This window comes from Blennius ocellaris, assembly GCF_963422515.1.
Source record: "Blennius ocellaris genome assembly, chromosome: 9".
NCBI classification, from domain to species: Eukaryota; Metazoa; Chordata; class Actinopteri; order Blenniiformes; family Blenniidae; genus Blennius; species Blennius ocellaris.
This window is the reverse complement of record NC_137658.1, coordinates 26,622,334-26,694,422: the sequence shown is the minus strand read 5'-3', so window position 1 is coordinate 26,694,422 and position 72,089 is coordinate 26,622,334. Positions and strand designations below refer to the sequence as shown.

At 41.9% G+C, this 72,089-nt stretch overlaps 3 protein-coding genes across 6 annotated transcripts in view; all 3 read left to right on the top strand.

Moving 5' to 3' along the window:
• Positions 1-7,928, top strand: part of b4galt7 (xylosylprotein beta 1,4-galactosyltransferase, polypeptide 7 (galactosyltransferase I)) — a 10,042-nt gene extending 2,114 nt beyond the window's left edge. The window contains exons 2-6 of the mRNA XM_080502160.1: positions 537-866; positions 2,767-2,992; positions 4,447-4,530; positions 6,105-6,209; positions 6,838-7,928. Coding sequence (XP_080358286.1) covers positions 537-866; positions 2,767-2,992; positions 4,447-4,530; positions 6,105-6,209; positions 6,838-6,993 — 901 coding nt within the window. The 3' untranslated portion in view covers positions 6,994-7,928. The remainder of the gene's footprint in view (positions 1-536; positions 867-2,766; positions 2,993-4,446; positions 4,531-6,104; positions 6,210-6,837) is intronic.
• Positions 7,929-16,309: 8,381 nt separating this feature from the next.
• Positions 16,310-22,072, top strand: sil1 (SIL1 nucleotide exchange factor). 4 transcript variants are annotated; one of them, XM_080502631.1, is made up of 12 exons: positions 16,310-16,397; positions 17,244-17,323; positions 18,210-18,348; positions 18,495-18,600; positions 18,692-18,788; positions 18,990-19,076; positions 19,151-19,246; positions 19,466-19,587; positions 19,795-19,891; positions 20,893-21,057; positions 21,126-21,290; positions 21,366-22,072. In XM_080502631.1, the coding sequence occupies exons 2-12, from the start codon at positions 17,249-17,251 to the stop codon at positions 21,561-21,563; spliced, it is 1,347 nt and encodes a 448-aa protein (XP_080358757.1). In that variant the 5' UTR covers positions 16,310-16,397; positions 17,244-17,248; the 3' UTR covers positions 21,564-22,072. The 4 variants fall into 4 exon arrangements, with proteins under 4 accessions (XP_080358757.1, XP_080358758.1, XP_080358759.1 ...); XM_080502632.1 differs by lacking the exon at positions 16,310-16,397 and adding an exon at positions 16,447-16,543; XM_080502633.1 differs by lacking the exon at positions 16,310-16,397 and adding an exon at positions 16,453-16,757 and having other exon boundaries at positions 21,141-21,290.
• A 13,324-nt stretch (positions 22,073-35,396) lies between these two features.
• Positions 35,397-70,655, top strand: LOC308134163 (solute carrier family 4 member 11-like; the record flags this gene model as incomplete). Its single annotated transcript, XM_080501794.1, has 20 exons — positions 35,397-35,802; positions 38,842-38,961; positions 56,076-56,168; positions 56,558-56,601; positions 56,942-57,161; positions 57,246-57,327; positions 57,599-57,722; positions 58,618-58,827; positions 59,888-59,972; positions 60,065-60,190; positions 60,398-60,511; positions 62,414-62,546; positions 62,816-62,889; positions 63,175-63,454; positions 65,058-65,164; positions 65,452-65,617; positions 66,357-66,530; positions 67,866-68,061; positions 68,633-68,802; positions 70,261-70,655. The coding sequence occupies 20 exons, from the start codon at positions 35,397-35,399 to the stop codon at positions 70,325-70,327; spliced, it is 2,991 nt and encodes a 996-aa protein (XP_080357920.1). The 3' UTR covers positions 70,328-70,655.
• Between the last annotated feature and the right edge of the window lie 1,434 nt (positions 70,656-72,089).

Below are 72,089 nucleotides of genomic sequence, written 5' to 3'. Positions count from 1 at the left end.
AAGAAGCTGCCCAACTCGCACGTCAGTGCTGAAGTTTCAGCAGTGCGGCTCCTACAGAGTTCGGCCAGGACGGTTGGATCAATTTCTTTGGCCAGAAGGAGCTGGCCGAAGGAAATGACATCATTTTGTTCAGCAGGACCCAGCATTGCCGGACTTTCTTCTTGTTCTTATGTAGTATGAATCGGCCTTAAGCGTATGTTGCATGGACCTGACCTGTGAGTTCTATCATCCAGAAACAGGGTGGGGAGATGCTTGATTCTCAGTCCTTGCTGTCGGGATTCATAATAAACTAAATGAAGACTTGGACTGTGGCGTTCCAGTTCATCACAACGAAACAAAACCGTCGGACCAGAGAAATCTGTTCTGTTCTTGTTCTGAACACATAGAACGTCTTTACACTGAGCTCTGAACTTCATATCTACAGGCGACGTCACGTCAAGTCGCAGAAATGGTTCGGTAGCGTCGTCATGTCTCTGGAGTTTTCCGTTTGGCTTTCCGGTCTCATGCGGCGCTGCTCTGGTGTGCTGCTCCTGCAGGTTCCTGTCGGGTCGCTGTACCGTCTACAAGCTGTTCGGGCTCTGCATGGCGCTGGTGCTGGTCTCTCTGCTGTGGCTGCAGCTCAGCTGTTCAGGTGAAATGTCCTCGTCCGCGATGGATGTCCTGCAGCAGCTGCCGCCGCCGCCGTGCCCCGATCAGGCGTCCGCGTCAGACGACCCCACCTGGGGTCCTCACAAACTGGCCCTGATCGTCCCCTTCAGGGAGCGCTTCGAGGAGCTGCTGGTGTTCGTGCCCTACATGCACGCCTTCCTCAACAAGAAGAAGATCCGGCACAGGATCTTCATCATCAACCAGGTGGATCACTTCAGGTGAGGACGGCCAGGATGCCGTAGATCCCTTTTACAGAGAATGTATACAATGTAGGACTAAAGAAGGGGAAAATAAATACAAGAAATATAAAAATAAGTTAACTAATATTATGAGATATAAGAAAGATTACTCTACCAATATAATTGATAATAATAAAACTCATATCAGAGGTATGTGGAATGTACTAAATACTATTATTCAACAAGCTCCCACCAAGGATAACTCCCAAAATATTGAATTGAAAATAATCTCGCTATCAATAACTTGGATCGGGTGGTAAATAGGTTTAATGAGTCTTTTGTTAATATTGGTCCAAACCTGTATGATAACATTTCTCCTCCATCAATAGTTCAACATGATGAAAGAAACAGAAATTCAATGTTCCTCCGTGCGACTGAAGAAAAATAAATAATAGAAACTGTTAATTGTAAAAACAAAACTACTGCAGACTGTGATGAAATTGAAATGTTGGCACTAAACCTCTGATGTCGGGACGTCCTAAAATGTAAGGGCAAGTGTCCCCTGAAGACAGGTGTCCTCTCTCCAGAGGGACGGGCTGATATTGAATGACCCAAACACCAAATACATTATGGTTATTAAAAAGCAAACAACTGAATCTATACAAGATGTATACAGTATGAATATATATAAGATGTATACAGAATACTTATTAAATATGATTTAAAGTAGTTCAGGGACCACATTCAGTCCAGTTTCATCCTGAGTGACCAGACTGGTAAAATACTGCTATAATAACCTTTAAATTTACACTTCAAGTTTTACCCTAACACTGAAAGAGAGAGAGAGAGAGAGAGAGAGAGAGTGTGTCTGGGCGTCAGAGTCCAGCCCAGGTGGAGCAGAGGCTGCAGGTGGACAGACTGGTCCTTGCAGGTGAACTTCCCCACATTTGCAGCAGCTGCTCCCAATTGTTCTCTAATAATTTAAGTTGCAAGCATCGTGGAACAGGTCCTCGCGCGCCCATGCAGGGCGCCACGTGTCGCATGTTTGGTGCACGTCTCCCCACTTCCTGTTGCAACGTGTTGCTATGCACCATCCATGTAACAGTCCCGTCAGTGCTCGCACCCCAATAAGACTGATTCCTGTAAGACGAGTGGGAATGTGAGAGGAGACGGGAGTTTTGTTGAACTCCACAACTTGTGTGGCAACAGCAGGGGCAGAAACAACAACAGTGCAGGCAGTGAGGGCAGGACGGTGGTTCTCTGCCTGCTCTGCAGCGCCGCCAGGTGTTTGGTGCTGATCAGTCACCATGGAAACCACCGGCTGGTTGTCCTCCCGTCTCCTTCAGATGAACTCCGTCTGTTCTGCCAGGATTCTGACTGAAATGCATCATGGGGGTATACAGTGTGTGAACTTAAAAAATGACTTCTGATCTTTGTTCTTGGCAGAAACTGGGCCAGTGAGTCTCAGTTTACAAAAAGGATTAATTGTTTGTTTTTTCTTTTGACAGACCTGAACACCATGCAAGCGTTAAAAGCAACGGACTTTAAAATGTATAATTTCCCGAATACGATGTTGATAATCGGAATAAAATGCACATTAAGCTGTTTAAAAATAACAAAAGGAGATAAATCATGTCTTAAAAATTGGAAATACCATACATCGAATACATATCGACATGGTGTCGCAGTGGTTGGGCTCAAGTCGATCCTTTCTGTGTGCTCTTGCATGTTTAGGGTCCCACAACATGAGGTGGAGTTGGCCCGAGGTGTGAACGTGAGCGTGTGTGGCTGTTTGTGTGTGTATGAGTTTGCCCAGTGCCAGATTGGCGACCTGTCCAGGTGGATGCAGCCCCGTGACCCTGAACTGGACAAGCAGGATAGAACGATGTATTTAACTCTCCTCCAGACCTGTTGCGCAACAGTTTGTTTTGTTGGTCAGGTTCAACCGGGCGTCTCTGATCAACGTGGGCTTCCTGGAGAGCGGGGACGACACCGACTACCTGGCCATGCACGACGTGGACCTGCTGCCGCAGAACCAGGCCCTGGACTACGGCTTCCCCGCCGACGGGCCGTTCCACGTGGCGTCGCCGGAGCTGCACCCGCTCTACCACTACAAGTCGTACGTGGGCGGGATCCTGCTGCTCACCAAGAAGCACTACCACATGGTACGACGGGCTTCTGGGGCAACTGAGAGAGTGTGAGGTCCAGAAACCAGGCCGCTGAAGTCTGACAACGTCAAGCGCTGGTGACACCAACTATTCAGACGTTGGTTTTTAATTCATTTGGACGCCTAATGCAGTGTTTTTCAACCACTGCGTGTTCCGCGAGATCAGGTGTGCCGTGGGAAATAATCCAATTTCACATTTTTTCTAAAAAAAACATTTGCTCTCACAGCCGCTGTCAGCTGTGAGAGCAGTGTGCAGAGTAATTGTGTATAAATACTCTTCACCACTAGAGGGCAGCACATAAATTTGCGGGTGAAATGAAACTTAACAGAGTCAGTGTGGTTAATCTCCACCTCCTGCTACCATCTTGTATCAAAGTACTGTGTCAGTGACAGTGATGGAGAAGTTTTAGAAAAGGAAGAATGTGAACCAGGATCTCAGCTCTTCATCCATCAGGTCCAGGTTTCACACTGAGGGAGGCACTATTAAAAAAAGAAATAGGGAAATACTTTTTTCTGTATTTATTTGATTCCTGTTGATAAAACTTTGATGAGAATGACTTTATATTGTTAATAGAGGCTACAGAGTTTATAATTTTAACATTTTCAGGTGGTGGTGTGCCTCCAGAGTTTTCCAAAGAAAAAAGTGTGCCTTGGCTCAAAAAGGTTGAAAAACACTGATCTAGTGGACATGGAGCCGAGTGCTTATATGGCGTTTCTTTATTGGTCTTCATGCTGTCATTTCCCAACTATAAGCCACTACGATTTTGAGCCCTGCAGCTTCAACAATGACACAGATCATTTGTGTTTTTACGGGTTAACGAGCTTCATGCCACAGATACATTTAGCCAGTTCAGGTGTCACTTGACTGTGTCTGACCAATCCTCTTCCTCGGTGGAAAATCTGCCTCCTCAGAATCACAATCACCAAATAACCCACACTGTAGAAAATAAAGATTGAAGAAGCATTGTGACTGTGTTTTTGGAACGCTCCGTCAGTCCAGAGGCGTGACGATCAAGAAGACGCACGTCTGAGTCTTTATATACTGTTTTTATTTTTTCTTGTGACTTTAGGTTTCAGCTGCTTTGTTTTTGCATCAGTTTATAGTTGAGTTTCTTGGTAATTTGGTGTCTCTTTATTTTTATCGTTTTATTTTGGTGGTCTTCTGCTTTTTAAATAGTTTGATACTTCCATGTTTTGCCTTCTTGTGTTTGAGTATTTTTTCTCTCATAATTTAGCTTCAGTTTTGAAGCTGTACTTTTATCTCAGGTCAGTGTTTATTTCTTTTCTCCAGGCCATCGTTTTGTTGGGAGTGTAATACTCTCACTGACCACCAGAGGGGTTGTTTGATTTGTTTTTGAATTTTGACTCCATTGAGAAACACTTAGTTTTCTTGCCCTCGTTGCCGTCTCTGGTCTGCAGCCGCCTGACGCCAGCGTTTCCTCTGTGTTTCAGTGTAACGGCATGTCCAACAGGTTCTGGGGTTGGGGCCGAGAGGACGACGAGTTCTACCGACGACTGAGAAAAGCCAAGTTACAGGTTAAAAAAAAGAGCAAAACTTCCACAATTTCTTCATTTTATCCCAGTTTGCGTTCAAAACTTTTAGCTTTGTTTTTAATGGTTCTATAGAAATATTTATGATCGACTATTTTGTATCATTTCACTTTTACTATTGTCAAAAATAGGTGTGTTGTTTTGTGGCGTTATTAGTGTAAGCAGTAGTAAGAATAAGTGTTTAACATTTCCAATGATCACAAAAATAAAAAACATGTCTGCAGGAGTTGAGTTTGTTTTGCCAGACTTGAGTCGTATGTATTCAGGTGATTCAATGAATTCCTACTGTTATTGTTTTTTCAAAATATCCTGAAATTCTCAAGTGAATGGTAAAAATAAATAAAAAAAAATTCTACAAAATGGGAAATGGAAAAGTCAATCCTGAAATCTGAATATAGCTTTTGGACTAGTTCAGTGATTTTAGTGGATTTATTATTGAGAATAATAATACATTTTTATTACCGTATTTTCTGCCCTATAAGGCGCACCTACATTGATTGACATAATTTACAACTTCATTCATATATAAGGCGCACCGCCGTATAAGGCGCATGGAGTAGACCAGTGGTCAGCAACCTTTAAGCTCAAAGCCATTAGGTTACATTTTCCACTGATTCTAACACCCAGAGAGGTGCACACACTTTATTTTGATAGTCCTACCTGCAGCCTATGCCAGGAGGACACTACACACAAAACCTTATTCACTACTGGTTGACAACTTACAACTACCGGTAATAATAATAATAATAATAAACTAAACTACATGAACTAAGCAACAAAAACACAACACAACACAATTATTACCGACACCACAAACCAAATATAACCCCCAATAATTGCATTTAAAACACCACAAACAGCTGCAATGAATTATGGGAGTTTCTATCGGCTGCACTGAGGAGCTCAGGTTGAATTTGTCGCTGCAAGGCATGATGTCCCATCATGCCTTGCAGCGACAAATTCATGTTTTGTGTTGTTGGAGGTTATTGTGGCTCGTTGTTGGGCTTGGTGTTGTGTTGATTGTGTTTATGTGTTTTTGTTCCCCAGTTTAGGGAGTCATTATTTCATCTAGTTTATTTTGGTTTGTTAGAATGTTGGTGTGCAACCATGAGTGATGAAGGTGTTGTGTGGAGTGTCGTCCGCTCTGAAGATCCGGTTGAGAAGTTAGAGTTGTCAAAATAAAAGCTTCTGGTTGTTCAGCGTTCAAATAGCAGTCTCGAGTAGAACAATCGTCCATATATAAGGCGCACCGGGCTATAAGGCGCACTGGCAGCTTTTGAGAAAATTTGAGGTATTTAGGTGCGCCTTATAGGGCGGAAAATACGGTATTTGCTCATATCTTGCTAAACTGGAAGAGAAATGTGTGTGTGTGTGTGTGTGTGTGTGTGTGTGTGTGTGTGTGTGTGTGTGTGTGTGTGTGTGTGTGTGTGTGTGTGTGTGTGTGTGTGTGTGTGTGTGTGTGTGTGTGTGTGTGTGTGTGTGTGTGTGTGAGAGAGAATCTTTGAACTTATGACTTCTATGAAGTTTTGTTTTGTTTGTTTTACCTTTTGCATTTGCAGCTGTTCAGGCCGAGCGGCATCACGACGGGATATAAAACCTTCCGGCACATCCACGACCCCGCCTGGAGGAAGAGGGACCAGAAGAGGGTGGCCTCTCAGAAACAGGTACACACACACACACACACACACATACACACACCTCTAGCCACTGAACTCGGGTAACTCAACACGTTTCGTTGGGTTTTCATGATTTTGAGAATGTCGTTGAAGCATTCGATCAGTTTCACTTTAAAAGTGATGCACGACAGCATTTTTCAAGTGAAAAAGTTGCATTGCATTTTGGGTGTCGGTTTACACAACAACCGTGCTCAAAGGCACTGAAACCAGAACTCTTTTGAAAACTCCCGACTCGTCTCCTGGGAAATGAGGGGAAAACATACCTTTTTGGAAAACGTCCTGATGCTGTCTCCATGGAAATGAAAACACAACTTTGCTGAAACGCTGCTGCTGCTCATCAGAACCAGTCAGTGGTTCTTCTGTTGTTTTCAGCGCATCGGGCTCGGCGCACTCATTTTATGACGAAAACAACCAACGGGGGCGAGTCTTGGCCCGGCAAATGAACGTCGTTCATGTCACCACAAAACGTTTCTGAAGTCAAAACGTGTCGTGGTGCACCCTGTAGTCCAGCACGTACGCTGACACTACTGCGGACCGCGGCTGCAGACTTGAGCCGGACCGTTACCGGTTAGAAAACCCAGACTTCCCAGTTTCTAACCCCCCCTCCCCCACACAGGAGCAGTTTAAGGTGGACCCCGAGGGGGGTCTGTCCAACCTCCGGTACAAGATGGAGTCCCGGCAGGAGATGACCATCAGCGGCGCCCCCTGCACCGTCGTCCACATCAAGCTGGAGTGCGACACGAGCAAGACGCCCTGGTGCATTCTGGGATAGACGGCCTACTTGTTTGTTGTTTTGTTTTTTATTTTTAAACCAGAATGACTGACCGAGGAACCCGGAGGTTAAATCACTCCTCGACCACGATTCAAACAAACTGTGAAAGGTGACATGCAGCTGAGACGGACGACGACCTTTCTTGCTTTCTGTAGTACCTGCTGGTCTGTGATCATTTTTATTCCATTTATTTTGTTTTGAAAGTTGTATAAAGCATAGGACGAAGAGCGAGTGGCTGACGCATGTTTAGAGTTTCTTTGAGATTTGAACCAAAAGGAGAAACGTGTCCTGCTGTGACGTCACTGACTGGAGGGTCCAGCTTTATTCTGAAGGAGGACGGCTCATAAAGAGAGTATTTATTTAGGTAAAATGTGTCTTTAATGTATTATGTGATCTTGGTTACAGTCATTTGTTAAAGCTGCTGTGCTGGAGCTGAGGCTGCCTGCACGCTAAAGACCACAGGTGACCAGTCATTTCACAAACTCCCAGATTTGAAGTTTCTGCACCAAACCCTGCAAACCTTTACATAATGACAGTCTGAAAGTTTAAAGTGTTTCTGTCCCAAGAGCAGATTTTACTTTATAAACTGAATAATATCCCAGAAAAACATAAACGTCTTTCAAGTCATTTAGATCCAGCATGAAAACCTCCCAGCACGTCTACTAAACTTACATTTAAAGGAAAGCGGTTTAACCTGACGTAAAGACAAAAGAAAAAAATAACCTTCACAGGTGTGAAGGAAGGAAACGTTCCAGTGTGGCACCTTCTAAAAAAAAAGGTCAATTCTGGACCTGAAAAACTCCAGAAACCTTGGATCCTGTCCGATTCCAGGTTTAACATCAGCATTGGTTTCAGAGGGCCGGCCTGTAGGGGGCGCAGGTACTTTTTATTGTACAATATTCAGTATTTATATGATAAACATGATTCTGAAAACACCATGTTGTCTTCTGTTTTTTGCTGCATGATATCAGTGTGTTTTTGTATTTCTGTGTGAGTGAGAGAGACGCACATTACACACACTCAGGCCCGCCCCTCCCTACACGCAGAACACGCGCTGTGCGTAGGGCCCCGCGATCCATGGGGGGCCCCATTTTGCGCAAGTGAATTGAATTTCCCTCAGGATCAATAATGTATCATCATTCTCTGCAAATGCGTAAAGGATGCGCTGCATTTTGCCGAGAGGCGCGTAGAACACCGCCACCGAGTCAGCCTGAGGCAGGAGAGAGAGAGAGAGAGAGACGCAATGATTGAAAGCGCGAAGCGTCACCATCTGACCAATCAGCGGTCAGATGGGCCGGCAGGCAGTTGCCAGGTAGAGAGAGAGAGAGACAGAGAGAGATGGCTTCTAAGCGTCAATACGATTCTGGAGCTAGCAAAAGAAAGAAAAAGTCCAAACAGTCAGAGGCTCGTGCTTCACTTGAAGGTGGGATGTTGTTGAAATAAAAAAGAAAAAACTTTGTGGCATAAACTGTTTTTTCCAGACGTGTGCATCTGTAAAGTTATTGTTCCACTGTTGATAGAGGCTGTTCATTTGATTCGTTAGTAATTGTAATTTATTATTATTATCCCCCGCCGTGGCCGATAGGCTCGAAGGGGGATCTTGAAACAGTCTCCGTACGTCCGTCCGTTCGAACGTTTCTACCTATATCTCGGCAACCCCTGGGCCCACAGTGACCAAACTTCACATGTGGATACATCTCAGAGGGGGAAGGGATACTATGGTGACCTTGACCTAATTTGCATATTAAGTAGGTCACAGGGTCACGAAGTGCTTAAAAACACATTTTGGGCTCTGGAGGCCTAGGTTTTTGAGCTAGGGCTCTGAAATTTTATACACACCTACTAGTACTCTGGGGACACCCTCCAGCATACCAAGTGACCTGACCTTGACCTTGACCTTGAAGATCGGTAGGGTCTGAAGTTTGGTCGCCATGGTTACACAGTACATGTATTATCATATGAATGTTTCTCCTTCTTTCTCAGCAACCCCTGGGCCCACAGTCACCAAACTTCACACATGGAGACTCCCTGTGGGGGAAAGGGGTACCTTGACCTAATTAGCATATTAAGTAGTTCACAGGGCCACTAAGTGCATAAAAACACATTTTGGGCTCTGGAGACCAGTTTCTGAGCTAGGGCTCTGAAATTTTATACACACATACTAGGTCCATGTATATACCAAATTATTCCTTGGATTGTCCCCTTTAAAATGAGCCCCAAATTGTCAAAATCGGAATACCCTAAGGTATCAAACCATCAAATAATATAACTTGAGGAAGGTGATAAGTAGTTCATTTCCAAGGGCATTATGACATCACGCACCGACGTGATGTCACGCACCGACGTGACATCACGCAATGACGTGACGTCACTTTCGGTTTTCTCCATGGAAACTCTCAAAAAATAATCCTAAAATTCTTAATGAATAACATTTTGAAAAGAAAATCACTGCAGTTTTTATCTTTATCTAGTACTACGACTATATTATAGCGCAACAAGGAGCAGGAAGTGACATCACAGTGAGGAACAGGAAGTGACATCATCACAGTGAGGAGCAGGAAGTAACATCATCACAGTCAGCAGTAGGAAGTGACATCACAGTGAGGAGCAGGAAGTGACATCAGCACAGTGAGGAGCAGGAAGTGACATCATCACAGTGAGGAGCAGAAGGTGATATACCAAAGAAGATTGAGGAGCAGTTGACATACCAGAGAAGAGTGAGGAGCAGGAAGTGACATCACAGTGAAGAGCAGAAGGTGACTGAGGAGCAGTTGACATACCAGAGACGAGTGAGGAGCAGGAAGTGACATCATCACAGTGAGGAGCAGAAGGTGACTGAGGAGCAGTTGACATACCAGAGAAGAGTGAGGAGCAGGAAGTGACATCACAGTGAGGAGCTGAGAAGTATACAAACATAAAGTAACAGGAACATAAAGTAACACAAACTTAATATGTCCTCTCAGTCAGGTTGTACAGTAGTGGGAAGTTTTCATCAGGGAGACATAAGAATGTTCTCTGCACAGTCACAAGGACGCCAGTGTTCATGCAATTGCTATGTAGCTGCATGTAAGAACATTGTTTTGTCTAGTTCTGTCTGGACAGGTATGACTCTGGATCAGATTTGACTGGATGGTGACATTTTATATAGACGATTAACACATGGGGTAGCTGATCCAGGAAATCTCATGGTATCTGAACTTCCTATGATTGTGGATGTGGAAGATGAGATTTTTCAATTTAGATTGCTAAATCCACTAACAGGAATGATTAGAGGAGATTCAACAAGGAAGCCATATTACTCTTTAAAGGATGCACTTATTCAAGGGTTTAAAGCAAAGAACCAAAAGCCCTCCGGCGGGGGATTAGCCGAGCAACGGCCTTCTTGTTATTATTATTATTATGTTATTGGAAGGGGGGCCCCAAAATAAAATCCTGCTTAGGGCCCCCACTTGGCCACTAGGCCCTGCTGCAGATGTTAAAATAAGACTCACTTCAAAACTTTATTGTAAATGCAGTTAAACGGCGCTGGCCATGACAGTTATTAGTTCTGTCGGGTTTGGAATATCTTATGTAGAATATCCTAGAATATCCTATGATCCCGAGTTAACTGTCACCAGTTAACACGGGAACCAGTTAATCCGAAACACCAGTCCACCGGGTCGCTTTATGACAGAGCGATTTTGCAAATATGACCTAAGAATAATTATATATAATGAATTAAAATAATGACACATTATTAATCAATATAAATAATATAATTATCAATATATACATATATATCAACAAACTTTAAAAAATTTGAATTTTTTTATTCAATTAATTTTTTTAATTGTTTCCATTTTTAAACGAACATTAAAATGGCAGAAATATAAGTAATTAAAAGTAGAATTTTTCCCCAAATAAGCTTGACTTTGCAGTTACAGAAAACCAATGTTTTTGACACATTCACTGTGGAGACATTCTGCTGATGGAGCTTCCGGAAGCTGTTACCATGTTAATAAGGGGCAGTTACACTTTAATTGACGTAACGCTGCTAGCTGTTAGCCGCGCTAGCATTTAGTGACGCAGAAGCCGTTGGAGCGAGAGGTCCAGTTCAGGAGCGGAGACTCACTTGGAAACTTTGGAGCAAAAAAAACCGTCCAAACTGAGAATCCAGCCTTGAACAACCGAAAATTTATGAAAAAATAAATAAGAATGCAAATGGCCTCATGTCACAAACATGTTTTTTGAGTAATACCTGGAATATGAATATATTACAACTTTTCATTTTAAAGATGTTGAAGAATTACAACAATGTAGCCAGAGCATTTTGGGTTAAACCAACTAACTCAGATGTCATAGGATGTTCCATTTCAAGACACTTTCTCAGTTCTGTTTTCTGCTTGTCAAGATTATGATCATTTTCAATTCCATGAGCTAGAAGTTGCTGTTGTACTTCAGCTTTTGTCGATTTTGATGAATCAACAGTCACAACCTGAAAGACAATTCATTGTGTCAGCCAGCTTCCCGGCTTCCTATGCCAGTCAGTTAAAATCGACTTGACCCGAGCCGACTCGACTCGACTCTACTTCACTTGACCCAAGCCGACTCGACTCGACTCGACTCTACTCTACTTCACTTTACTCGACTCGACTCGACTCGACTCTACTTTACTTTACTCGACTCGACTCGACTCGACTTCACTTCACTTCACTTCACTTCACTTCACTCGAGTCTACTCTACTTTACTTTACTCGACTCAATTCTACTTTACTTTACTGTACTCTACTCTACTTTACTTGACTCGACTCTACTTGACTCAACTCAACTCTACTCTACTCTACTCTACTCTACTCTACTCTACTCTACTCTACTTTACTTGACTCGACTCGACTCTACTTGACTCAACTCAACTCTACTCTACTCTACTCTACTCTACTCTTCTCTACTCTACTCTACTCTTCTCTACTCTACTCTACTCTACTTTACTTGACTCGACTCGACTCTACTTGACTCAACTCAACTCAACTCAACTCAACTCTACTCTACTCTACTCTACTCTACTCTACTTTACTTTACTTTACTTTACTTTACTTTACTTTACTTTACTTTACTTTACTTTACTTTACTTTACTTGACTCGACTCGACCAGACTTGACTATTGCTGGTTTTCTTTCCCTTGCGGTACCTGAAACCCATGTGGTTCGATCACTTTTGTTGGATTTCACAGGCTAGATGGTTCAGAGTGAAATTGAAACGAGATAAGTCTCCTCACTTGCTTTGCTCGCTCGGAGAATAACTCTGCTTTAGTTTCTCTCAATAGTTCAGCCATCATTGCTGTTTTGTCATTTCAACTGTCATTTTCAACAATGGAGGGGAATTGCTTTGTCTTTTAAATCAGTTTTGTCATTTGAAGTCAAAACATTTGCTCATAGCTGCAGGGTGCAGACTGTGACACTAGAGGGAGACAAACACTCCCTTCAACCCTGAAGCCCTTTTCAGGAAATGTCTCTTTCTCTCTTTCGAACAACCGAAAATTTATGAAAAAATAAATAAGAATGCAAATGGCCTCATGTCACAAACATGTTTTTTGAGTAATACCTGGAATATGAAAATATTACAACTTTTCATTTTAAAGATGTTGAAGAATAACAACCCGTGGGGTGAAAAATGACCCCACGGGTGCATGTAAGGGTTAAGGTGTCCTCAACTATGCTACTTGTCTCTTCCTGAACTTGTCTCTCCCACTGAGCTTAGTCTGGGGAGGGGAACGCTCCTCAATGCGTGTCCATCTGGCCTGATATTCAGGAAAACACTGACATACATGTATATCATTTGGAAGATAGTAATATTCTCTGAGATGCTCGACTACCATGGTTCTTGTCAATTTGAAGTGTCTTAAATTGTCTCGTTGGCCGTGCTCCTGCCCAGATGAACCCGGATCTCATCTTGTCCCGTGTTGTAAACTAGGAATCCGGGAACTTACCCGGTAGTGATTTTCAATCTCAATTTCTTTTCTAATTCTTTTTTTAAATATTCTCTCTGCATCTTTTAGTTTCTCTTATCAGGCCTATCAGTTTAATATCTTTATCCTTTTGATGGTGCTTCTCTAGATTTGTCAATGTTTTCTCCAATTCATCTAATTTTGCCCTCCTTGTCTTCTTCAAATAAGCTGTTCTCGAGATGAGTTTCCCTCATAACTGCGTTTACTGTGTCCCACACAATATTTGGCTCCAGTTGGCCATCTTTATTATTCATAATGCAGTCACTGATTTCTTTTTTAATATCTTCCACCACCGTATCATTATCAAAAATGCCAATATTTAGTCTCCACAATGTATTCCTTAGTCTGATATTTAGTGTTTAATATGTTTGATTAACTTTTGGACAGAAATATAGAAACAACAATTACAATTTTTCAGAGTTATATATGAAAAGACAGACAAAAAGCTCCAACCCACACAAACAACAAACTCCTTGCCCCTACTGTCACTTATACCAAAAAAACCCCACCAACATTCCCGTAAAACACAATTATTATAGACGTTCAGTGAGTCATACAGCCAGAATACTGAGTAAAGAATCACTCCTGCACCTTTGTCGATGGATTGTTAAAAAAAAGTCAGAAAAAGCCCCCACACCTGATAGAACTTCTTTTCAGAACCCCTCAACACAAATCTAATTTCCTCCAGTTTTAAATGATGCAATACGTCTCTCACCCATGCGGGGCAGCATCTTTCCACTTCAGGAGGATCAAGCGGCGTGCCAACAGAGTGGCATCTAGCATTGAAGGTGGGAAAATATGTTTGATGCTATTGGGCTGGAGAGACTGAGATTAATATGTTTTCTAAATTGTAAATAGATTTTAACAGAATTATGAACCACAGGATTATTAAATGTTATGTTTGCAGGTAATGGGATTGATGCACCAATTACAGCTGGTAAGGACAGGGAGCTACAGGAGAGCTTGTCCATCTGCACCCACTTTGGCTCATTATTACCAGAACAAGAGTGTGTCCAAAAGGACAAACCACAAAGATTAGCAGCCCAGTAGTAATGTCGAAAATTTGGAAGCGCTAGGCCGCCATCCTGCTTTGACTTCTGCAGGTGTTCTTTACGCAGACGGGGTTTCTTAGTCTGATATTTAGATGTATTTATAAGTAAACCATGCTGTGGTTGGAATCATCTGATGTTCCCATTGAACATTCCTTCACTCTGTGTATCTGTGATGCTCAACAGGAAGTAATCTGATCTGGAATTCACCTGGTTAGTAGTTGAGTAGTGGGTGAAGTCTTCTTCTGGTGTGTGTAATTCCCTCCAAACGTCAAACAACCCCACCTCTTTAATGAGTATGTGGAGGTTGTATAAGTATATAGGTCTATATTAGCAAATGTGATCATTACATTATCAATCCTTCCTTTAACTATTACAACTCTGCCTTCTTTGTCCCCAATGCCTAGATCAATTAAACATTTAGAGTGTTTTAAATGAAGGTGGCCACCCCTCTTTTTCTACTATTTTTACAGGAGCTGAAAAATGAATTTGCATAACCAAACCTTTTTAACTTGTCATGTTCTTCTCTTGACGTGTGTCTCCTGCAGGAAGACAACCTGTTTTATCTTTTTTTAACTTTTTGCCAGAACTCTACTCCTTTTGGTTGGGCTACTCAGGCCATTCACACTTAATGAAGCAAGTTTCAACACATGAGATCCTCCCAGACAGACGTTGGAAAGCAAAAAAGGTCAAAACCCCCGATAAACAGTCTGATAACCAGATGTTCTGTAGAAAACCTAGGAGCCTCCAGGGGGCAGCACTGAGGTCTTCTGTTTGAACACAGATAGATCAGAAGAGAGCTGAGAGGTTCAACCAGAGGTGGACGAATACTCTGGGTCTGGGTTTTTTATGTTCCTCTCAGTTACTGGCTTTGTTTGTTGTTTGTGTACCTTTTTTGGACTACAGTTACATTTCGAATTGTCAGTGGTACACTTGCATGCGTCATGAAGTCATTTCATTAACGCTGATAGTTACTGAGCTGACCCTGAATGCATCATGAAGTCATTTTATTTCATGTTTGATTTCAATAATTCAAAACAATTAATAAACGTTACCTCGGACCCTCTGTCACGCTGACAAGATCTCAAAGATCTGTCTGCTCTCTCGTCCTCACCTGGAGTTTATCTCCTCATTACACTGACCCCAGCTTCATCGAGTGCCTGAACATAAGAACTACACACATGGCCAGTGAAAAGGTAAACAAAGAAAACATAGATAAACCAACAAGCCCTACAACTCAAAACCCTGTTAGTCGATTGTTTTTTCTTCGAATTCTGCTCCCCCTCATCCCACTTCTTTACATAAAGCCATGCACAGCAGCTGGGAGGAGCTCAGTAGAACTCCAGCCTCACACTGCAGCAGCATGTTGTGTCTCCACTCTGGAGAATCTGTGTTGCTCAGACCTGTGGCCCACCCAAGGGCCAATCCACACTTTCCTCAGTGCTAAAATACGAAGATGACTATTTTTTAATAGTAGTAACTATCTGGATTATTCACTGGGTATCAGACTGATGTGGTTTCTTTTTTCTTCTTTGAGGAATAAGCTCTGGGGAATCTTCACATTAAATGTAAATGTTCCTCAAATGTTTGGCATAAATTACAAAACCTATATTTAGTGCAGAGGACCTCATGTGAAGGCGATAACCTTTAAAAACATGCAAATAAAATATTTCATTTTACAATGTTTGACGTTTGAAGGACTACGATTCAAACTGCCTCTATGAGGACAGCAGAGCTGTGTGGAAACAATCAGAACAGAACAAGTCCTGTGTCCCAGTCCAACCGCCGGCGTTGATCTCCTCCGTCTGGATGTTATACATGAGCTGTTGTCTTTTCATCGTGTGCTCTCTCTTTCCGTCCACCCAATACTACAATAGTAAAGAAAAGGTGTCACACTCATATTTCCCTGGGCAAATGTGTTTTAAACCAGAAAAAATAATAAATACTCTGTGGAATCACGTCTGAGTGATACTTCATCTGTTTCAGTTTAGTATCCGAGGTGTAAGAAATGTTTGATAGTCACCTGCAACATCACCTGTTAGAAATCTTAGATTTATTCTACAATAACTGGTTACTTACATTTCTGTCTGCCTCAAAATCATCATTCACTCACAATGCCACATGGAAGCTGCCTTTAGAAATCCTGAGAGCTGATATCAGATCCAAGAATATACTTGATCATTTATATTTAAATCTTAGACCATATTCCCTATACTTCAGTGGTATTACCACTCAGTGATGTCGTTTTAGCCCCGCCCCTCAGTGACGTGTCAACTCCGCGACGTACCGTCAGTGTGAGAACGCGAGCAGCTGCAGCTATGGGTCACGGTTTGACACATGTTCGTTAAACAAGGATACACGCTCATAAAAAGGTAAAACACTGTAAACTTCGTTGTGAATGAAGATTAGCCATGCGGTTCTATCGGATTGTTGACATCTGCTGTTGCTGGCAGTAGCAACGGACGATACAGGAAGTCGGTTACCAGTTAACACGGTCACCACTTCATCTGGAACACCGGTGAATCCGTTCCGACCGTAAACTGACTTTGGCAGCTTGCAGCAGGTTCCAGTGGGACCCGAGGAACCCGCTGCAGGACGCCAACTCGGGTCCGGGTTTGTCGGTTGAAGGCTAACAACTCAGTCCAAATGATCGCGAATTACTTTCGTACTGTGGCTCTACTTTGTGTTTGCTCGCAGCCGATTCTTTATTAAACACCACAGGACTCCACGCAGTAAGTGTGTATCTCCATAGTCTCAGCTTTATCCCAACATGAGCAGAACTCCTTAAAACGGCGGAGTTGTGAATGTAATGTGGCCTGCTGACGCGTCCGCTCTCTTTCATCCAGCACGGGGGGGCGCGGGTTCGAGTTCAGCTTGGACCTTGGTTTAAAAAAAATTAATCATTATATATTTTAATTTCACATTGTATCCGCTGGTATCTTATGGAATACACAAATACTCATCAGTATTAATTAAGGTTATGCAAATATTTCCATTTGACCATTTTCAAATTCTCTCCAGCACACCTTTTTAATTTGTATGTTCATTTCAGTCAGATTGGTACATTACGTGGTCATATAACCACATCACAACACTCCTTTACTTTTTTCAGCCCTTTACAGTTTGAAATAAAAAAGTGATGTTATGCAGTTTTAAATGAGGTATGAGAGTAGGGAAGTTGTGGTTTGAGGCTTGATGATGATCTCTGCTGTTTTCAGACACCATGAGGTCGAGCTTCACACTGTTCACCCTCCTGCTGCTGCATTGCTGGCACATAGACCGCATCCATGGCCAAAAGGTGAGCTGCACATTTATTTATTTGTATTTTAAAAATCTGTTGCCATCTCAAGTGTGAGAATAAGAGGTGAGGAGTTTTTCTGAGCTGGTTGTTTATCAGCAGGTCCCACAATTAAACAGCTGGAGAGTTTCTCTTTGGACTGCAGCCCAGTTGTGAAGCAGTAAAGCGTGTGTAAAGGCCTCGTTTACACGGCAACGAATACAACGTTCTTCTAAAACGTTCTTCACGTTTGGGGGGTCTGTTTACACAACACCGATGTGCAGATCCACTGTATCTATAAAGTTTTTATGCCGGCTCCCAAGGTGGAAAGTTTCTTTCACAGTTCCCTCCTGCAGAGACTGCCGGAAGCTATGGAGCATCTCTTCAAAATAGTTCCTTCTGCTCATCCACTTGTAAAAAAACATGGCGGACCCGTAGTGGTATTGCTCGCGGGCAATATTCTAGTTTCTCTCCTCTGATAGCATCTGATTCATCATCAGTCCATATGGATATCGGGTACTCTCCATTTTGTTCTCCACACAAAAGCCAGTGTGGTTTCATTGCATAAACAAGCAACAGCCCCCCCCCCCCCCCCCCCCCGTGGCCTGGCATACTAACTAAATCGTTGTTGGTGTGTCCGGTCCTGCAGTGAAACCCCCCCCCCCCTTTTTTTTTTTTTACAGATTCAGTGTTGTCACGTGAAACGTCGTGTATTAAATTACATTTAACTGTTTCTGCTCTCTGTCAAAGACTGAAATATAAAGAGTACCAGCGCTGCACAAACAATCCTCAGCTTCTCGTAGTGAAACAGTCTCAACTTGCAATCCAAGGAAAAATATTAAACACATGGTGAGAATAAGAGAGAAAAAATGTGTTCTTGGAGGAACTGATCTCATCTTATGTCCAGTCTGAAGGTGCCTTGACAGTGGTGGAGAAGTCAAAAGGAGAAGGAGCGGATGAGGAGGAGGAGGCCACTGTCGGTGATGAAGATGAAGGAGACTTGGAGGTGGTGCAGCCCACTGAGCTGTGGCAGACCCTCAAACCAGGTAGCACACCCCCTCCTGGTTTACTGACTGACAGTATAGACAGGCACAAAACGCTCTGCACTCTGCGCACACACACACACACACACACACACACACACACACACACACACATAAATTCACCTGGGGGGTGTGTTCTGTGTGTGCAGGCCAGGCGGTGCCTGCAGGCTCTCACGTGAGGCTGAACCTGCAGACAGGTGAGAGGGAGGTCAGACTGGGAGAGGAGCAGCTCAAGTACTGGAGACAGGAGCATAGGTACGAGTCCTCCACCCTCACACTGCACCGCCTGTTACTGAGCAGGTGGAGGAGGGAGCAGCTCTGACAGTGTGTGTGTGTGTGTGTGCAGGGAGGAGGAGGGGGAGACGCTGTCCTCCTTCAGTCCAGAGGAGCTGAAACGAGCCATGAAGAAGATAAAGGAGGACTCCAACACTGCACACTATCAGGTAGCAGAATGTTGGAGGAGCCTCCTTTCTTCAGGGTTGCCAGATCTGACTGACAGTTTCCAGCTCAGATAGGAGAGGAAACAACCTGTCTCAATGGAAGCCAGCTCAAATGATTCTTTCGTAATGATTCTTCTGACAGTTGATGACCTGAGTGAAAGCTCACCACAGTCTATTGAAGCAGCCCCCCTGCTGTGTCTGCAGGCCTCTGTGGAGTCCAGGTTTCGCCCCCTGGAGGAGCTGAAGGAGGACATGGCTCAGCTGGACCTGCTGGTGGAGACGGATGTCCAGGTATGCCAACTTCCTGTCCTGGTCCAGTCCTGACGGAGAGATGAAGGTCAGCATGAGGTTCTCTGTGTGCACAGATCATGAAGCGCCTGCTGGAGCAGCTCAACAAGAACAACACCAGCACAGAGCAGAGGGTCAGCGTCCTGCAGGAGCTGGAGTACCTGGTTCACCAGGTACACACACACACACACACACACACACACACACACACACACACACACACACACACACACACACACACACACACACACACACACACACACACACACACACACACACACACACACACACACACACACACACACACACACACACACACACACACACACACACACACACACACAGTGTGCAGTACCTACTTCACCAGTTTCTGACACAGTTTTGTGTGGCAGGTGGATAATGCTCAGACGCTGTGCTCCATGGGGGGTCTGCAGCTCATCCTGGGGGGTCTGAACAGCTCCGACTTCAGGGTGCAGGAGAGCTCGGCCTTCGTGTTAGGATCAGCTCTGTCCAGGTGAGAAGATCTTCCAAACCAGGCCTGCAGGATGTCAGATCAACATATAAGCTGTCTGTCTGTCTGTCTGTCTGTCTGTCTGTCTGTCTGTCTGTCTGTCTGTCTGTCTGTCTGTCTGTCTGTCTGTCTGTCTGTCTGTCTGTCTGTCTGTCTGTCTGTCTGTCTGTCTGTCTGTCTGTCTGTCTGTCTGTCTGTCCGTCCACACAGTAACCCGGTGGTTCAGGTGAAAGCTGTGGAGCACGGTGCTCTGCAGACTCTGCTCACTGCTCTGGCCACGGCTCAGCCACTTCACGTGAGGAAGAAGGTACACACACACACACACACACACACACACACACACACACACACACACACACACTCACTCTCACTCTCACTCTCACTCTCACTCTCACTCTCACTCTCACTCTCACTCTCACTCTCACTCTCACTCTCACTCTCACTCTCACTCTCACTCTCACACTCACACTCACACTCACACTCACACTCACACTCACACTCACACTCACACTCACACTCACACTCACACTCACACTCACACTCACACTCACACTCACACTCACACTCACACTCACACTCACACTCACACTCACACTCACACTCACACTCACACTCACACTCACACTCACACACACACACACACACACACACACACACACACACACACACTCACTCTCCAGAGTCCTGTACCACAATGCTGGATTTTCTCATCAAGATAACTTCCGAGAAACATCACTCTGACAACTGACGGTGAATGTCTAACCTGCTCCCGAGAAGGTTACGTTCTCGATAAGGCTCCACCTCCTGACCAATCAGATCTCTTGGAAAACAACCTGCTTAATCTTATATGATGGTGATTGGTGCACGGGTTCAGTGTTGAGCTGCAAAGTGTTTTGAGTGATATTTTATAGCCTTTATTTAACCAGGGAAGTAAAAAACCCATTGAGATCAAGATCTCGTGTACGAGGCTGACCTGGCCAAGAGGACGGCAGCACACATCACATCATTAGATTTAAAAAATGTAAAACTGATCTGGCAGAATAAAATAGTTAAAGTGAGAGTGCAGGTTTCCGAAGACAAAATTTCAAAGATAAAATGCAGATTTTAAGCAAATTACAATAAAGTGCAATAAAAAATGTACAACGTACTCATTAACAGTAAAAACTTTAAAAACACAAACACTGGTTTATCGACACTCGCTCTTTGAAAATTAATAAAGAGCTGTGTGTGTGTGTGTGTGTGTGTGTGTGTGTGTGTGTGTGTGTGTGTGTGTGTGTGTGTGTGTGTGTGTGTGTGTGTGTGTGTTAGGTGCTGTTTGCCATGGCCTCTCTGCTGCGTCACTTCCCCTTTGCGCAGCATCACTTCCTGTCGCGTGGCGGGCTGCAGGTGTTGTCGGCGCTGTTCCGGGAGGACGGAGGGGGAATTGTGCGCACGCGGATCGTCACCATGTTGTACGACATGATCAGTGAGAAGGTGAAACCCGCAGAGTGTCTCCTGAAGTGGGTTTGAAGGCCTCAGTTAACCCGACCCCTCCCCTCCAGGAGCTGATCGCCCAGAAAGGCCTGGAAGCCTTCCTGGACTCCGCCCACGAGGAGCGTGTGCGTCAGTACTCCAGAGTGTCCCTGCAGGGGGCGCTGCTGGAGGAGGGCTGGTGTGTGCTGGTCCCTCAGCTGCTGGACTCCACCGAGCACGACTTCAGAGAGAAGGTGAGCCGGCCTCCAGCCACACGGTGACGGCGTGTGGAGCAGCGAAGTGACGCTTCCTCCTGTGGTTGGCTTCAGGCTCTGCGGGCGCTGCTGGCCATGGCGCCGGCCTGTCTGCAGGAGTACCGCTCTCACAGCTCCCTGCTGGGCTCGCTGCGCTCCCTCCAGGACCAGTACCAGGACCTCATCCAGTCCGAGATGATCCTCGGGGAGGAGAACAGCTACTTCCGGGAGATCGTGGAGCTCATCGACGCTCTGCATGTCAAAATGAAATGACCAGAGTTCCTCCACTCTGCTGCTTCAGAACCAGAGAAGTTCAAGTTTACATGAAGGAGCAGCTTGGAGGAGACGAGCACATGAACTCATGATGGAGCCTTAAAACATCGACGACACTCGGAGAGATTCAGCTCTGTGTGGATAAAGTCAGTTATTTAACAAGGATTACGTTCTGTTGGTTGAATCTGATTTGATTTACTCATCTGTGTTACAATCAATTACATTTTATTGATACAGCATCAAATATAACATTTGATATCATTTCATGACACCTACAGAGAGAAAAAAAATATGAATTCCACATGAGCAATAGAGGAGAATGTGAAAAGGGAAGAACTCTCTTTTAACAGGAAGAACCTGCAGAACTGGACTGAGGAGGGGAGACTTCCTGCAGAACCAGACCCAGAGGAAGACACATGGCAGATATTTGTTGGTGATATTTTTGTTATTGTTGAAGTGTGTATCGATGCTTTCCTTGTGAAAAGAGGTGCAGCAGTAGTAAATGTCTTCAGTCACCCAATAACCCTACACTCATTATTATAAGGACTTTATAAGAGTCACTTCTACAAAGTCATAAGTTGCAGAGAAAAGCCGGTATTCTGTGAAAAATTATATTCAGCTTTTAATCCGGTTGAAAATGAAGGCTCATGCTGTAATTGTTTAGGAGATCACAGTGTAGCTATGTAATAAATGTCTGTTATACAGATGCTCTAAAGACCGTGAGAACAGAGGGAACACAGTACAGTCAGTGACAAGCGACAGAGCGATGGAGCAGAGAACATGCACACAAGAAAAGCAAGTCCAATTGCAAGTGACATCCACAACAGAGCAAAGCATGTGTTCTCATAAATGTGAAGTGGATGATGGTACCTTGATAGTGAAAAAAGAGAACTTTGTTGTTTCTCATCTATCATGCCATAAATGAAGCAGCAAGCATGAAGAGGAAAAGTGATAGAATTAAGTTACATTTCTGGACGTGAAAGAAATTAAAGCAGATCAGATCACATTGGTGACGGTAGCAGAAGCAGCAGAAAACATAAATGAAGTGTCTTGATGCATTAATCATGGTTATACACATACTTCAGTGGCTAATGGACAAGAGCTTAAAAGATATATATATATATATGTAAATAATCCATGCTGGACCTTATCCTGTGACACATTTAAACAAATAGCAGTGCTGTACATGGAAGAGAAATTTGGTGTTGGGATTTCAATGTCCATAATGGCTTGTAGGGCAGTCTACATACAGACAGTAAAGGGAATATAGTTGAGGAACTGGTGGATGGGTGATATCTGGTGTGCATGACTGATGGTAAAGCACCCAGGTTAAATGTGAACAGAGATACAGTGTTGAGAATAGACCTTACACTGGTGTCACAACAAATGGTCAACAGCTGAAAATGGTGTGTTAAGGATGAGGCAATGCTAGGAAGTGATCATTTGCATAATAAATGATAATGTGTATAAGCAGGAAGGATATGCAGTCATAAGATGATGCTTTAGTAAAGCTAACTGCGATCAGATGGGAGGGGAGTGTGAGGAGACGGCTCACATGGTAATGCTTGATGGAAACAGGAATGTGCTGGACAAGCTACTGAACAGATTTTAAATGCAGCAAATAATGGTACCCCCAACCCCCCCAAAAACAAACAACTAAGGGAGATATAAGAGCAGTTATAGTAACAAACAAAGAAAAGGCAGATGTGCTGGGTGAGACACTTGCAACTTTGCTTAGTGGTGAATATCTGGGAATGATGAGTAGAAAAAGGAGCGACGACTTAGAGAAGTGGGAGACGTGAGGAAAAAAGAAAGAGACCTTCACAACAACACCGGACAAGGACTTAAGGAATAGAACTTAAAGCTCTGCTAAAAGGCACTGCGGTTCACATCCCCAGGGGACCATCAGCTCCGTAGCACCATGTTCGGGCAGCTTGCTGAAGAATCGTTGATGAAAATACTGGAATTCTTCAATAAAATACGGAGAAATGGGGAGCTTCCAAGTAGGAAAGACCAAACTAACCCAAGTAACTGCAGGCCAACAGCGGTCACGTCACACGTGTCAATGGATGGAGAAGACACTGGTATGCAGACTTACTTATGAACTGGAGAAAACAGAACTCATAAGCGAGATTCAGTGTGGATTTAGAAACAGCTGATTTACTGTGGACACACTCGTGAGGTTGACTGATGATATTGATATGGCAATAAAAATGAAAGAGGCAATGACAATTGTTTTCCTCAACATAGAAAAAGAACACGATTCAATGTGGAGGGAAGATCTACTGATAAAGTTAAACCGGGTGTATATCAATGGCAGAAGGTACAATTGGATATTTAAGTGTGAAAGTTGGGGCAGAATTGTCAAAAGATCTTAGAGTGTAAAATGGCACACCACAAGGTAGTGTGATCAGCCCAGTATGATTTAACATAATGATAAATGATGTGTGCAAAAGCTGAAGGAGGCATTAAATCAGCCTTGTATGCAGGTGATGGGACCGTCTGGATTAAGGGGAGAAATGTGTCATATGTGATGGTAAAACAGAGAGAGCAGTTGAAAAAGAAGAAAGATGGTCCTATGAATGGAGGTTTGAGGTTTCAGCAAGTAAGTCCTGTTACATATATGGTCACTGATCACCAATAAGAGAAAGGTGGAGGTGGAGAAGCTAATGATGTATGGCCAGCCATGAGAAAGGGTAGAGGAATTTAAATGTCTGGGCTTATGGCTTGATAGTAAATATATATGGAAAAAGCAGGTTGAGCAAATGGAAGCAAGATGTAGGAACTTCATAAACTTGTTGAAAGCGGTGGCCAGATGTGATTGGGGGGCAGACAAACAGGCTTTCCTTGACATATAGGGCACTTACGTATGAGGTCGACACTTGATCATATGTGTATAATCTATGGAGCAGCAGCTCAAAGTAATCTGGGAAAAATGGAAAGATTACAATGCAGGGCTCTACGGGTATGCACAGGACCATGAAGTTGACCCCCATTGATGCCCTGCTAGTAGAATCAGGAGCGATTCCTCTGGAGTTAAGGAGAGAGAAACTGGTATTGGCTCTTGGGCTGAACGTGAAAGGTAGAGAGGAAAACAATCCAGAGCTGCTGGGGATATGCCAGGTACAAGACCAGAGGGTTTGGATGGACAGGAAATGAATTGACCAAAAGGTACGAGACTGTCCCTTAAAATTCACACGACCCAGTCCTTCCCCCTTGGATCATGCCTGAAGCAAAAGTAGATTTGAATGTTTGTAATATGAAGAATCAATGGAGCCTGAGTGACGTTTATAAGAACACTTTATTACAATTATCTCAAAATATTCATAGGCGGGTCCAAGAACACAAAGGGGTGTGTGTGAGCAGGGGTGTACATACCAATGTTAGGAGTATACAGGTCCAAACGCCGATCGTATCACTTGTCAGCCTTCACAGCAGAAATGGTTGCAGCAACTAGTGATGACCAATTGGAGCTTCAATAAAGCTTCATGAACCACTGTCTTTATTTTCTGAAGCCACTAGATGGCGCTGTTGTTCAACAAATGTTTAAAACACACTTCACTTCCAGTCTTTTAGACTCGATTTGCAAACCAAGAGGAGTAGAGTCATAACATATAAAATATAGAAAGTGGTTCATGAAGCTTCACTGTCGTGAGACAGGTTAGTTTTACCCTACTGATGATGTGTTGTTGCAATAGTAATCCTGCTATTTAATTCATTGAAGCTTCATTTGGTCATCACGAGCAGCAACCATCAGTCTCCAGTGGGTGGAGGAGGCCAGACTAGATAGGGTGGTGGTGTGCACAGACTCACTTGCTATGTTAGAAAGCCTCCGATCCACACACAGCATTAGGGAAGACGTGCTCATTGAGACGCAGCACAGTCTGCACAGGGGGGGCATTAAGGTGCAGTTCTGCTGGGTGCCAGCTCACACAGGGCTGAAGGGCAATGAGGTGGCAGATCACCAAGCAAAAAGGGCTCTGTAGAAGAATATAACAGATACAATACCATATGGAAAAGAAGAGGGTAAAGCAATGATAAGGGAATTGAGTATGAAAATATGGCAGGAAAGATTATGTGAAAATGATGAGAAAGAAAGAAAATACAACGTAGACGAATCAGTAAGAACAAAAATCAGAACAGAAGGGAAGAAATGAACGTGAGACTTAGTGTGGGACAGACTGGTCGGAATGACATAATGAATATGACGGTAAAAAGAATACTGAGAGATGTGGTGTGGAAGAGAAGGTGGAACATTTGACAACACACTGTGTAAAATATGCACCAGAAAGAAAGAACCTTCAAGGGGAAGTCAGAGCAGCACAGTGGGGCTGGAGCCTGGCTGGTATTATCACAACAGAAGGGGAGAGAAAAGGTGTGTGATGTCAGGAAGACATTGTTGAACTTTCTGAGAGACGTTTAATAGGCAGAATGTAGAGGTGGACGTGTGACGCTACTCATGTACAGTAGGTGGCAGTATGGCGGTATGCACATAAAAGTTGTTTGCACCTATGTAAATGAAATAAGAAGAAGGTGTTTGGTTTTTAGGTTTATTTGTTAATGTGGGTTTTTCTTTCATTAACTTATAGTTATGGTTTGGTATTTGAGGATTGTAACTCAGTTTTATATGAAACCAGAGTTACCTTTTATCACCTCTGGAGTTGTAAAGGTTTGATCCGACTGGGTTGAATGGAATGAAATCAAATCTCGACATTATTATCTTGTTAGGATCTCACAAGACCACAGAAAGTTTGTTCATTTCTAGGGAAAGACAATTTTCATTTGTCATGATACACAGTCATGACATATGAATTCTGACCCAGGAATGTGATTGACCATCACACCCAGTGCCCAGGGCCTTTTCCACAGCAGACCCATGCAAATCCTCCCCCGCTTTCTGCTCACAAGACTCTTCCCCCATGCACTCAGCCAGTCACTGATTGGTTGAAGCTCTCAGGATTTGACACCTTAAAATCCACAAACTTTCAGAAAAAGCCTGCAAAAGCAGTCTTGCAGAGAGTCTCCTGAACACACCCGGGGGAGCTGCTTCCCAGCAGCTCAACTCATCCAGTGTTAGCATACAGACCAGACACAACAGAGGCCTGCAACCAGGGCCTTCACTCCTCAACTCCTCTGCTGACCCACCACGAGGGTCAGACCTTCCCCTGATCCAGAGACCAGCACCCAGAGTCTGATCTCCAGGAAAACCAGGCAGTTCCTCCAGGACGGACCAGGGAAACGACGCCTCACAGAACTTCTTTGTGTTTTCCTCAACCAGCAGGAAAACCATCACAGACCTGAGCGACCAGCTCCTCAGTCTGGACAAAAGGAACAACCAGGAGCAAAGAAGGACTCCTGAAACATCAACTTCATCTTCTTCTCCTCAGCCTGCAGAACCAGCAACCACAGTTAGCAGGAGGTGCTAACTACAGGAGAAGACACCAGCTTCCCTCCAGCAGGACAACAACTGAACTCCTTCAAGGAAGTGGTAACAACAACTGGGCATTACCTGAGATTAGTTAAACCTGATGCTATGATAGAACTGTTTAACTTCATGAAGATGTGTTGATTCTATTACAGTGATTGAGTTCTATAGATAATGATATTAGGAGCAGTGATCAACCTGTAAACCAACGTTAGCTCTGCCACAGACACAGGGTCTGCATGCTAATCTTTGCTTTACTAACTAGTTAACTCACAATCCTACACATATCACATCAAAGACAACATCACACAGTAACTGAACACCATCTGACGACTCCTGACGTTTTACAAGACAAATCTCATTCACATCAACTCATTCTAGAAATGGTCCTTTAGCAGAGACACACAGGAAGCAGATGCTAAAGACTAGCTTCCATGTTCCATTGTTCTCCAGCACATGGTGGAGACCCAGGACAGACTTCCTGCTCTCTGATAACCTCCATTGGAATGGAGTTTCTTGTGATCCGCCATCTTGTTTTGTAGTTCATCACACGTCTCACCCACACACTCCCTCCACCTCTCTCTCTCCACACACACACACACACACACACACACACACACACACACACACACACACACACACACACACACACACACACACACACACACACACACACACACACACACACACACACACACACACACACCCAGCTGTATATAGGTAGTTAGAATCTGTGTTTTATTTGTTTCATTGTTAATAAATATAATTTTTGGAATCATACTTGCTGTTTTATTAATGAGCACAAAGGTGAATGAAATGTCGACCTCTTCTGTGTCAAGAACTCTGAAATCCTTCAACCTTTACTGTTAATTCTGGTAATTGTAATTAATTTAACTATTAATTCAAATTCCTGATGAACTGTTTAGTATATCTTATGAGACTGATTTAACTGAATTGGCTATCACTTCCTGTTAAGACAGGTGGAGCTCCGAGGTATCTGATACAGATCAGATTAAAATTCAATAACATTATTAATAACTATCTTTAATAATTATTAATCATTATCGATAGCCAAACACAACATAAATGGTACCTAGTGATCTTTATGAGGTAAGAAATCCCTACAATCTGTTCTGCTGCTGGAGAGCCACACTCCTGAATCCTCCAATGCACCTTTTTTGGCACTTTGCACTTTTTGTACTTTGCACCTTTGGAAATAAAAATAAATAGATGTGGACCTCCCAACAAGCTGACTCGGTAATCTCTTTTGACGACTCACTGATCCAACTGCTCTCCAGCCAGTCTGAGGCCATATCTGGAACCTGAAGCTTACGACAAGATGGTGGCAGGTAAAGCACCTGGACCAGGTGGTTTCTTTGCTGAGTTGATACAACATGTCTCATCGATCCTGACTCCACTCTTCAGAACAGTCTCAATGAACAAATAAGAACCCACATGAACACAGCAGCAATTAAACTCTGACTGAAACCAGATAAAGATCCTTCACTGCCTTCCAGCTACCGTCCACTATCACTAATAAACACTGACAAAAACATTATTTCTAAGGCTCTAGACTGGAAACAACAATTCCATCTATCATTGTTAATGATCAGACTGGATTCATTAAACAATGTACGCAGACTTCTAAATCTGATCAGTATGTCCCAGCACGACAACAAAATAGCAGTAGTTATGTTACTTGATGCAGAAAAAGCATTTGATAAAGTTAACTGGTCCTTTCATTTTGCTGCACTCCATACATTTAGTCATGGAGAATCATTAATCCAGTGGATATCAGTCCTGCATAACTCTCCCAGAGCGACGGTCACTACCAATGGGGTGATGTCACAAAGTTTCAAAGAGGAACTCGTCCAGGATGCCCACTCTCACCTCCACTGTGTGCCAGATTCATTCAACCACTTGTAATCGGTATTAGCCAGAATTCCAAAAATCAAAGGCATTAATTCCACTTCAGCAAAACATAAAATAAATTGATATGCAGTAAACATCTTGCTCTACCCACAACAAAAATACTAACACTCCTAACTGATGGACCGCATTAATCCCAGACGAGCCCTTACATTTGTTGCCAGAGGACAACGTTGTTATGGTCGTCTCAACACGTGGAGGTGGTAGGACTAGAGCAGACGCACCCGTTTAGCTGACGTTGTATTCATGCAGGAAGTTTTATTCTTCCTCTGCGGCCTGAAACTACCCTACACTACTATAGATATATATTTATGGATACCACTATCGCGATGCACCCTCTAGTGGCTGAATTTAATAGCGTGACATCATCACTGATAATTAATTAGTATTTTGAATGACATATAAAAATAAATAAAGCTTTATAAAGATTTAAGAGAATTAAATATAGGTTGTCTGTCTGCTTTTCATCCTGTCATCGTTTGACCCTCCACACTAGAGAAGATGAATACTGATTTCAACTGCATTGATATATTACCATGACTAAAACATTATGATAGATCTATCTATCTATCTATCTATCTATCTGTCTGTCTGTCTGTCTGTCTGTCTGTCTGTCTGTCTGTCTGTCTGTCTGTCTGTCTGTCTGTCTGTCTATCTATCTATCTATCTGTCTGTCTGTCTGTCTGTCTGTCTGTCTGTCTGTCTGTCTGTCTATCTATCTATCTATCTATCTATCTATCTATCTATCTATCTGTCTGTCTGTCTGTCTGTCTATCTATCTGTCTGTCTGTCTGTCTGTCTGTCTGTCTGTCTGTCTGTCTGTCTGTCTGTCTGTCTGTCTATCTATCTATCTATCTATCTATCTATCTATCTATCTATCTATCTATCTATCTATCTATCTATCTATCTATCTATCTATCTATCTATCTATCTATCTATCTGTCTGTCTGTCTGTCTGTCTGTCTGTCTGTCTGTCTGTCTGTCTATCTATCTATCTATCTATCTATCTATCTATCTATCTATCTATCTATCTATCTATCTATCTATCTATCTATCTATCTATCTATCTATCTATCTATCTATCTGACAGTTATAAAACATGTTGTTCCTTGCAGACCACCATTAAATCCATGCACTAAACCCACATCTCAAAACACAGCTGCTATTTCAAAGTGGTGAGGAAGAAGCTAATCTATATTTATTTGGGTGTTATGGACACAACACTCTTCTCTTACGAAAGCTTCATGTACCACACAGTGGCTCGCTGCAGAGCCAAGCCGCACTGATCCAAGTTCAACCGGTCAGTTCATTAGTGCTGCCCTGGTGCCTCTGGCCTCTCCACCATGGAATACGTCACCTATCTGTGCTTTAATGCTCCATTTTTGTGCCGTTCAGGGCTCAGGCCCGCTGTGGCTTCCTGTTGAGACTGAACGGCTGGAGACAGAAAGGGTAACATCTTTAGCGAGGCACACAAACACCAGGGTCACTTATTACCTGATTGTTGCTCATTAACTCCACAACAGTGTGCGAGCTCTACACAACGCTCTGACGTTTCTCAAAGTTTCCATCAAATGTGAGCAAGCAACATGAAGACACTTTTGACTGTATGTTAAAGAGGTGTTGTTACACAAAATTGTTGATTTCCACCACTATAGAATTAATCCATCAACTTGTCTTAGATCACACATTATAGTGATGACATATAATATATATAATAATAATAATAAATATAATATACTCAGTCAGCTGGAATATATTCTTAAAACTAATCAGATCTATTATTGGGGATTATGGCAGAAATCACAAGAGGGTAAAGAGCAACGTCTGCTTATCAATACATGTAAAATAAAGAAATCGTTTAATTTTAAAAATGTAAAGTGTTTAATGATAAACAAAAACAAAACATAAAGCACCTTTTTCTGCTTATATTGACAAACTGGTTTTATCCATATGTCACACACTAGTTTAACTTTAGTCAAGAGTTACTTCATAAAGTTTATATGTGTAACTTTTATTCAATTTTCCAAATAATAAACTATGTTGTTAAATTGTTGGCTTATTTCTAACTTTGTTTCATTTTACAATCCTGTGTGAAGGAGCAGCCACACCGACTCCTCATGTTCTAACAATCTATGCCAATCTAATTTAAGAGAAGTTTATTTCCTAGTTTCTGTTCTTTAACTGCAGTATTTTATCATTTGTAGATAGTGACAGGAACATAAGTGTAATTTTGTTCTTATTTCTGAATTTGTTCAATCAAAAGGTAGAAAAGGGAAGCAGAAGTGTGACTGCAGGGTTTTGGTGGTGAAAATGACAGACTTCACACTTAATCCATTCACTCGTCTTCCTCACTGCTTATCCAGTTCAGGGTCAACAGGTTGATGAGCCACTCCAGGTGACAATAGGCAACGTGACCCCTGGGGGGGTCGTTGGGTCATCATAGGGCAAACACACACACACACACACACACACACACACACACACACACGCACACGCACACGCACACACACACACACACACACACACACACCCTGATGGGCAGTCAACTATTAACGTCATGCATGTATTTGGACTGTGGGAGGAAACCTGGAGGAAAGTCATGAACGGAGGAACATGCAAACGGTAGAGAGTGTCTGTGAGGTGAGAATGTGATTCAGAGTCAGTTGTATGAGTGAATATTTAATCTCTATAACCAAAGACTCAAATTGAAATCTTATGAGACAAAATACATCGTTTAAGTTTTAAAATACTTTAAGTACATTGGTATTCGTTGGGTTTTTCTCTTTTCTTTATTAAAAGCACAGAGAAGCGACTGTATTGTGTTTTCTGCTATATAAATGAAGTTGATTTGAATTGAAGTTGAATTAGCAAATTGAAATACATGCTCAATGTTTTCAGTATATTTGGGGAATGTGAAAAGTGCAAAGAAGACATTGGCTCAACATATTACAATAACATAATACATATAATATAATACAACATGCAATACATTACTTCTACCAGCTGTTTACATCTGTATACGAGCAAAAGCATTTCAAGAAGTGAAAGCTTATAGAATGCTGTGTATGAAAGTAAGTTTTAAATCATAGCCAAGCAAATGTACATTTTGAATCGTCTTCATTGCAGTCATGCTCACTTCAAGAAGATTGGCTGTTTTGAGAAGATAAATATGTGACTTAAACTCGACTCATTATGTGTTTTTTAATCACGATTGCTTTCGTGTAAGTAATTTATTCCACTAGTAAATATCTGGTGTAAAACCTGCATTTGGTGCTAACTACACCATAATATGAAATAACTCAAACTCATATGAATAGGAGGGCAATGTCTGATTCTATTGAACACAATGTCCAATAATACCAAACAGTAGAAATGTCTTCTGCTTATTCTACTACTACTTTTCCTTCTGCTGCATTTTTTTCGTGTATAGGAGAGTTTTTAATGGAATTGTATTGCTGTATTTCATTCATTGATTTCATAATACTTTTTAAACTAAACCCATCCTGTGAAAAACCAAAGATAGTGCCAATGTTGATGTTGATCAAATCAGATTTTTGTCATCAAGAAAGTTATAAGTTATACGTATTTCTTTCCAGTTCAAGGCATAATTTACTCCTGGTGTGTGACGAGACGAGACGAGACGAGACGAGACGAGACGAGACGAGAGGAGACGAGACGAGAGGAGAGGAGACGAGAGGAGACGAGAGGAGACGAGACGAGACGAGACGAGACGAGAGGAGAGGAGACGAGAGGAGACGAGAGGAGATGAGAGGAGACGAGACGAGACGAGACGAGAGGAGACGAGACGAGACGATACGAGACGAGAGGAGACGAGACGAGACGAGACGAGACGAGACGAGACGAGACGAGACGAGACGATACGATACGAGACGAGACGAGACGAGACGATACGAGACGAGAGGAGACGAGACGAGACGAGACGAGACGAGACGATACGAGACGATACGAGACGATACGATACGAGACGAGACGAGACGAGACGAGACGAGACGAGACGAGACGAGACGATACGAGACGAGAGGAGACGAGACGAGACGAGACGAGACGAGACGAGACGAGACGATACGAGACGAGACGAGACGATACGAGACGAGACGAGAGGAGACGAGACGAGACGAGACGAGACGAGACGAGACGAGACGAGACGAGACGAGACGAGACGAGCAGAACGCAACAGGCAGCTTGCAAAATAGGATAACATGAGGAAAGAAGAGATTTTTTCCCTAATGGGGACATTCCATTAAAAGGATTCAAAAGAACAGCAAAACTAACTTAAATGAACTAATGTACAGAAGAATACACAAGAATCACACATTTCTCTCATAAACCCCCTGAGACAAGTCCAGTGAAACACAGCAGGCAATGAGATATTGTTGGTGAAATATTATAATTAAGGAAGCACATTTGTTCATGAATAACTCAATCCATAGAGCAACAAGGTACAGATTAACCACTTTTAGAGATTTGACTTCCTCCGGTCTGTTCTTATTCCTCCTGCCACTCTGCAGTTTTCTTTTTTTTAATGAAAAGTGCGTTAAAATAAAATGTATAAAATGTATTATTATTTTATTCATTATCTTTTGCTTCAATCCAAGAAAGTTATTTCCAAATGTACTAGTTTATGAGTAAGGGACAAGAAGATTGATAAGTAGTTCATGCATATTTTAAAATTCCTGATCTTCAACAGAAAATTATTTTTTATTTTTTATTTTATTAAATGATTGCTTATGAGCAGTGAGATTCTGCTTCTAAGCTCCAAAACAACAGGAAGATAAACTGTTGAAAGCAACTAAAGTGAGAAACACGTGATAAAGTGATAGATGGAGAAAGTATGAACAAAGTTCTTTGGCACAAGAGGGATATTTAATACATACAGTACTTTTATGAATGTGATGCTTGCCTGTGAAAGGTGCAAACTGCACATTCATTTAGATGGTTTCTCTAGAGACGATGTCTAGAATATCTCTTCCTATAAAGCTTTAACTAGGACAATTCTATATTGTTTAACATGATCAGACAGCAAAGAAGCACAAAACTAATGGGTGAAATGGAGAGTGATAAGATCCAGCTCCGTAAGCGTTTCTAATGCCGAGTTCTCAATTTGAAGTGTGCTTTTCAAACTCTTTTTAGACGTCTCTCCTGTAAACAATGTCAACTTATTGAAAGTCCAACAATAAAAACAAGACACACTTCAGATAGCTATGAGTAAATATAATCATGTTTTGAAACAATCCTGTAAAAAAATCAGGGTGTTATTATTTGTACAGCCACAAAAACTTGTTTTTTGGCATGAACAGAGAAGGAAGACATCCCAAACTCTTCAACTATCTGCACTGCACTTTGGACGAGTCGTAAACACGCCTATAGAGCAGCTTGTGAAATGAGCCGTTCACATAACAAGAGCTATTGGAAGTGTTGGAGGAAGGGAGAACACACACAGGAACAGGGAGGAACATGCAAACTAGATACAGAGACTTTTCCACTATTACTGTTAACACACATATATACTATCCTCTCTCTCTCAGACACAATGATAGAGCTACTGTCATCCGGACTTACCTAGTGGCAGTATGAAGAGGACACTAGGTGGCAGTATGAAGAGGACACTAGGTGGTAGTATGAAGAGGACACTAGGTGGCAGTATGAAGAGGACACTAGGTGGTAGTATGAAGAGGACACTAGGTGACAGTATGAAGAGGACACTAGGTGGCAGTATGAAGAGGACACTAGGTGGTAGTATGGAGGGGACACTAGGTGGCAGTATGAAGAGGACACTAGGTGGTAGTATGGAGGGGACACTAGGTGGTAGCATGGAGAGGACACTAGGTGGCAGTATGAAGAGGACACTAGGTAGCAGTATGAAGAGGACACTAGGTGGCAGTATGGAGGGGACACTAGGTGGTAGTATGGAGGGGACACTAGGTGGCAGTATGAAGAGGACACTAGGTGGTAGTATGGAGGGGACACTAGGTGGTAGTATGGAGAGGACACTAGGTGGCAGTATGAAGAGGACACTAGGTGGCAGTATGAAGAGGACACTAGGTGGCAGTATGAAGACGACACGAGGTGGCAGTATGGAGGGGACACTAGGTGGTAGTATGGAGGGGACACTAGGTGGTAGTATGGAGAGGACACTAGGTGGTAGAATGGAGAGGACACTAGGTGGTAGAATGGAGAGGACACTAGGTGGTAGTATGGAGGGGACACTAGGTGGCAGTATGAAGAGGACACTAGGTGGCAGTATGAAGAGGACACTAGGTGGCAGTATGGAGGGGACACTAGGTGGTAGTATGAAGAGGACACTAGGTGGCAGTATGAAGAGGACACTAGGTGGTTGTATGGAGGGGACACTAGGTGGCAGTATGGAGGGGACACTAGGTGGTAGTATGGAGGGGACACTAGATGGCAGTATGAAGAGGACACTAGGTGGTAGTATGAAGAGGACACTAGGTGGCAGTATGAAGAGGACACTAGGTGGTAGTATGGAGGGGACACTAGGTGGTAGTATGGAGAGGACACGAGGTGGCAGTATGAAGAGGACACTAGGTGGCAGTATGGAGGGGACACTAGGTGGTAGTATGGAGGGGACACTAGGTGGCAGTATGAAGAGGACACTAGGTGGTAGTATGGAGGGGACACTAGGTGGTAGTATGGTGAGGACACGAGGTGGCAGTATGAAGAGGACACTAGGTGGTAGTATGGAGGGGACACTAGGTGGTAGTATGGAGAGGACACGAGGTGGCAGTATGGAGGGGACACTAGGTGGTAGTATGGAGGGGACACTAGGTGGCAGTATGAAGAGGACACTAGGTGGTAGTATGGAGGGGACACTAGGTGGTAGTATGGAGGGGACACTAGGTGGCAGTATGAAGAGGACACTAGGTGGCAGTATGAAGAGGACACTAGGTGGTAGTATGAAGAGGACACTAGGTGGCAGTATGAAGAGGACAATAGGTGGCAGTATGAAGAGGACACTAGGTGGCAGTATGAAGAGGACACTAGGTGGCAGTATGAAGAGGACACTAGGTGGTAGTATGAAGAGGACACTAGGTGGCAGTATGAAGAGGACACTAGGTGGCAGTATGAAGAGGACACTAGGTGGCAGTATGAAGAGGACACTAGGTGGTAGTATGAAGAGGACACTAGGTGGCAGTATGAAGAGGACACTAGGTGGTAGTATGAAGAGGACACTAGGTGGCAGTATGAAGAGGACAATAGGTGGTAGTATGAAGAGGACACTAGGTGGCAGTATGAAGAGGACACTAGGTGGCAGTATGAAGAGGACACTAGGTGGCAGTATGAAGAGGACACTAGGTGGCAGTATGAAGAGGACACTAGGTGGCAGTATGAAGAGGACAATAGGTGGCAGTATGAAGAGGACACTAGGTGGCAGTATGAAGAGGACACTAGGTGGCAGTATGAAGAGGACACTAGGTGGCAGTATGAAGAGGACACTAGGTGGTAGTATGAAGAGGACACTAGGTGGCAGTATGAAGAGGACACTAGGTGGCAGTATGAAGAGGACACTAGGTGGCAGTATGAAGAGGACACTAGGTGGTAGTATGAAGAGGACACTAGGTGGCAGTATGAAGAGGACACTAGGTGGTAGTATGAAGAGGACACTAGGTGGCAGTATGAAGAGGACAATAGGTGGTAGTATGAAGAGGACACTAGGTGGCAGTATGAAGAGGACACTAGGTGGCAGTATGAAGAGGACACTAGGTGGCAGTATGAAGAGGACACTAGGTGGCAGTATGAAGAGGACACTAGGTGGCAGTATGAAGAGGACAATAGGTGGCAGTATGAAGAGGACACTAGGTGGCAGTATGAAGAGGACACTAGGTGGCAGTATGAAGAGGACACTAGGTGGCAGTATGGAGGGGACACTAGGTGGCAGTATGGAGGGGACACTAGGTGGAAGTATGAAGAGGACACTCAGTCGCACATTTCATCCAGATTTTCACATTTGAAATGAAGCCTATTTCTTTGCCCTCTCAAACATGTATATTCTTATATCTATAATCTGTGGACTTTCAGCTTTAAATGGTTGCACAGTTTGTAAGATGAAGTTGTAGCGCTCGTTCTGAAAGGACAGTGAATTTACTATTAGTTGACTTGTTGAGTGTTTGAAACATGAAGAAATAACTCATATATTACTGCAGCTGAGGTTCTCCTGCTTCACACTCGTGGACTGTGAAGGACATTCATGTAGTTGTGAGAGCCTTATGTATTTATGTCTCTGGGCATCTATATTTGACTCTATGAGTGCAAAATCTTTTTTATTTGAAAATGTAAAATCTTTTGTTCAATATTTCCACCATAAACTTTTTAACTCCAGTTTCAAATAACCCAACAGTTTCACTGGGGGAAAAATCTGAAGAGACGTGAATTGAACTTAATTGAAACTGTGCAATCAACAATAACATTTCAAGTTAGAGTCTTTACACCGATATATCTTGAATTGATGTCAAAAACATTTGTTCAACATGCATAACAATGTGATTTTTATTTCTGGAACATTAATAATTTATGCACTATGAGCCAATCTTTTCAAATTCATCCACTCAGCAGCAAAAAAAAAAAAAAAGATCTTGTTATCTTTACTGTTTCATTCAGTATTTAAAAACAGCAAAGGCTTCAGTACCCTGTCATCACATATGGATAGAATGAAGTGGGCTGTTGCTGGTTTAGTGGACAACAGACCACGAACAATCTATCAAACATGAACTCCAGTTCATACAGATGGTCTATAGATCATGAGGCGGGAAAAACACTACGTTCACTTGGATTTTATATTTCATGCAAAAAAAAACAAGTAACAAGTTCAAACAGCGTTTCTTGATCAACATAAATAAATAATGCAAAAGGTAGTCTTGTTTTTTATGTAGACAATTTAGTTTGCATTACTAATGTTGTAGTTAAGGGTCCCAAAGTAACTTTTTTATATATGTCGTTGAATAAGTAGAAGTAGAAGAAAGCAAACGAACAAACAAACAAATAAATAAATAAATACAATTTGAAAATGACCAAAAATGACAAAAGTACAAAATAAAAATGTTTAAAGGGTAAAATCTTAATTTTTAATAATTTATTATGGTTTCAAGTTCAAAATACAAATCTACCAATGCATTTCTTTAATGGGGGTTAATCTGCTGTATAATGTTTTTAAATGCTTTGTGAATTGTTTTAAGTTGTTTGTGCCAGAGCTCTCTCGCCCCTCATCAAGAGGGTGACAAATCTCAAGCTATAATTGCCAATGCTGCGCTGGTGAAATTGAAGGAGTGCGATGCAGAACAACAGTCTAACTGACACAAGCTGGAATCTTGCAGATTTATAATTGCCCCTCAGATCAGGAGTATCTCAAAATCCTCTGCAATCACCACGCCGTGCACTCTAAATAAACCTTTTAACCAGGAACCTTTAGAGCCAAACACTTCTGAAGTGCAGTGAAGTCAGAGAAGTCAGAGAGAGATGGATTTTGGGACGACCACACATCATCTGCAGACTGTGACCATGAAAAGCTCCTTATTCTTCATGGTGAGCTGTGGAGAGCTGCTTGGCCACAACGTCACGCATTCACACATTGAAACTTGTTAACACAAAGTTCAGACAGCAACAATCATGAGAGCTTCCATGCAGAGTCCCATCATGCAGTAGAATTATTTCACTCACATGCTCCCTCCCCCTTCCCTTTCTCCCTCTTTGCCCTTATCTCCACCTTTCCCAAAGCAAACCTTCGACATTACCTGTCGCACTAAAAGTCCGCTGGCTTGTGATTGGCAGAGAGGGCATTAAGGTGTTACTCATTGGTACCTGTGTGGCCCCGGGGCCTGTTTTAGCGGACCGCTCATGCAGCAGCTCACACTAAACAGCCCCGTTGTGCACTTTTTGCTCTGTTCGGAGCTTTTTACTGCCAAATCGGAGAACAAGGCAGAGTTCGGTGTGCACTGACAAACCCCAGCTCCATGAAGCCCAAAAAGGAGGCAGAGATGTCGGGAGTCATCGTCAACCGCTTTGCTGAAGGTAAGACTCAATCAAGCTGCGATGAATCCAGACATGATACATGTAGAAAAGACAGCGTGTGCTTTGTTTGAGCGTATGCTGGTGGGATTGTTTGACACCAGGAAAAGCTTTGCATTCCTTTTCCTCGTAAAATGAAAGCAGAAGTATTGCCTTGTCATGGTGCACTAACTCTCTGTAAAACCCTTTAATCCTCAACCTGTTGACAATTTGAGCCCTGCGGAGGTGTTTAATCAAGTCTGTTTCATATTTAATGTTTTTAGACTCACTTTATTATCTGAATAGTCATTTAAAAATAGATAATTCTGTTAGAAAATGGAAAAAAAATGAACAAATATTTGATCATGTTTAGCCGAAATAATGGATTTCTTATCAAATTCCTCAGAAAAATGTCATTTTAAAAATCGGAGTCTAAATTTGACCTACTCGTTGTTTGGATGTTTGTTTGTTATTCTGAACAAGAAACAAATACAGAAGTTACTAAAGCACTTCCCTCAGTCACTCAAAAAACTGTTAAACTTGCACTATTTGCTTTAAAATTTATTTATTCATCAACAAATGTTCTTTATCTCAAACCTTATTACCTGAGAGAAAATATGATCAATCTGATTAAAGTTGATCTCATGCGTTTGAGTTGCAGAGTTTTTTTTAGAATGTGTCATGACCTTCGTGGAACAAGGTCAATATGAAATAATTATCAATTAAAGATTCATAGGAACAGATTATCTAAAAAAGATTAGAATACCTCAAAAAAATGTCTATTTTTCTTTTAACACATCAGCTTCCTGTTTAGAATACTAGAGTATATGCATCGTTGTATGTAACAATATCAAGTCGTGGCTCTTCTGCTTTTGAATAAATGTCATCACATTGCAGCGTCGAGCCACGTGTTTCTGTATTTAATGTTTGACTGCAAAAAAGATTCTGCAGCTTAGGACTCACACTGGATTATACATTTATAGCTCCTGGCCAGTTAAATCTTACTTTTATGAACAAGGCATTCATGCAGTTTCTCTTATATGTCATGGAGTGCCACACTGTTAAAGTACAATCATTTCAGATGATAGCAGACTTTACTGCTGATTTAAACTGAATATTTGTCATAAAGAGATTTGGTGTTCATTTCTTTTGTTGCCCACAGTGGAAATATTTGGTTTGTTGTCTAGGGAGAGCAGCTATCAGCTACGTGCCTCCGGCGCTTGTTGAGTCTGATTAATGTTTCACAGTAGAGTGAGCGGAGCGCACTGTGTACTTTCAGTGAACCCCTTCACCACAGAACATTAGTTTATTAATGTTGTATTTCATTGCTTTTCTGGACTCAGTGTTAGTGACGGCTACACCTGCAAGGAAAGTCAACAGCTCCCATTATGAAGGGGGACTGTGGCGTGTGGAGTCGTGCTCCAGTCTTTGGTGCAGAACTAAAGTAAACCGATGAAATAGTGAAATGTGTGTGGGCTTAGAAGTCTCCTGTCGAACAAGACGCCACAACCGAACCTTTCTTCTTGTTCTGATGGGAGTATGACTCGGCCTGTAAGGGAGCTGCAGGGGCCTTTAGGCTTAAACAATTAACATTTTCTATGACTTTGCTCCTGTTTTTAACAATAGATGTGTATTTAATATGGCTATATTTTCTCTCTCTCTAAATATAAAGCATATTTAGAGAGAGAAACTATAGTTCACTACATTTCAGATAACAGGTTTCATATTTAACTCATTGCTGGGATTTAGGAAAGAATGAGACACAAAACCAAACAACACCACTACTGTGCACCAATAATAAATACCAGGAACTTCCAAATGTACAACAAATTCACATTCTTCCTGATGCACAGCTGCTGCATACGTCTGGATTTATGTTTATCTGTACAAATGTGCTACGTTAAAGCCTTCTGGTGCCTCTGAATAGGAGTGATGATAAGGAATTATTGTACTGGATGATTTTGGAGCGTCTGATTTTGTAACAGTTTACTTCACTGCCACCTGCTGGATGTTATATGTGTCACAGTTGGTCTGGAACGTGAATCCACAATGGATTTAATTGAATCGTTTTCATTTCTCAAACCACAAAGGACTCTTCTACTCCTTCCACTAAGTACTTCACCTACAAACTGATATGATTTATGAGACTAATTTAAAATATTATGGTTGAAAAGTGACTTTGTGATGCAATCTCTTTTTTCTGTAAATGCATATAAAATAAGAAAAAAAACCTAATAAAATACACTAACCCCAATTATCCACACTGACATTTATAGGCGATTCAACTTAGTGATTACTAAAAATATCAGTAGACTTTACATTTAAATCCGAAAAGAAAACAACTATTAACTGTTATTGGACTTAAAATGCAGCATACCATGATATCATGTTAACAGTTTGACCATCAACCTCAACTATTACGATTATTATGATGATGATAATAATAATAACAACAATAACAATACTACTACTACTACTACTACTACTACTAATAATAATAATAATGATAATAATAATAATCTCAACTACTGTATCAAGCTTTTAACCATGTATTTGTGATATTTGCAATACAACTTTCCATATTGTATTGTATTGTATTGTATTGTATTCCAGCAGCATAGCAGGTCTTTACTGTTCTGCTGCAAAAATAACAGTCTGCTGTCATCCTGTGGCCGATGGGGGAACTGTCACTGCATTTACTGCCGAGAAACTGTGTGTGTGTGTGTGTGTGTGTGTGTGTGTGTGTGTGTGTGTGTGTGTGTGTGTGTGTGTGTGTGTGTGTGTGTGTGTGTGTGTGTGTGTGTGTGTGTGTGTGTTTGTGTGTGTGTGTGTGTGTGTGTTTTCATTTAAAGAGGTTATAATACCATACCCTGGGCAGACTTGGATAACTGCCAGCTCGTCCCAGGGCTGTTTCCAAAAGTTATTTTCTCTCACAGGATCCAAAAAGAGGGAAAGGGATTTTGAACATATTTGAACTTTACTTCAAATGTAATTGTTTTTCATTACAATAGGAAACCAGAACAACATTTAAATGTTGATGGATTCAGTATGGATACAGTAATTCAGATGTAGTGTTGGGCAGACAGTGAGGATTAAACGTTCCGGACACGTTGACCACGTCTGATCTAGACTGTGACTGAAAGGCTGTGTTGAATCTCACTGAGGGTTGTGTCAGAATACTGTAAAAGAGAATCACAGAGATGATAATCACCATCACGAGTTCCATACAGTGTTGGGCCAGGAGGTAAACCTTTTCAGGATGCTATAATCCCAGTGTCCTAATTCTATTTATTCTCGCCATTTAACAACTTCTTCTGTCTATAGACTTCGATTTATTTGGTTTTCCATTCAGACAACCATGAACACTCCAGCCTTCCCTGTATCAAATTCAAAAACAAACTTTGCTGAGCACCTAAGACGTTCCCCTTAATGACCTTTGATGTCAATTAAAACTAATCTCTACACTTTTACCAGGCTTGTGACTTCTAAATAAAACACTGGTATGAATGTGTTGAATTACTTCATGCAAAAAGGAATTGCATGTTGGAAAGAAACACAATGCCCACCAGCTCGATATGCAATGGTAGGGTTTGTTTTTTTGTCTTTTCCTTCTGTGTGAGATCTTTTTTATGTTTGTTTTGCATCATTAACGTCCATGAACGCCAAACAGCCTCAGGTAGTGACTTTTTACAACTCTGTGTGTGTGCGTGTGTGTGTGTGTGTGTGTGTGTGTGTGTGTGTGTGTGTGTGTGTGTGTGTGTGTGTGTGTGTGTGTGTGTGTGTGTGTGTGTGCGAGAGAGAGAGAGAGAGAGAGAGAGAGAGACAAGATGAATATTCTGGGTATACTGTTGCCGTCTTAGTTTTGTAGTTTCGTGATTAAAGTATTTTCAGGTTGTGTTCATGGTCCTCGTGTTTTACCTTTTTCTTTCTCTTCAGCCTAACCTCACAATTACAGATGGGTACATGTCCCATTATTATGGGATTAAATGCATGGATTCAGAGAACATTACTCGAGGAGTTTTGGATGTTTAAAAAGTTTTGGATAATTAAAAACTACTTTACATTTTTTAATATTGTGTACGAAATCCATACTTCACCTCCACACAAACCGTCTTTAAAAAGAGCACATAATAGAAGAGGATCTCCACATTTAGAGTCCCATAAGAGAAATCAATCCAGCAGTTTTGCCAGAAACTTCAATTCTCTCCTTTGGAATAAGTCAATATTCCCTCCAGGTATGGCAGTTAGAACTATATAGTTGTAACTATAGTTTATACCAGAGTTCAAATGCTGCAGGCAAAGAGTCTCGAACCACAACCACCATCCCTGTGATTTGTATTCCTGCTGTTTATGATACTGAAGGCAGTTTCTGGTGCTTCATTAACGTCTCTCTGGTGTTCAATGTTCCTCACACAGCAAATGTATCTGGCTTGGGGAGTCACAGCAGTCACAAGGAATCCATGCATATCTGTGTCAATTAAATAGATTAAAAACATCATTTCCTTCAGAGTGGATGTCTTTGCACATCCATTTAAAGCTTGAGTTAAATATACCAGAGCAGAAGAGGCTGTTAACATAAACTAAAGGATTGTTACATCTTGTAAACACTGAATTTCCACATTGTTATGGTGATTTTGCAATTATTTTTCCAGAAGAATTTAACATTTTTCAAATAAATTCAACTTCTGTCAAACCCTATCGTCACATTTTTGTACAACAACGAAAGGAAGAGGAAAATAGTAAAAAAAATAAAATTGAAATGATTGTGACATGCCTCGTCCAGAAGGACTGATCACATCACCGCAGTGTGAAAGGTTGATTTTTAAATCCTCTAATTGGTTATATAAGAACTTCATGGCCTTGAACATTTGAACCAGTGTGGCTGCTTGAGCGTGATTTGAACTACCTCTACTCCTCTGCAGCTAGAATACCAAAGATGAAATATAAAAAGTATGATTAACCTGCAGGGTTTTTTTTATTTTATTTTATTTTCCCATGCACTGTGGTTTGGTCCAAACCACCAGCTCATATAAGGAAAGCTTCTTTCTGCTACACAACACATTTGAACACATTTTAGTGTTCCTGCTTTCACCTCACTCACTCACTCACTCACTCACTCACTCGTGCATAATTTCATTGTAAGTCTTCTTCACACTTTTGGGTCAGGCGGGTTAATTTGCCATTTTTAACTAATTATGCTTTTACCTCTATATTTCAACATTAGTGACGGTTTAACTTCAATGCTTGGTGTCTTTTTCCCAGCACAACCCCATCTATGTAATTCTACATTTATGTACCCATTTTGATACTGGCTCAACACATTGGACCTAAAATTACAAAAAAAAAACGATAGAAAATTCGATTGGGAAAATGTTAGAGTTTTCATATTGAGAGCCACAAACATGTGATGCCTAATGAAAAACGTTCACAACTTAGAAAGCATATCCAATTATAGCCAGTGAATGTACAAACCAATGCATAAATGTATCCAAAATACACATTTATGTGCAACTGTTTACATAAAATACAAGAAACCAATTTACAGTAGATATGGATTTCTTCAGTGCCAGGCGAGCCGTAGTCTGCCCAGTCCCTCATAGCAACAGCAGTGGAATTTCCTGATTGGCTGGTTGGAGTTGACTTTTGATCAATAGATAAAGCGTGTCTGGTTTCTCTTTTTTTCTCTGCCACCGATCACACCACACAGAATCAGCTCTTTTACCATCAATTCTCCCACATACGTGACGCATAAAACACGTACCAACACATCAAGATTTTAATATGATCATAACTCTGGTTATATTTGGCCAATCAACAACATTTAAAAACTGCTTTCAAGCTTAAAATCCACACTTTGCAGCCACTTGAAACGGAGTCTGTGGCTGCTGCTTTGTGCTACGCCATGCAAAGTAGCCACGTGACGCAAATTGGCGTCAATTGACAGAAGAGGGTTAAATAGAGTTCGAATCTCCTACTACTTCCATCATTATCTCCCCTGCTCATTGGCACATACCTGCCATCTGTCCAGTCTGCAGACGAGCTCGATGAACGCTCACAGCACAATGTTAGGGTACGAAGAAATAATTGGCTTTCCTGGAAAAGTGTTCAAAAGGGGGAGAACAAGTGTAACATTACACTGCTTCTAAAGTTTCAAAAAAGGCCAACCCCCCCTCCCCCCTCTCTCTCTCTCTCTCTCACTCTCACTCACACACACACACACACACACACACACACACACACAGAGTTATAAAAAGTAACTATTGCGTGATTCTCTTACTCTCATTACTTTCAGACAGATTTTTGATGTTGTGAGGCAAAATCACAAGAGTAGCAAAAACTCATTACACAACCACTGAATTTGATGTTCATTCACTCACTGTACATTTCAATTCATAGGCACAAGGACCCAGCAGAAACAAAAACCCCTCTCACACTCTCTTCCTGCCCTCCCTCTTCCTCCTTCAAGCCCATGTGCTCCTGGAGGAGGTGATTTCAACTCACAGTGTGCGTGCTGGGCTGTATAAAGACATTCATTCAGTGCAGGATAGCGGGGTTGAAGATGATGATGATGATAATGATGGGTTGATCTCAGGAAAGCGTCCCAACTAGAAAACCTGGAAAGCATGGAAGACAAAAAGGTCTTCCATTTTGTGCCATCTGGTAAGTTTTACAGGGGCGGTGTGGGGTGAGAAGGTCTCTGCTGGTGCAACCCGAGCCAACTGTGTCAACCACGTGGAGAAAGCTTCCGTACAGCGTACTGTACTCTCTCTCTCTCTCTCTCTCTCTGTGTGTGTGTGTGTGTGTGTGTGTGCGTACGCAGCTAGTTTTTCTCACAGCATGTGATCAGTTTTACAGATAAAATGTCCTTTTTCTTCTTTTAGTGTTTCTTTTGTCGCATGCCACTTAGAACTTCAGACATTTTTGACACTGAAATATGAGAAGGGTTCTTTCATTGCCATGCCAGCGATGAGAAGCAAAGCATATGGGTCAATATTTACAATGTGGCAATAACTGGTCAACGTGTCTGTCATTCAGAGTCTAATAACAGACCGACTGAACAACGTCCTTCATCTAGTTTGACCCACATGCAGCACAGATGTTACCTTAAGTTTTCCTTAGTTGAACACATCAGGAAAGTCGAGCACTATTTCAAAAGAGCTGTATTTACATTTTTACACTCTGTTTATAATAATTCTCAGTTTTAATGCCACTTACACAAATATAGCCATACATTAAATAAACCACAGAGGAAGGCGAAAAAACATATTTTTGCTTTATCAAATTGTGAATTTTAGCATTTAGCAGAAAACAATTTCAGTACTGAGAATGAGACCCAACTGTAGTGCAGACTGAGACCGAGTAGCTTCTGTTTGTTGCCTTTAATGGGTTAAAAAATCCAATTCAAGTTTTTCTCAGGTCAAGGCGTAAGAAGATTATCTCGCAGAAAAATGTCAAATGTCTTAATCCGGCAAACTCAAAGGATTTTCTACTCTTATGATGGTATTCTGAAGTTAAAGTTGATGATCATTTCTGTTGATTAATCATCTGGAGTCGTATTATGTTCATGTCATCCTAACGTTTTGTGGTTTTACCCTGATTCACCACAGAAAATATCAAGACATTTCTCTTGGAGGCTCTTCTGTCTCAAGAAGATTAGAGATATCGAGAGAGACAGAGAGAGAGAGAGAGAGAGAGAGAGAGAGAGAGAGAGAGAGAGAGAGAGAGAGAGAGAGAGAGAGAGGGAGAGAGAGAGAGAAAGAGAGGGAGAGAGAGAGAGAGAGAGAGAGGGGGAGAGAGAGAGAGAGAAAGAGAGGGAGAGAGAGAGGGAGAGAGTGAGAGGGAGAGGGAGAGAGAGAGAGGGAGAGGGAGAGGAGAGAGAGAGAGAGAGAGAGAGAGAGAGAGAGAGAGAGAGAGAGAGAGAGAGAGAGAGAGACAGAGAGAGAGAGAGAGAGAGAGAGGGAGCGGAAGAGCGAGAGAGAGAGAGAGAGAGAGAGAGAGAGAGAGAGAGAGAGAGAGAGAGAGAGAGAGAGAGATGCTTTGCAGAGTTGAAGTTTTATGTCTGAGTCCTGTTGGTCCGGTGCTCATATTCGCTGTACTGGATAAACAAATATTAGGTTCGCCTTATCGTTGGCCTTTGAGGTGTTGAAGTGGAATGAGCTGCGCTTCCTCCTTCCTGTTATTTGCTTTATAACGGAGCACATAAATGTTTACATTGTTGCCTACAGTGCACACACCGTTTATGGTTGAGCTGCGAGGAGGACCCGCCGTGGTTAAACTAAGTTTAAAATGAGTTGATACAATATCAGGCGAAAGAATAAGGGAACAAATAAAATAAAACAAAACAAAAAACAAGACAAGACAAGCTTGTATGGCCTCTTGATTTAACAGCCACTGTGTTCTTTCTGCCTGACCTTCAGCACAGCTTTGTGCTTGTTTCCAAAGACCCAACAAGAATTCCACTGTGTCCTCTTTCTCAAGGACTTCATCTGTTCACAGACTAGAGAGCAAGATGGAAGAAAATAAAAACACGAGCCAGGTGCTTTAAGTTTACACTTCTTTAATCCAGATAGATAAGCTAGGTACAGACACTAAATCATTCCCTTCTGGTTGTTTTGGATCTCAGGAAGAGAAGGACACAAAGCAAAACACTTTAAGTTTTCATGAGCTGCTGGCTGGTACCAGTTTGTGAGGTTCAACCTGAAGGAAAGGCGAAGTGCCACATACTGACGTCAATGCAGACACTGGTTAGGAGTAAAAATAAGAAGAGATCTGTCAAAAGAAATTACAGGGACAAAAACACATTTACATTTCTCTCATCCCAACTTGCACCACAGAACTGCTTAACTTTCTGCCCTCCTGCCACAAATGGGATTTAAACAAGAGGAAAACACCTTGAAGGTCAACAATTAAACTGGTGGATCGCCAGAGGGAACACAGAATGTAATGAAAACAAACAACACTGGCAAAATGAACTATCCTTGTTCAACAATTACTGATGGTTACAGACTGTAAAATAAAACTCACCTTGCCAACAGGTCTGGTTGATTGTACAACTCATCCATGGATGAGATTTCATAAATCTTTGGAGAAAATAAATCCTTTTACTATTATTTCTAATTGATATCTTATAAATTTCATATATACAGTATATGTATATATATATATATTTAGGTCAGTATCATATGGCTTTGTTTCTCGTGAAGAATGGTCACGAGGAGGCGGGTTTAGTAGAAATCTCACCAATCACTGATTAACACCAGACTGACATGGAATTAAACTAATCAGCAGTGATGACCAAATGAAGCTTCAATGAAGCTACATGAACCACGTTCTATATTTCCTGACTCCACCAGATGGCGCTCTTGGTTTGCAGATGGAGTCTGAAAGACTGGAAATGAAGTGTGTTTTCAAACATTTGTTAAACAGACAGTTCCATCTGGTGGCTTCAGAAAATAAAGACAGTGGTTCATGAAGCTTTATTGAAGCTTCATTTGGTCATCACTACTAATCAGCATCATTTCATGTGGAGACTTGGGGCGACTTTGAAATCGCCTCCAGCTCGCTGATTGGCTGAAAGTCTGTTCTGGTTTGTTCTGGTGTTTCTATTAGATGTTGAGATGAAGACAAGTGATTATTAACTGTCACATCTCTTCTAATTTACTGGTTTGAAAGAAGATGTTTGGCTGAAAATCTGCAGGTCAAGTTCAACTTTCTACAGTTTAGTTATTTTTGAATGCACACAAACTGAAATGTGTTTAGAATTGTGTAAACCTGTCCAGGTTTGTTAATGTATATAATATGGTCATATTTCTTTATGACTGAAAATTGAAGCGCTTAAAGAAAGAAGTTTATTTTGCACTTTGCTTTGAAAGATGAATTGATGTGTTGTTTGAAAATATACCTGATATACCTTTTGTTTTCCCTAAACTCAGACTAACCGTAATTTACAGTAAACCAGCCCCAAAACCCATTCATTTTCTAAAAGGGACTTAGGGACAAGCTTCTGCTTGTATTTGTTTACAAGTATGTTAATAAAAGAGTCTTAATAAGTGCTCTCTGTTCACTGGCTGTTTAAAAGAACAACAATGTTTTCTTCACTGAGAACTCTCTCAATTAAAAAAATAGGATTGTTGGAATGTGATTAATAAATGCACTGTATTTAAATGAAGTGATATTGGCTGAAATTGAATAATAATGAAGAGCCAACCAAAGAAATTTACCACCAGCCACCACTGCTTTCAATAAATTCTGTTTAAACTCTTAAATATTTCTCCAACCAGCTTCTAACAGTATATTTTCCTTACTCCGGCTACATGCATTAATCACCCATCAAGTTCTTACATTTTTGCTACACAATCATCATTTGGCCAAAGCCCAAAAAACCCAAACAGATCAAGGCAATGCCAAAACAATTTTTATACTACCGGTACTTCATAGTTGAGATTTATGTGTTATGATTGTTTTAAATCCATGTGTGTGTGTTATTTTATAGTGTTATTATAATGTAGCATATAAAAACTCGTCAAAAATGGACATCTACTGTTTCAACAGCATCATTTTTATTATTCAAATTCTGGAGAGAATTGGACAAAATAATTTGAAAATGTAGGTCATCTCAATGTAAATAAGGTTTTGTGCAGTGTACAAAATATATTTGTTGATACAAGTGTTTTGTAAAATGTATTTTATACATTTGTTAGATATAATAGAAGTTTTAGTTTTCAGTCAGCAGGTTGTTGACCACAAATTCTCCAGAAAGTGTGAATGCAAGGCTCCAAGGGTGAGACTATATGACTTTTTTCCCCTTACTCAGGCTACATGCACTTAAAAACAAACATTTCAGATAAAAACAAAAATCTCCCAGTTTCCGACCTTGCTGTTTTAACGGCATCGTCTCGTGGAGGTTGACTGCTGTGTGAAGCTCTGGAGCTCCAACGAGGTGCAAAACATGAATAATCATAACTAAGTATTGTTTTGGGTGCTAACGAGAAAGTTGGCTGATGTTCTGTCATTTTACTGGCTTATTGCAGCCACGGTTTTAAATCAAATCATTGGCCAAGGAAACTGGTGCAGAAAGATTTTTTTGTTTAGGAAGAAATAACGTGTCGCGTATATCATGATGTTCACTTTATTACTTTTGCCATAAAAATGGTAGACAACTCAGGGTGAAACTTCACAGCAAATAATCTAAACAAAATTCACACATCTAACGAACAAGCCCCAAAATGTCAATGTCACGGCAGCGTCGGGGCGATGGTCCGCCATGACCGAACCGTCTCCGAAGCAGTTCACCGGCAGGGTCAGAAAACAAGACTATTTTGAGAAGTGGTTTCAATGTCACGTTTGCTGTGCACCATGTGGAGCACCTCCAGTCTTGATTTACACTTGTGCTGCTGTAAATGCTAACAGATTGCACACTAAGCTGGGTAAAGCCAGCCTGGCTGCCGACAAGCATGAGCCATCTGCACCACGGAAAAGTATTCCGTCTGGTCCACTGTGATTTTAAGAGCTGGTTCTGATTCAACAGTGGCAGGAAGAGACAGGTCGATGATCTTCTCCTCAATGAGTACCACCTTATTATCCCTATTCTGTATGTCCTTACATCCTTTCTAGTGCTGGAAAGGTGAGAATATTTATAATAAACGTGATCTTGATGAGCCAGGACCTTAGCGAGCGCTGCTACGCTGCCTGAGCCGTGCGGCACCCTGTTGTCTGTGAAGTGGAGGAGGCCTGGGAATGTTCCGTCTAATCTGCTTTGAGATATCGCCTCGCTCTGGAGGCCCTGGAGCCAAACTCTGCCTCGGGCAACAGAAAACTCGCCTGTACAGCCGCAGCAGAGTCTCTCAGATACATGAGCGCCTGAGCAAACACCAGGCACAGCTGGCACAAGGTTTTTGTTGTAACTGAGAGCAAAGTGATGCCTTTTCAACTTCTAACCATGTGGTATTCTTATTATCCTCCTCAGTAATTCCATGAGTCACATTCTTTTATTAATAATCATCAGCATCAAATATACGTACATAAACGTAGCACAAAAAAGTCAGAAAATTTGAGTTTGGTAGGTCATATTTTTACACAAATGTGAATGAGTATCCACAGATCACACCAATGAAAAATTCAGCCCGTCAGCTTATTCTACGATTTTGAATTTGACTTGTTTGAATGTTTTATTGAAGACTAAATTGCATTTACATAATCATTTTTAACAAGTATGATAAACCCACATAAAGCCAAAACAGCCACTTGCACCTTTGTTTAAAGGAAAACTAGGTGGTTCCCCTGAAGAGATGGGTTAAACGTGGCGTGATTGTCCTCGAAGCACCACCTGACTGTAACGGAGCTCACGCTATAGGTGCTGCCAATCACACAACGAACATGAGCAGACGGGGGTGACACAAGGTTAAAGCAGGAGTCAACAGCAAACAAAAAACTATGTGGCAGTACTGGAGAAGAGTCATGCTCTGCTGCTCATCCAACAAATGAGGACATAAAGAGGATTTTCATTATTTAAAAAGCCATAGAGCTTTTTGTTTGTCATTCATGTACCTGAAGTAGTGAAACACAACAATTTGAGTGTGCGTGAACGTTACAATGGGGCTGTCTCCTAAACACTGGTTCTTATTGGAATTGTTGACGTAATCCATCACTGTAAGAACAACATGAAAGGTGTTTTTCTGAAGGCTTGTTTTTCTCATTTACGTTGTGAGAGCTGTTGACTGTGGTCTCAACATGGTCATCATATTCAGGGATCGCGAAATGCCAACATTTTTTACCAGACACTGGTCCAGTAATCCTGCAGTTTTTACTGGACTGAAGTAAGGTTAAATGAAAATATTTTTCTTATATGAGGCTGTAATAAACTCCTCTGTACAGTAAAGTATGAAATATATGAATGTATGTGTGTATTCTCTCAAAATGCAACTTGAGGTTAGTAGAAGGTGAGAAAAGGAAGCAGTACAAAGTATTTTTGTTCAATCAGGACAATGTGGGGGTCTGCGTGACGTCATCATCTCATAGTACACTAGTTATAGCTTTAAAATCTCACAATCCCTTTATTAATCCCTGGAGAAATTCTTTATGAACACATCACCAACAGAATGTTTCCAGCTCTAATGCAGCACAGATGATTGGGACTATTTTCAGGGAGTTTAGCGTGGAGCAGGATGCAGCTTCACAGAGGTGTGAATCTCCTGCTACAGTGGAGGAGCTGCTGTTCATTGTTTTGATGTCAGTGCTGTTCTCCTGGAGAGCTGGCGTTTTAAAACGGTGACGTCTGGTGGCAGAGCGCCACCTGCTGTACAACGGATTTGCAAACATCCACGTTGATGCCAAACAGCGACATGTTGTCATGAAAAGTTGGATAGCTGCAATGCTACTTCCCTAGCCTCCTCGATGGCTGCAAACTGTGGAATGGGTTTTCGTGACTCATTACTTTGAGACCCGCCTCCGTTTAGGAAATCCATCCCACATTTTGCAAAGCAGCGGAAATTCAGACATGAGACCGGTTGTAAGAGGATACTAACTGGACCAAGGGCATTTTTATCCGTAATGTCCGACTGTCCGAAGTATTTTGCGATCACTGCATACTCCCATGTGCTGGATAAACAAACTGTGTCCAAACCTCAATGAAAACACAAATCTCTCTGTTTGCACTGGACTTGTGATTCATTCAAGTTGAATCCTTTTATTTTCTGCTCAGTGTCCAGACACTGGAAGGCCAGGTTGGATCACTTAGTGATAGAAGATGAGTAGATATGATAAGCGTGTGAAGTGCTTATCAGCATGTTGGTGCTTAACGCTCCAGATAACTACTTGATGAAGAGGAAGCAAACTTAAAGATATAACAATTAGTATTTTGATTTCAACAGTCCGATTACAACCAGCATGGAATTATACACAACTGTTCATTATCAAATTACCAGTGTTGCTTGCCGCCACAGGAGGAAGCTGTTTTTCAGCAAAAACATCTTTTTAATAAAAACACTAAAGATTAGCTGCGCAACACGCAACAAAACTCAGTAAGCATGTTTCTGGTACACAAGGTGATGCATTTACCAGCTAATTATCACACACACAAAAAGAACACATTTTTTTTTAGGATTAAATCTATTGTCATTACACATGCACAAGTACAGAGCAGTAAAAAGTCGTTTGGCATCCAATCCAGATGTGAAATGTAAGAGACATTGGTATATACCGAGAATGCATGATCATATATCTCTATATGTATGCACAGAAAAAAGAACTATAGTTTTACCATGGATGACCATTGATTTACATCTTATGTGGTTAAGTATGAAAATAGACAACATTCACAGAAGTATATATGCATCATATATGTGTAGAGGTCAGGTCAGCAGGAGGAGGAGTTCAGATTAAGAATAGTTGTGGTGGAGTGGGGTCGGCAGCGATTGGAGCTTAAAAAGGAGACTGCAATGGGGAAAAAAGCTCCTAAAGGCCGATTCATACTCCATAAGAACAAGAAGGAAGTTCGGCACTCCAGGGTCGACGTCATTTCCTTCATCCAGCTCCTTCTGGCCCAAGACATTTGTTTCAACTGTGCCAACCGTCCTGGTCGAACTGTGTAGGAGCCGCAATGCCATGTGCTGCACATGTCTGTTCCAGCTCGCTAATGACTATCAATCATATTTTAATCATCTTTGGCTTGTAACATCGCTACTGTGTGAGCCCCGCAGCTTGTTAAAATGTCGGCAGGTGGCTGACGTGATGCACCTGAACGCATCACTCAAAGCTGTCAGCTCCTGCAGGTAAAACCAGACCAACATTGTGGCTCCGAAAAAAACCTCTCTTTTATTACTGAGACAGTTCAGAGAAATGCATTTCTAAAAGCACTGGAAGTGAGAAATAAACTGCCGTTGAAAAGCTAAAACGCTGCTTCATAGAGGTGTGGCTGCTGTGAGGGGGCGTGGCCAACCGCGAGGGGGCGTGGCCTGCGAGTTTGACCGCTTCACCTTGGCGTATGAAGGCACGTTTTCTACAGTGGAGTCTTTCTCCAGTGGAGTCTTTCTACAGTGGAGTCTTTCTCCAGTGGAGTCTTTCTCCAGTGGAGTCTTTCTACAGTGGAGTCTTTCTACAGTGGTGTCTTTCTACAGTGGAGTCGTTCTCCAGTGGAGTCTTTCTACAGTGGAGTCTTTCTCCAGTGGAGTCTTTCTACAGTGGAGTCTTTCTCCAGTGGAGTCTTTCTCCAGCTCTGGCTGGTTCTGACCACCTGCTGTAGAACCTTGTGTTCTGCCACAATGGAGTCTAGGTAGCAGATTGTGACACCGCTGGTCAGGAGGCTCTCTGTCGCACAGTGGGAGGAGTTCAGGAGTATGACTGAGGACAGACGGTGCGTCGGTCAGTTGTTGGACGTAGAAAGAGAGTCTGACACGTGGAACCCAGGAAATTTGAATGTGGAGATGCAGTCCGCAGCCATCACATTGATGTGGGCTGGACTGCCTCTCGCCTCTCCTTCCTAAAATCCTTGATTAGCTCCTACGTCCTGGTGGAGCAGGTTATTGTCTTCGCACCAAGCAGCCAGATGATGCACCTCCTCCCTGCAGTCTGTCTCATCGGTGTTGCTGATGAAGCTGATCGTTGTATCAGCTGCATTTTATGATTTGTAGCTAATTGCTCATCAGAGGTAACAAATCCTTCATTAACAGATTTACATGCATATCAAACTGCAAATTAAAGGTATACAATTGTTTTAATAACTGATAAACAACAGCAGGAACAGCATTGTATTTATCTCAGGAAGTTGAAGCCAAAAAGTGGAGAAAATGAATTTAAAATGAGGGGATATTGTGCAACGCTGTCTTAATCTGACAATGTGAGATTTTGCTGTTGATGGCTTGACTTTGCCATAATCTTTTTTGTAATGACTTGATGAATTTATATTGCACTTGTCATGTTGTATTTGTCAAGTACTCCTTGTGGGGCACCCATGTTCAAATCCTGACTATAGATGGAAAAGCATTCAGTGTGAAAACGTAACGTGGACAGTTTAAGTTGCAATGGCTCGCTGTTAACTCTTTAAAAAGGAGCAGAATAGATCCTCACGAGTCTCTTCATATAAGTACGAATTGATGAATAGCTACGTTCACTTGACAATAAACCATATTTCTTCTTCTACCCTGCAGAGGCTCCATCGGCCGGGAGGTCCCAGAATGGCTATGTGTTTCAAGAGATGGGTGCGTAGCTCCAGCAACACACAACAACCTTTCCTTTCCTCGGTTGAGATCTGCTCTTTTATGAACTTGATATGCACGATTCTGCTCAACATTACTCAGGGTTTCCTTCTTTCAGAATGCTGAAGATAACACGCATCTAAATGTGTTGCATCAGTTATTTATGCAAATGTCAAAGCTTCTCTGGCTGCTCACTGATGACCCATTTCACATTCTGGTGGGCACAGCCTGTCCCGTCGCTGTGTGCTGAGAGCTTAATTAATGGGTAAATAATGAGGCAGATGATCTCTAAGTCAATGACGGGTGGAGGGAATAATCATAGCTCAAAGCTTTGCACATGAAGGGTTAAGGTTAACTATCTAATTCTGAGGCAGTTTCTTTCTTCCTCCATAAAACCCGCAATCGAGAAGCCAAATTTATCTTCCATACAATGAAGGAATTTACGAGGGGCTGCTGTTGTTATATTGCTGCATGTCTGGTTTAAGGTTTTTTTTTATTAGCTCTCTCTCTCTCTCTCTGTCTCTCTCTGTCTCTCTCTCTCACTCTCTCTCTCTCTCTCTCTCTCTCTCTCTCTCTCTCTCTCTCTCTCTCGCTCTCTCTCTCTCTCTCTCTGCTCTCTCTCTCTCTCTCTCTCTCTCTCTCTCTCTCTCTCTCTCTCTGTGTGCTTGTCAACAGATGGCAAAATGGTAGGAGGGGTAAAATAAATGGTCCCTTACCTCAGATGAGCTTAAAGCGGCCAGTGTTGCATCTTAACCTTGAGACGAGGAATCAATGTTTTGACTCATTGTGACTTATCATAATAAAGCAACCACAATAAAGTTCATTATTACCTCTCTTGTTTTATCACTCAATTGTAAACTGAATTTATTGTGACACAAAAACTCCAAATTTGCATGTAATGTATAAGAACCTTAGAATTTCAGTGGCTGTGCCCATTTACTTTTCCAGAGCTCAAGGAGGAGCAGGAGGACTTTGGTCCAGATAAACCCGATACAAACAAAGATAACATCTACGATACCGATATCCAGATCAGTGCTTCAGGTATGCACGGGAAACGTTCATTTTCATGTATGTGCTGTATCTTGTGCTGTATCGTGACAAAGTCCTTCTTCAAGTAACTTGGAACAGAAGCTAGGTTTCAAGGTGTGCTAATACATTGAGTTTGTGTCAACCATCAGGAATCCAAGCACCTTTACAGGGCTGAAAAATAAAGCAGATTTAACAGGGAAAATGTTTAGTTTTTTTTGCAGTGTCTCTTGACAATAAATCTAAATTTACCATTGGAAAGCTTTAGTATCAGCATCTTGGGTACATGTGATAAAAGAATAAACATGCATGTTCCATGCAAGAGGAACTTTCCAATGATATCAGATTTACTGCCAATCAGCAACGTTACAACAAGTAATTAATCTAAGTTTTCTGTGTCGCAGATCCTGGAGGACCAGGATTTGGACTTTTAAACACAACACGCAAAGTAAGATTCACTGTTATTCTCCAGTGCATTGACATTAATACTGCAAAGTCTCAGCATTATGCAGTTTCTTTCAGATTTTCACCTCTGAATATATGGCCCACATGTCAGTTCAGTTTAAAAGCTCCACTGCAGCTCCAGATGCACACTAAAATCACCATATTAATTGAAACTAAAAGAGAAGTGCACTTTATCTGTAGCATCTGCAGGGAGCTGGGAAGAAGTACAGCAATGGGGTTTATTTGCTTTAAGAGATGCATGCTCAGCAAAAAGAAGCTCATTAAGATATTACCAATTTGCACCAATCAATTCCTGAAGTGCCCTTTGCTTTCGTGCTCCCCAGTATGTGAAGCCCATGAACTTCCAGGAGGAGGTGCGTGCTCACAGAGACCTGGATGGCTTCCTGGCCGAGGCAAGCATCTTATTGGACGAGAGAGCCGCGACTCTCGACGAAGTCCTGAGGCGGATGCTGGCTGGCGTGGTGGAGGACGGCCATGAGAGCTGTGATGTGGACGAGGTCATGAACTCACTGTTCACAGACACACAAGGGAAGGACACTGATGGTGAGTGACTCCTCACAAAGTATACTAGACTATTCATGTAGGGCTTGACAGAGCTATTATTTTTGTCGCTTCACTCTTTTCCAGTTCATCTTCTGTCAGAAACCATTCAGGGTGTGACGGCTTCTTCCACTGGCATTCACTACCAGCAGTCCTGGCTTTGTATTCTGTGAGTTTGTCTTCATTAGTGAAACTGTTTGGACTCCTTTGGGTTTCCAAATGATATCTCTGTCTGACGAACTAAACTGTGGAACCTCCTTCAAAGGCCCCTTCATTTCATTTTGACTGCAACAAAGGAAACACATGAAAAATATTTCCGATGAAAAACTAATTTTGTGCTTTGAACGTCAGAATCCAATTTACACCTGCCAATATGGAGCGCTGTGCAATCCATCTTTCATACGCCGCTGACTCAGAATAGGACTTTTCGTATAATTTAGCACCAATGTGAGGACCCTGCAAAGACGTCACGTTTGCATCGCCCGCCTCGAGAGGCCTCAGAATTGGGGGGTGAACTGCTGCGAGGCTCGCTACGTCATCCTCATCCTCGCTCCACCCAGAACGGTAAGAGCACATTTTCTGGTCGTTGCTGCAAAACGCATCACATCCTCATATCTGATGGCTACAATTAAGAGCACATTTCATTGTTGCACTATATCAAATGACTGGTTAACATTTCAAGTTACTTGTGTGACATTTCAGTTCGGATGAGTCCACACACACTTTAAATGTTGGTCTCGAGGCTGAAAGTTCCCTCTTTGCCTGAATAATTTAATTCCACTAAAGCTGGAGCAGACATTCATTTGTCTCACCTTCATGTGGTGTTGTCGTAGCGAGCACAGCTTTGTGCCTGAATTAAGGGGCTTTTCAGTTTCCATATTCTCCCTGTGCATGCATGGTTGGTTTCCTTCAATGCAAAAACATGCTTTTTTTTTTGTTCAAATTAACAGTGACTATAAAGTATACACTCATTTCCACCCCACTGTGTGTGTTGGCTGTGTAATGAACTGTACTGAGCCCAGAGTCAGATGAGCTCAGCTCCACGTAGAGCCTCATTTTTTACAGTCACCTAAAGCTCAGACACCATCGTTTACATCGTTTCTGGATCCACAATTAATGAGAAAAAGGCTTGTTGACACCAATTTGATATCAAGTTATCAATACTTATTTCTTTATTTTATCTTGTTTTTTTTAAATGTTTGTTCAACGTTCCAAAAACAATTGTTCATTCTCTGAGCTTTTCATTACAGCAAGTATGAAAAATGCTCATAATTAAGTGGACAATTTCCAATGTTAATATTTTCTGAAATTAGGGAACTCCATTATTCAGAAAAATAATGTCAGCTCAGTATGGATATTGTTAATTTTGGAATTATTTCCAGCTGGGCAAATTAACACTGAATGTAATGTTGAACGGATTTTAAGCCTTTCTTTCCACTTTCTGATGATGTTTTTGCAGAAAAGCACCAAGTCGGCCATTGAACTGGGTAGAACATTTGCTACGATCTTCGCCGACATCTCCTTCAGACAGAAGCTTCTGGAGACAAAGAGCCAGGAGGAGTTCATACAGGAGTTGATCCAACAGCGCCAGCAGCTCTCTGCGGTCGGCGACAAGCCAGTGGAAGAAGAGGTGGAGGATTCAGATCCGCGTAAAGGCCGACCTCCCCAGGTGTGAATTCAAACTGACAGCGACACGTTGCCTTTGGGCTGCAGAGACTTAATGGTTCTGGGGTTTGTTTGTTTTTTGCAGCGAGTTAATTGAAATTATGAATGAACTTTAGACAAGACTGGGTAAAATATAGACTCTGTAAGTACCAACCTAGAAAAGCAATATATTTACCAAACAAAGCATTCAGACTTGTAGAAACATTTACATTCTCTGTCAAATGTTTTCTCCTTATGTGGAGGCCACCGTTGTGTTTTACCACCAGGTCCGAGCAGATGAAGACAAGGGCCAGTAAAGTAAAGAAGCCAAATGATTTGCGGATCTGTTTCCATGCTCTGCTAGCAGGGCCCGAGGAACGAGAGGCAGCTGGGCAACAGACAAAACAAGGCTGCCAAGTCTTCCATGGAGCTGGCAGCAGAATGTTTGCCAGCTCCGTGTGATGATAAACGACTTAATTATGTCCACTTTTTAAATTGAGAGGTAGTGTTTGCTTCCCAGCCGGGGGTCGGAGGAGAAGGAACACCTAAATATAGCTGATTTAACAAAGCATGCATGTGCACAGGTCGTAAAAGATTGAACTTCACAGCGAGTTGTGGTTCCACCTGATGTTCTGCACACGAGAGCATATACCTGCAGGTTTGATGCTTCCAAATGGACCTTGTGTTTAATATATATTTCATAGACTTGTAGGAATGAAAAGCAAATGATAGAAGACTAAAAGAATGTTGATCACAACATATTTTCGATGATATTTGAAAGCAGCTGTAACGTTTCCAGACCCGTACTGGCACCCTCAATAAGTGTTGTGTGTTTAGAACAAAGCGGGCGTTGATGTTGAGGAGCTCAGACGCAGGCCGAGGATAAACACCACGCTGTTCTTCTGTGATCGACTCGTCCTTCAACTCATTGCGGTCGATCCTCGGCATCTCCATAATATTTTGCAGAGAAAAGCTTTTCACATGGTCCTAGCTGAAGTTTACCAGCACCAGACTGTAATGATTATTCCTTCACGTTACCCAGCAGCTCCTCAGTCCTGACTTCCTCTCTGCCTTGTTCTTCACAGTGGACTGATTTCTTCAAAGTGGGTAAAGGCATTTATAATGACCTTCGCCGCAGACTGCCTCTCTACCCTTCAGACTTCACCGATGGTACAAACAACACCTTGTAAATATCTCCTTGGTGGAAGTGCTGCCATTTTAGCTGTTTATATCTTTAATGAGCCTTTGACTCATCCATCAAGGTATAACTGGGAAGGACCGCTGTCTGCTGAAGTACACCACCACCGCCATTTTCCTCTACATTGCCATTCTCTTGCCTGCAATAGCCTTTGGCTCCCTGAATGATGAAAGCACGAGAGGAGAAATCGGTATGGACATTGTTCTCTTGATCGACACCAGTGATCCTCAAAGTTTGAAGCAGCAGGAGTTTTTGGAAAATAAATTGTGATAAGGACAAATAATTGGAGGGGAGCACTTTTACTACCTGAACTAAAACAGAACCACTGATCTGAACACAGTTTTCACATGCAGATGTGTTTCTAACTGTTTTTATTTTGTGTTGATTTGGTTCACAGACGTCCAGAAAACCATTGTTGGTCAGAGCATCGGAGGCGTGATCTATGCTTTATTTGCAGGTTCACCGCTCGTCATTCCCCTGACCACTGCACCTCTGGCTCTCTTCATTAGCGGTGTGTATCGTGTCTGGTGGTTTAAACAATTATCCAAACCACTATCTATAACTTTTTATTGGAATGCAGCATGAGGATTTTCATGTTTATCGTCACTTTTTATGTCATCAGAAGATGATGTGTGTGATTTCACACATACCTGATGTTTACTGTGGCTCTCTGCACTACTAATACTTTAATGGATTGTTTCTTCTACAGTATGAACATTTTAACTGTAATTAAAGCTTCAAGCAGGGTTGAACGGGTCCTCGCACACCCACGCACGTCGGAAAGTGTTGCATGTCGAGGTTTTGTGCACGTCTCCCCACTTCCTGTTACAGCAGGTGGCGTTATGCGCAATGTAAACATCTCACGGCTGTGATGAGATGTGGACTCTCATGCACGTGTAAAGTTTCAGTCAGAAAGGAGCTTGTATGTGTCACTTCCTGTTTCCAGCAGGTGGCGCTATGCCCAATGGTTTTGTCTGTTAACAGTGATCAGATGTAGATACTTGTGTCGTGTATGCTAAGTAGCAGGGATGCTAAAATTAGCCCATACGTTAATTAGCCTGGATGCTCATATTAGCACATATGCTAATTAGTGTGTATCCTAATTAGGGGAGATGCTAACATCAGCCTGTATGCTAAATAGCGCAAATGCTAATGTTAGCCCATATGCTAATTCGCCTATGTGCTAATTAGCGTGAATGATGGGAATTGTTGTATAGCTATGACCTGATGAGTGTGCAAAGTTTCACAGAACATTACACATGTTAAGGCCCTCAAAAACACATTTGTTTTGGGGGAATAATAATAATAATAATAATAATAATAATAATAATAATAATAATAATAATAATAATATGTGCATTTCGGTTATAATGATTATAAAGCCAACCTTTATTCTATAAACATTAAAAAAATCATTCATGGAAACTGAGAAACAAGAAACTTTTCCTGGATTTCAGATTAATACAGTGTTCGTAATGCTAATAAGTTTCACAGAGTATATATTACTCAATATAACACATTTTTCATGCAGCTTGATGAAGTGAGATGCTCATTTTTAGATAGCGTCAAATGAAGACAGCCAGCTTTGAATATAAAACCTGCCACTGGCAAGAACTGACTCACAGAAACCTGTGACTGCTCTTTGAGTTACTGTCTCTGTATAATCTTTTCATTTTTGTGTTATTCAATATATTATCATTCAAAATGACCCACATCTGAGAACACATACACAACACCTCCTGCTGTGTGGTTCACTTCCACTGCTCTCCATCGCTCACCCTCATCATTCTCAGAAGGTGTTAACAGCAGAGATAAATGTTGTTGTTTGCAATGAGTTGCTACTCGATACTCAAAAGAAACATAAATGAGAATCGGTTTGAAATTCATTGTGTGACATTTGGGAAAATAAATTCATCTCACTCTCATAACTGCTTCACCAACAGATCCAACTCACAAGGATCAAAAGTCACACATAAATAAATGTGTAAATTATCAGAGGCTAGGAAACTTGTTAATTATATATTTAATACAAGGTCAGATGGACTGGTCCTGATTAACAGGCCTGCTACTGTCATGTCTGGTCTTGGAGCGGTTGAGTTTGTTGTTTGTTGAGTTTATTTACAATAACATACAATATCATAATATGTTTATTCATAAAGCTCTTTCACAAAACCATGGTTGAATACAAAGTGCTGTACATTAGACAAAATAGGAGCTTCTACTACAATATACAACTAAAATGGGAATAAAAAAGACTAAAACAGAAACCCAAAAACCATATGAACAAAAGCACAAATTTAAACAAATAAAATCAGGTCAATGAATCATGTTGGGTCAAAAGATGTGTTTAAAAAGTGGACAAGTAAGAGGCCTGTCTGATGTATAACAGCGGAATTGTGTGTATAATTCACAGTTATCAGAGGCATCTGTGATGACTACGACCTTGACTTCGATGCTTTCTACGCTTGCATTGGTTTGTGGAACAGTCTCTTCCTCATCCTCGGAGGCTTATTCAACGTCAGCCTGCTGATGAAACTCTTCAAACGGTGAGTACACAATGAAACTCATAAGCATTTATGACCGCATCGTATGTAAAACCCCAACTAGTAATATATGTGGCTGAACCCTCACCGTATGGCGGCGTGTTGAGAGTGAACTCACTGATAAGAAAAGGCACATCTGTCATGACTTCCTCTTTCCAGCCTCGATGATTCATTTTGTTGAGTGTACTCTCCCGCTATCTGAGCCAGCGTTTTGTCACCGTGGTGTCTGTGAAATCACAAACGCTCACATGGTGCTTCTTTTCATTCCCCAGTTCAACAGAGGAAGTCATTGCACTGTTCATCTCCATCGCGTTTGTCGTGGACGCCATGAAAAGCATTGTCAAACGTGAGTAAAGGCAAGGTCAGGCTACATTAAACATGCAGGTAAAGGGAGCGAAGCCCAGGAAATGCATAAAGGAGCATTTGAGGAGAAAAGCAAGGTTCTGATGAGTATATTTTGTTTGCTTTTCCCATTACTGTATATTGGTCGGTGAACGACTCTGTATAGCTTTCACAGTCTCACGCTGTAGTAGTTTCCAACAAAGTGTGAACTACTTATATAGCAGCTTGTGTTTACGATGTCAAACTCCTAAAACGTGTTATTTAGCCTCACTCCTCTTTTTCTTCCCAGTTTTTGAGGAATACTACCATGGCCCCATCCTGGCGACCACAAACAGCACGGTGGTGCTTCAACAGATTAATGACATTCTGCAGAAGGAGAACAACCTGACTGCGAACGCGCCCGGGCATTATAATGAGACAGCGTCGCTCTCACGACACGCTGAAGGGCACGGGTCCATCATCCTGCCGGAGACGTTGGTGTTATGCTCCAGAGAAAGGCCCATCCTCTGTCTGCTGCTCATGCTGGGGACTTTGTGGCTGGGTTACGCCCTCTATCTCATCAAGAGGAGGTATTTATATGCTCACTAATTGCTTCACATTTACAAAACCCAGTGAACAGAGTTAAGTCATCGATATAAATGATACATGCGGTAAGCCTTGTTGATACTTGGACCAGAGTGAAGAAGTATAAATACCCCATTAAAATCAGAGTTGTTTGAAAAACATAAAATATTATATGCAAACCCTATTATTGTCTGTCAGAGGGTCAATCATTACAAACAAATGCTGAGCAGTCAAACATCATTAAAAAAACAAGATAGCCGAAAGAGTCCAAACAAAACAAACGCATCAGGGGAAAGACACATAAAATGTTGCATCAAGCATGCTGAATAGTGTTGACGGGACACGGCGGTGCAGCAATAAAAAAAAGAAAATTCTTTAGTTTGAATATTTTAGCCAGTGTAAACATTGCAACGCTTCAATAAAGATGTGCGCATGCAGAGGCAAAGTATTTATGAAAACCGCCAGAGGAGGAATCCATAAAAGATGGAGGGAAGAAAACAGACTGTGGATGGGCTTTGTGTATTTAAAAAATAAATAACAGCCAAGTGAGACCAATTCTAGATTGATCACTTTACAAAATAAGCAAAAACTAATTATAACTGTCAGGTGAATTTTGGGAAGTAAAAAAGGGACTATTTTCCTTTAAAAATGACGGTAAGGACTGGGAAAGGTAAATGATCTTGAATACCATACTGGCACACAATCCCCAAAGGATTGAGTTACTGCACAATTATACTGACACTCCAAAGAGAAATTTTATTCCACAACATTAATCCGGCAGCTCTGCTCTTCGGAATTTCTCATTATAAACCTTTATGACCTTATAAAATAGAGTAGCTTTATTATTCAGTCAATTAAAGAACCCAAAGGTATATTCAACGATGGCTTCGCTTTCTGTCACTTCAGGATTCATATTCATGTTTGAATATTAGACATATGTTTTTTTTGTTTCTCTTTCCAAACTTAGAATCAGTCGAGATTCGGTCTCGACAGTGGAATAGAATTATTGTAATGCAAACAAGTAATACTAAAATTGTACTGTTAAATTATAACTATACATATTTGATTGCTGCTCTCAAATGGCATGTATACCTGAAACTGTTGCTTTGGTGACTGTGTGTGTGTGTGTGTGTGTGTGTGTGTGTGTGTGTGTGTGTGTGTGTGTGTGTGTGTGTGTGTGTGTGTGTGTGTGTGTGTGTGTGTGTGTGTGTGTGTGTTTCACTATTTCTAATTTGCCACACAATAAATACGATAGCTGGTAGACCGTGCCTAAAAGTTGTATGAGTGGGAATAAAAGAAATACTTCCCGTGAGTGACACAGAAGGTTAAAAAATAGAAAAGTAAAAAAATCACATTCAATAAATTTCACCCTTCAGTTAATTTAATACACAAGCCGGTCGAATGTGACTTTGCTGTCATGTATTTCCATGGCTGACTCATGGGATGTCATTGTTCCATCCTTCCAGTGGCAACCTTTCAGGTCTTGACATGAATGGTTTCACAAAGTAAAACAGTAGCTACAGTAAATATTGCTGTAACAGTACAAGTGGAATTTATTCCAGGAGAGTTGCAAAAGGTTAAGATGTGTGTTGCCTTTTCTTCCCACAGCCCGTATCTGAACAGCAGAATCAGAGAGGTGGTGTCTGACTGTGCTTTGCCTATCTCCGTGTTGATATTCTCCTTCATAGGCTCCTACCTTTTCCTTGACATAAAGCGTGAGTACCGATCTTTGAAATGAAAGAACCCTTGAGATTCAACGTCACAGCCTTGGCACCTTCCACTCATAAATCCTCTGGTTGAATAAGAACAAAACAGAAAAGTATTTTCTGGCAGTGAGCTTTTAAACCAGGCTGGGTTTTGAGACGTGACAGAGCCACAATTTAAATGTTTCTTGCAAAACAAAAGTTAAAAGCACATAAAGAGTAGTTTTCATACTTCTGGTGTTCATTGACAGATTGATCTTTTTTGAACTGTGCGTAATGTGTTTTCTATCTTCGTTCAGTTCCTGTGTTCAGTGTCCATGACGGTCCGGTCTTCAAGTACCCGTCATTCGAGAAGCTCTCAGGAATGACCACGCTGGGCGCCGTCGGGCTGGGGTTTCTCCTCGCGTTGCTCATCTTTATCGATCAGAACATCGTCATCTCACTCACTCATGTGCCTGAACACAAGTAAGATCCAGATTTCATGTGCGAATCCCAAACCATGACATAAAATAAAAGAGATGTTGTGCAGTGTCAGCAATAACTCATCATGGTGACTGTTGGGGCTTGGTTACTATTATGAAGCAAGAACATGGTCATAATTACGGTACAACATTTTATTCAGGGACTAAACAGGCGAATTCTGGTGTAATTGAACATGTGGATCTCCTTTCACTTTCAGCTGAGTGTGCTGTAACTGAGAAGCATGAACTTTAAGAGCACTGCTGTCCTTTATCTCAGCCGTTGCTTATCTCCTTCTTCTCTGTGTAATTAGCTCTTAACTGATCCAGAAATGTGTTGTTCTTATATGATAACATCCAAATTATAGAGCAGCTTCCTCCAACTAAAGGGTGGAACTTCAGGAGAACATCATGCGTACAAAAGTTTGTTAGATGTCATATAAAAGGTCAGCTAAAGTATCACTACATATTGTGCACACCTCCATGTAAATGTTTTTAATGAGCAATCGCTACTATTACCTATTTTCTGTAAATTGCAAATGACTAATCTTTATATAATTAATGATTTTTAATCACAAGCTCTTGTTCGGTGTACATAGGCGACAAGGTTATATCGCATGTCGGTATTCATTTTTTATGGCAAGTAGTTGCAGCAGGAGGTCAAGAAGAGGAGCAGGAATACCGGCGCTCCTTGACTGACAAACCACGTGACGGCTTGTGCGTGTGAATGTGAATGTCTGTACCAGGTTGCTAAAAGGCACCGCGTTCCACTGGGACTTAATGCTGACTGGCTTCATCAACATCCTCATGTCCTGCCTGGGGTTGCCATGGATGCACGCCGCCTTCCCACATTCCTCCCTGCATGCCCGTCAACTCGCCAAAGTGGAGCAGCACGTGGAGAACGGACACCTCTACACCACGTCAGTGATACCCGTTCAATTCACACTCTCAACATTTTCTTTGTTGTGGCGCAGAGTGTACTGTGATAAAAAATATTTGACAGAAACCATACAATTACTTTAGAAAATCACTACAATCTTAAAATAAAACCAATCTTAATGGTAACTTCTGGTGCAAAATACCGTTTAATACCAAAAGCTTGCGTCTGTGCTGCCACTATTGTCCACTATTGGTAAAAAAGCTGTTGATGGCCAGTTTTCACCCACGGGCTTAATGTTTGACACTCATGGTATAGTATAGTGTGGTATGGTATGGTATGGTATGGTATGGTATGGTATGGTATAGTGTGGTATGGTGTGGTGTGGTGTGGTGTGGTGTGGTGTGGTGTGGTATGTATGGTATGGTGTGGTGTGGTGTGGTGTGGTGTGGTGTGGTGTGGTGTGGTGTGGTATAGTATGGTATGGTATGGTATGGTATGGTGTGGTGTGGTGTGGTGTGGTGTGGTGTGGTGTGGTATGTATGGTATGGTATGGTATGGTATGGTATAGCATAGTATGGTATAGTATAGTATGGTATGGTATGGTATGGTGTGGTGTGGTATGGTGTGGTGTGGTGTGGTGTGGTGTGGTGTGGTATGTATGGTATGGTATGGTATGGTATGGTATAGCATAGTATGGTATAGTATAGTATGGTATGGTATGGTATGGTGTGGTGTGGTGTGGTATAGTATAGTATGGTATAGTATAGTATGGTATAGTATAGTATGGTATGGTATGGTATGGTATGGTATGGTATGGTGTGGTGTGGTGTGGTGTGGTGTGGTGTGGTGTGGTGTGGTGTGGTGTGGTGTGGTATGTATGGTATGGTATGGTATGGTATGGTATAGCATAGTATGGTATAGTATAGTATGGTATGGTATGGTATGGTGTGGTGTGGTGTGGTATAGTATAGTATGGTATAGTATAGTATGGTATAGTATAGTATGGTATGGTATGGTATGGTATGGTATAGTATAGTATAGTATAGTATAGTATAGTATATTATATTATATTATAGTATATTAAAGACAACAGTGGCAGCAATGTGAAGCAATAGTCTTAGAATATTTCAGAAAATCGTTGTCTAATGCTTTTGCAGGATTTTTTTGACAAACAAGAAATGAGCAAAACTCTGAAAAAATATGTCTGCATTTTATCAGCTTAAGTTTTAGCTTCATTCTCATTATGCGGGACCTTCATTAGCAGAGGCCATTTGCACAGTTGTCAAAGAATATTAAATGTTCACTGATCCTCAGTATAATTAAATGAATGGTTTGTTGTTGTTTTTTTCTTTCTCTGTCCTCTGTGATGAAATAGCATCGTCAGCGTGAGGGAAACACGCCTGACCTCGCTGGCTGCCTACATCCTGATCGGCCTGTCCACGTTCATGCTGCCCCTCCCCCTGCAGTGGATCCCCAAGCCGGTCCTCTATGGCCTCTTCCTCTACATCGCAGCCACGTCACTGGACGGGAACCAGATGGTGGACCGCATGGCCCTGCTGCTGAAGGAACAGGTGAGCAGGAAGGACAGACACACGCCGTCTGGCTGGATTGTTTGCTAATTGGCCATTTCCTGACCAGCTTTGACAGGCAGTGTACTGAGGTTTATTCAGTGTATTCAGTATATTCTGAGTTTCTTGTTTGAGCTGGAAAGTAAAGACTTTATGTTTTCTATTTGAAGACAAATTGTCTCTATATTATCACACAAACCATTTGCATGAAAAGTCAGGAATCGTCATTCAAACTTGTGTAATCAAAACAATAGAAATGTTTTAGATGTTGAGCCTGTTTTATGACATCTTGTATGTAGATAAAAGTGATGCATCTAAAAGTAAGAAATTAATAGAAAGAAATAGAAAGTAATAGGAATTGGGGAACATTTGGGAGTTGTTCCTGTTGTGGCAGAAAAGCATGAGGAAATTGTTTGATTTAGATTGCCAGCAAAGTCAGCAACCTTGTGCACCGTTTCATCTGATTGCTTCCTCCTCCAGTTTAAATGAGCTCCAACGAAGGGCGTAGTACAACGAGTTATTTCTTTCGACACGATGTGTTCTCACAATAATATACTCTCACTTCTCCTTTCAGACGTCATATCCTCCCACCCATTACATCCGCCGTGTGCCTCAGAGGAAGATTCACTACTTCACCGCTCTGCAGATGACCCAGCTGATCATCCTCTGCGCGATCGGCATGTATCCTTTGCCCTACATGAAGATGGTGTTCCCCCTGCTGATGATCCTGCTGGTCCCAATCAGGTGAGATCACCCAGTCCAGCAGGAGGAAGGGTCAGGCTATTGAGACCTGCACGCATTTATAGTTCAAAACATGCTTAGTGTGGAAGGCCATTGAGGTTCCTATCAAGGCAACGTTAAAGAAACTCTGTATACGCGGTAGCTTTAGGTCACATCTAAACGACGAGAAAAACAATCTTTTTTCTCCCCAACCTTCTCCAAAAAACCTCCGTTCACACCTCACTGTGAACCCGGCTCAACACGAGCCTTCAGGGCATGTAGTACACGTGCCAGGCCTTTAGGGGCGCTGTGACTCTGTGAATATAGAGCACATAGAACATTGGAAGTAGATTCCTGCTCATAAACCTCATAAGTCTAGTTCTATAGGTCTATGTCCTATATGACATCACGAACCGCGGTGGGGGACGAGGGGGGCGATTGCCTCATCTTTTTTCCACAGATGAACGTGTTTGACGGCACGAGCCGGGGTTTTAGAATTTCCCCACTCTGGGACCCGTGTTTAAAAAAAAAACCTGTTTTCACACTTCTGAAACTGCCTCATGTGGATGATAGGCCAGAAACATGTGGTTTAGGTGAACCAGGGTTCTGGTGTGGACGGACCCTTAGTCTTCTTTGAAAGAGAAAATATTCCTTGTTGCCTTGAGTTGAAAGAGGCCTGATGTGGAATAGGGAACAGAGCAGTAGCGGTGGGTTCAACATCAAGGTGTCGTCTTTGTGAGAAGTACTGTCGGTGAACACATTCTGCCCTCTGGACCTCTGCACAACAACCAGCCAAGAAGCAGAGAAACTAACCAACTAACTAACAAACTCAGATGGTTAATGAAGAGACTCAACATTCACACCCAATATACATAACTGGCAAGACTTAAATCTTATTTTGTTCCCTTCAAAAAGACATTTACCAGCCACTTGAACTGCTCTTCAGAAAGACACCACAAGCATTGTATAATTCTGTAATGAGATGATTTAAACTATAAGACAAAAAGGAGTGCACTTTATTAATCCCCTTGGGGAAATTACTTCTCTGTGTTTAGCCCTTATCTTATCGTATTTAAACTTAACTATACATGCAAGGAGCAGTGGGCTGCCACAGTCTGCTTCTCTCACCTCGAGCCCACCTCTGCTCCAAACACAGTTTTAATGTAAAGCCTCTGTTTTACTGAGAGCCAGGAAGACAGGTAGACAAAAACTGTAACACTGTGCATTAAATTCAACAACAGCAACAAGCACGATCATGTAATTTGAACAACTGGAAGATGTTGAAACAGAAAAGCTAAATTGCTTCAGTTCCCCCTTTTAATGAAAGTGTTTCACTTCTTTTTTTGCAGTCTGGTTTGTAGTCTGAATATTTTAACTGGCTGTGTAGGTGCTAAACTTTGGTGCAGCTGCACAAAACTTATTTTGAATATCTTTTATTTATTTCTTGAAATAAGCACGAGCATTGTGTGTTTTTTATTTCAGGACCAGCCTGCTCCCCAGACTGATCGACGCCAAGTATCTGGACACCATGGACGCACAGCACATGTAGAACACCAGAGTTTGGTGAAGTGAGGATTCATTTTCACTGGCTGGAAGGGAACACAATGAGTGAATCAAATGCTTTTGGACTTCAACATCAATTTCACCTCTGTCTGTGAACTGGAAGGCCATTTATAGAGTTTTCATCAACCTTCTACAAATTTACCATACATGTTGCTTTCCGTTATGTGTAACATTCCAACAAGGTCATTGTATATTCTTGTATAACCTTTCAAAGAAGGTTTTCACATATGCATATGTGTACATTAAAGGTGAAGAAATTAATAAAAAATACATGTCAGAGCAATATTAAAATTTCCGTTGAATTTAGGCATCTTTTCGAGGAGACACACAACATGTACAGTGTCTTTTATAAAATGTAACTGATGTTTGGTGTTAGTTAAATCAGGAAGTGAATGAAATAAAGCCCTTTAGAGGAGATGGATGAGACTTTTTCATTATTTGAACAATGCATTGATTTGAGCTCCCAAATTAGAAGTTAACAGCCACCGATACTTGAGCTGAGTGAGACTGCATACAGTCTCCATCCACACAAAACCTTCCAGGAGCATTGACAGTTGGGCAGCTCTGAATTTTAAATCCCTCCAACAGATGGCAGTAGAGGTATATCTGAGGATGGTCTGAGCTCAGGCTGGAGAAAAGATGTGTCCCCAGCAGTTTTTCACAGAAAAAAATGAGCCAGATTCCTATCAGCCTGTAAAGGAAACTTGGATAATAAAGTTGAGATTGAACAGATATGACTCATGAACAGTTTTCCCAAAAGTCATCACCTTATGGTGTTTTGTCACGCAATTTTCTTTTATTTGCTTCCTGCAAAGCCACATTTATCAGCCAATGAATCGCTTGACTAACTTTGGATGCAGCCTGCTGTCTTCACTGTTTTTAAAGCTGCTATTCTTCCATCGATGCATCAACAGCCACTTTTTGCTTTGTTACCTCGGCATGTTTTAACTGGCGGCTTGAATAAGCATCTATGTGCAAGTGTGGTTCTACCGACAAACATGAATAATTGTGCCCCATTAAACCAATAATCAGGAGGGAGGATTGGGCTCTCTGCAGGTGCTCCCAGGTGTTCAAAGTGAATTGCTCACTGACCAGGATAGACGCAATGGATGGAAGTGCAGCACCGAATACAGAAATATAGAAATCTGTCTTCATATGCTTACACGAGATCAGCAAAAGGCGAAAGTGAAGCATCAAGGTCAAATGGACACTGACAGCCTTCCTCTCTGGCCCTGGAGTACAGGTCGGCCACTGCGCTGAGCCCAGTTTAACCATCCAGCCAATCACACGGCTCCACTGAGATTGGTTCTCTGCAGGGATTTGAATCCCACCAGTGAGGAAGGTAGAAAAGAGACAAGGACAGAGATGATGCAACTGTCACCACACTTATATTTTCACCTCTGGGTTATTACAGAAATGCTGTCAGATAATTTGCCATCACAAAAGGCTGAATGATTAAACACCCCCACCCCCGCCCCGCTCCACCACCACTTAGACTCCTGTCTGAGATTTGCAGTGAATATTTTTATATTTTGCTCTATCCAGAGCCGAGCTTCTCCGTTAGTTGTGTCTTCCTCCACATGTCCAGTTCCCTGTCCTGACCTGCCGTCTGTGTGATCTTGATGCTCGGGAAGCTGCAGAAGCTACAGAGAGAAGGTGTGACACAGCCAAAAGGTGGAGTATCCACCTGACCGGGGTTCACCTACTGTAACGATTATTTACCTGCATGCAAAAACAGGAGGGGAGCA

What these genes read in the sequence shown, in the direction of transcription:
- sil1 (XM_080502631.1), top strand. Translation starts at nt 17,249, where the DNA reads ATGAGGTCGAGCTTCACACTGTTCACCCTCCTGCTGCTGCATTGCTGG. An exon ending in GTGGCAGACCCTCAAACCAG is followed by an intron (nt 18,349 to 18,494) that starts GTAGCACACCCC and finishes CTGTGTGTGCAG; the next exon opens with GCCAGGCGGTGCCTGCAGGC. An exon ending in TGGAGTACCTGGTTCACCAG is followed by an intron (nt 19,247 to 19,465) that starts GTACACACACAC and finishes TTTGTGTGGCAG; the next exon opens with GTGGATAATGCTCAGACGCT.